This window comes from Schistocerca serialis, chromosome 4 (genome assembly GCF_023864345.2).
Source record: "Schistocerca serialis cubense isolate TAMUIC-IGC-003099 chromosome 4, iqSchSeri2.2, whole genome shotgun sequence".
Classification (NCBI taxonomy): domain Eukaryota; kingdom Metazoa; phylum Arthropoda; class Insecta; order Orthoptera; family Acrididae; genus Schistocerca; species Schistocerca serialis.
Genome location: NC_064641.1, coordinates 13,013,612 through 13,085,700, shown reverse-complemented (window position 1 = coordinate 13,085,700; position 72,089 = coordinate 13,013,612).

The following is a 72,089-nucleotide window of genomic DNA, read 5'->3' as shown; positions in this document are numbered from 1 at the left end:
ACGCTGGGTCAGAACTAGAACAGCCTGTTCTAACAAGAGAATGAAGAGCATTAAAGAAACTACTGACAGAGGCCCATTTTTACTGGTAAGTTCTTTCCGAGCTACTCTGTGCAAATCATAACATTCTTTTGCAGAAAGTTTGTGGCTTTCGAGAAATAATGAGAACGTTGTTCACTTCATATTTAACTGAAAGGAAGCAAAAGGTCATGCTAGAAAACTCGTGCAGCTCACACTATGAATGTCAATCTGAATGCGGACAAATCAAAGCTGGCGTTACACCTAGTTCAATTGTCAAACTTCTGCTGTTCTTACGATATATAAATCATCTTCTCTCTTAAGGTAAGAAAGCAGAAATAGTGGTCTTTGTTGATGGCACAAGCATGAATCCCAACAGAAAGAACAATAAATGAAATACTGAGAAGTATTATTGGTTGGTTCTCAGTAAACGGACTATCATTTAATTTAGAAAAAAACGTGTTCCGTGCTATTCTGTACAAGGTAAAATATATTATCACCGATAACAATATAGTACAGAGGAAAGGAAATATGTTAAAATGTTTGTTCAAAATTCTAGGATGAGCATGTCGATCAGAACTCGAATTGGAAAACGCATCTTCTGAAGCAACGTTTGTTGTAAGTGTAATTGCTGACTCTGGTGATAAAAGCAACTGAACATTAGTTTGCCAACAAACTCTTTGATAATTTTCTGGGGGCAATTCGACACATGGATACAAAATACAGAAACGTGCTGTAAGACTAATATGTTGTCCATTCCACGTACGCCGTTGTCTACAAAACTAGGCAGTTCTAACAACAGTCCCACAATACATTTACTTTCTTAAAAAGTGTGTTTTGAAGAATCAGACAATATGTGAAAATAATAACAGCATTCATTGATTTAATATCTTCAAAATAAGTACATTCCATTACCACAAAGTAAACTTTGTCTTGCACAGTAAGTACTAAATTATGCAGTTATAAAAATATCTGACCACTTCTTTTGTGAATTAAGGGTGCTGGGTGATAGTGAAAGTTTTAAGGCGAGCTCCTTCAACTCCATAGACGAAACTCTCACCTCATGGTATATACGTGTTTGGGTTACGGTTTCATTTATCGTCGCCATCTGGTCGGTATTGTAACCAACATTTCACAATGACTTGGCAAATCGGTATTATGTGGACTGCTATTTGTGCTTGTGACTGTCTTGTAAGCAATGACTCTTTTTCCCCGCATGCTCTTAGCTCTTTTATCCCACTGCGTATTGTATGGCTTTTTTTTCTGATTGAGGTGGTGTGAACAATGTCGCAGTTTACTGAGTGATATCTTCCTTACAAATCCCATATAGTTCCACCAATACTTTACTTATTAACATGTTGACATGTTTTGCGGTTGCCTCAGCGTCAACAGTCAAACGCAAAAACGTACATAATTAATAGTCTTCATTTGCAGAGGCCAAGGTGTAAGTAGTTCTTAGCTGTTGTACACTGAAAAAACAAGCAATCTGTCATGCATTTATTCAAATATCAATAATTCTTGCCATAAGAGACATGAACTAAAATCAGGTGAAGTCATATTGCACATAAGACCAAGTGCGATCAGTCACAACGATTAGATATACGCTACATATTGCCAGTGGAACTGCAACTAATGCAATACTGAAAAAGTATATCGCTGTGTCTACAGTTGCAGTTTATTCTATTTTGCCTACTGGCTACAGACTTCGTTACACATTACCATCCCCAGTCCATCCCATGGCAAGCAGTCGTTGTTATACTTGCCTCCCAAGTAAACGTTCAAATACAACACTATTTGACACACCTACCTGGGAAGCAAGTATAACGACTGCTTGCCATGGAATGGCTTGAGGATGCTAATGTGTAACGAAGTCTGTAGCCAGTAGGCAAAATAGAATATATTGCGACTGTACACACAGCGATATACTTTTTCATTCCTCACGTTTAGAGTTTTCAAATCCAACCTGTTGGCACTGAAAAAGGAGGGAAGGTTAGGGCTTAACGTCCACTCGACATCGAGGTCATGAGAGATGGCGTTGACATTTAATACAAAGGAAATATCTGACAACTTCAGAAATGACGCTGTTGGTATTACATTCAGGAATTCATAGAGTTTGGAAAAGTTTCTGAGTCATTTTCTACAAAATGTTTGCTAATGGCTCTTAAGAACCGAGGCGTTGACTTAACCTATGTTAGTATCGCTGTTGTTGTGGTCTGATGCGGCTCTCTATGCTACTCTATCCTGTGCAAGCCTCTTCATCTCCCAGTATCTACTGCAGCCTACATCCTTCTGAATATACTTACTACATTCATCTCGTAGTCTCCCTCTACGGTTTTTACCCCCGACGCTTCCCTCCAGTATTAAATTGGTGATCCCTTCATGTTTCAGAACCCTTCCCGATCCCTTCTTCTAGTCAAGTTGTGCCACAAACTTCTTTTCTCCCCAGCACTGTTCAGTACCTTCTCAATAGTTATGTGATCTACCCATCTAATCTTCAGCATTCTTCTGTAGCACAACATTTTGATAGCTTCTATTCTCTTTTTGTCTAAACTGTTTATCGTACATGTTTCACTTCCATACATGGCTACACTCCATACGCAAACTTTCAGAAAAGACTTCCTGACACTTAAATCTATATTCGATGTTAACATACTTCTCTTCTTCAGACATGCCTTTCTTTCCGTTGCCAATCTACATTATATATCCTCTCTACTTCGAGCATCATCAGTCATTTTGCCGCCAAAATAGCAAAACTCATCTACAGCTTTAAGTGTCTCAGTTCCTAATCTCATTCCATCAGCATCACCTGATTTAATGGGACTACATCCCATCATCCTAGTTTTGCTTTTGTTGATGTTCATCTTATATCCTCCTTTTAAGACATTGTCAATTCCGTTAAACTGCTCTTCCAAGTCCTTTGCTGTCTCTCACAGAATTACAATGTCATCTGCAAACCTCAAAGTTTTTATTTCTTCTCCCTGGACTTTAATTCCTACTCCAAATTTTTGTTTTGTTTTCTTTACAGATTGAATAATATTGGGGATATGGTACAGCCCTGTCTCATCCACTTTTCAACCATTGCTTCCCATCCCTGCTCCGTAAGTCTTATAACTGCCATCTGGTTTCTGTACAAATTGTGAATAGCTTTCCACTCCATGTATTTTATCTCTGCTATCTTTAGAATCTGAAAGAGGGTATTCCAGCTAATAGGGTCAAAAATTTCTCTAATTTAACGAAAACTATGAACGAAAGTTTGGCATTCTATCTTCTATGAGAAGTCATAGGGTTAGTATTGCCTCGCGTATTCCTACATTTCTCCGTAATCCAAACCGATCTTCCCCGAGGTCAGCCTCTACCAGTTTTCCGATTCTTCTGTAAAGAACTCGTGTCAGTCCTTTGGAACTATGGCTCATTAAACTGATAGTTCGATAATTTTCACGTCTGTCAGCAAATGCTTCCTTTGCAATTGGCATTATTATATTCTTCTTGAAATCTGAGGGTATTTCACCTGCCTGATACATCATGCTCACTAGATGTAAGAGTTTTGCCATAGCTAGCTCTCCCAAGGCTATCAGTAATTCTAACGAAATATTGTCAACCCCTGGGGCCTTGTTTCGACTTACGTCTTGTAACCTCCCCCTTCCTAATCAGCCTATTGGACTGCGATGTAATTGCCCGTGATGGCGTGTGCCTAGTAAAATTTTACAGTGAGTAAGGCTATCGTTACCGAAGGAAAATAACACCGGTTAGTAGGAGGAAAGTGTACGATAAACCCTTCTGAAGGCAGAATCTACTCTAAAACTATTCTAAATGCTGATAATTTTGAAACGGGTGGAATTTTAGTGCAATCGCTCACGTATCACATAGGGAGGAAAAGGGTACCACGTAATGTTTTAACACAGAAAATACAAACTACTGATTAGCAAAAACAAAAAAAAGGATAATTAAACGGTCGTCAGCCCATCAGCCCACAATCTTCAGAATCTTAAAGGTAATGGCAAAGAAAATTAAGCAAATAACCAGTGCGGTGCCAACAGAACGTTGTCACGCTTTTCCACAACACAACAGTTCGCGAGAAGGTAAATGAAAGAGAAAGCACTGAGTTCAACGGTATTCACTTACATAATACATGGTGTATAAGAATTTTTACAGTATATTATTTACAAAATTAAAAATGGTACATATACCAGAATGAAGTTTATACGCATTAGTTATGGCTTGGGTTTTTCTTTCATTTCAGTTGCTCTCAGAACATTTACTGTTTAAGTTAAATTTGTCGTTATACGTTTCTCAAATTCGTCTGGTTCAAGAAACAAATTTAGAATAAATTTGGAATATTACAGTAATAATTAAATTTTTACTGGATATTCTTTCTCACATTAATCTGTTCTTGACTGATTACATTTCAAGTCAACAATGTTATTCAGACATAACGGCTTGCCGGAATTAGGAAGAGTTACAACAGTAAGCGTTAGTGTGAGATGTACTGACAATCTTAAATGGTCCATTATAAATAAATTTATATTTTGAAATATTATTATCAGTGTCGATCGATTTCTTATTCGCTTTAAGGAGAACGAGGTCCTCAATTGCAAATTTAGCAAACCCCGCCTTCGCGCCATGACGCGGTATTCGCGCCTCGGCTTTCTTTTTCATTACCTCTCGTAAACGTCCTTTTTTTCACCTGTGTCAATACTAACTCCCGGAAGGAAATAAATTATCTCTTCCACTAAACTCTTAGACTTATGGTCTAAAAGGATTTCCTCCGGAGTGAATCCTGTAGATTCGTTCATCAAAGTATTCGCAATCTTTCCAAAAGCGTTTATATATTTTCCCCAGGCCCTGTAATTGTGGTGACAATTCGTTTCTGTTAAGGTGTAGCATTAGGTACACAGTCCAAAATACTCTCTTAACTCGTCTTCCAAGTAATTGTCAACATTTAGATCCCGCATACTGTATGTAGTATTCCATATTTCTGCCTAAAGCAGTCTCATCATGCCAAGTAATGATGTGAATAGGTCGGTACTGACTACTCACCTCATCACCTGTTTCATTAAAAGTCACACTAATTTCAGTCTTATCTTTTGAAATGTACATCATTGCTTTATTGTTACAGTCAATTACGGCGTGGTATTTCAATAACCAATCTCAGCCAATTGTTATCTCGGTGCTCAAATGTGTCAGACGATAAATTCATGTTCAAATTGTTGCCCTTGAATTTCGAAACAGATAAACATTTGATGGGATATGTCTGCTACTCTTTCCGATTATTTTAACTCCCATTACGGGCATAAGTACCACTCTTGGTCTTTCTTTTATCAAGTCGAAAATTTTTCCGGACATATCACCTAGCTATCTCCTAGTATCTATTAAAACGTGCCTTTGTAGGCCGTGCGTATCGACGGAGACTATTTTTTGTCTACACTTATCTGTGTCTAGTTCTTGCTTTTAGGTTTTACCATAACAAGTCCTCCTCCACATCGAGGTCATTCCAGAGAAATCCTTCCAGCTCTGACACCGAAAGCGGTTTATCTGGTCGCCTTTTAATTTTCTGTTTTTAAACATTCATAATTTCTATCTGCCTGTTCTGCGGTTGTTGAATTGGTTTTGACCCCAACATTGTGATCTTTTTATGAATTTCTTTGATTAACGAATCACGTATTACCAACAATTCGCTACCTGTCAAGTCAGGTAAATTTTCTTCGCGAAGATGGCTATATCTTCCAAATTGCTTGGAGAAATGTGCAGTGTTTCTGCTTCCAATTCTGCTCCCGAGTTCACGCAACCCATACTACCCTCGTCTGAATGTATGATGTGAGTCTTAATCTCGTACGTGTAATCTACGTGGCTTTCAATTAGTCGTGTCTGGTCATCATCGGCGAACTCGTATTGCCCCTCTTCTGAAATTTCGCCTCGGTTTTCTTTACGACCTGCGTCGCTGGTGTTGGCTACTTCAAGTACTACATCATTTGGACAAGTCCGCCTCTCCGGTACAGAGTTTTCTGTTTCTTCATAAACGCTAGTTTCATGGCGGTTGAGAAGTGTCAAATATTGTCCGCTCTCCCCATTAGCACACCTCCCATACAATCCTCTGTAATCCTGCCGTTCGCCGTGTATCTGACGGAACTGACCTAGCCACACCTCGTCGCGTTCCGCGTTGCCCTGCGCTGTAACTGAAGTTTTATCCCATATCGGCTTCTTTCATTGCGTTGTATTGGAGCCTGTGGTACCGTTGTTGCTTTAACAGCGGCCGCTTCCTGCTTAATGACCTGTACTCATTTATTACGCACAGTGATCGCTTTGTAGACTGCCGTTTCATCTTCAACTATTGTTACTGCGGGACCGTTACTCGCTCTGTCTTCTTGCACATTCTCGAATCGCCGATTTATCTATCCCGATCTGTCATGACGGCGTTGCCTAGGCTTTCTTCTGGGCCGCCAAGGTCTTCCCACGCCCGGAGGGCCCCAAACCTGGGTGGCTAATGGTTTCCCTCATTGAGTACAACAGAACCGTTTCTATCCGTCTGTCACGATTGCTGATTTTGCTCCGGTCTACTAACATTCTACTCAGAACTTGATACTGGCATCTGTCATTTCTACCATTATTGTTCCCACTATGACTGTTATTGTTATAGCGGTGTGAGTTATTATTACCACGGTGGTGATTACCTTTATTGCCATGGCTATTGTTATTATGGTTGTTGCTGTTGTGGTAACTGTTGCTATTACCAATGCTTTTAAAACTTCCGCGGTTATTCCGCCAATTATATTAATCCTCGACCTTTTCGAAGAATGCAGTGATTGTTCTGTAGCTACTGTAACTACTGCCTAACTACTTCTGGAATCATCTGGAAGCTTCCTTCACAGCTCCCAGACTATCTCCGATTCAGTCCGTCGATCCACGCAGATATTCTCATTTGCGGATCCAATTTTCGCAAAATTCTTTCATCGAGTCGCATGAGTTTGCGTCGTAGGACTGTGACACTACGAAATTACGCCATAGCCTCTCCTGCTTCTGCTCCGACCAATATTCCCTCAAAAATGCATCTCAAATTGTTGAAAGCTCCGGTGTCTCCAGGTCTCTTCCACGTGTATAACTTTCTTTCATGATTCTTTAACCTGGTGTCAGCTATGATTAAATTATGCTCTCTGCAAAATTCTACCAGTCGGCTTCCTCTTTCACTCCTTTCCCACGGTCCATATTCTCTACTGTTTTTCTTTATCTCCCTTTCCCTACTGTCGAATTTCAGTCCCTCATGACTATTAAATTTTCACCTCCCTTAACTATCTGAATGATTTCTTGTATTTCATGATACATTTTTTCAAATTGCTTCATCTGCAGAGATAGCACATGAACTAGTATTGCTGTGTTGGGTGTGGGTTTCGTGTCTATCTTGGCTACAATAATGCATTCACCATGCTGCCCATATTAATTTATCCACGTTTCTATTTTTTTATTCGTTATTAAACCTACTCCTGCATTACCCTACTTGGTTTTGTATTTATAACCCTGTATTCACCTGACCATGAGTCCTGTCCCTCCTGCTACCTAACTGCACTAACTCCCACTACATCTAACTTTAACCTATCCAGTCTCTTTTTAAATTTTCTAACCTAGCTGCCCGATTAAGGGATCTCACGTTCCACTCTCCAATCCGTAGAACGCTAGATTTGTTTCTCCCGATAACGACATCCTCGTGAGTAGTCACCGTCCAAAGAGCCGAAAGGGGGACTATTTTGCCTCCGGAATATTTTAACCAAGAGCGTGCCATCATCATTTAACCAGACAGTAGAGCTGCATGTTGACGTGTTAGTGTGTACGTTACAGCAGAGCTGTATATTAGTGTATCAGACTATATGTACACTGCCTGACAAAAAAAGATGAAGCACCCATAAGACATGGTGTAATATCTAAGTAAGTTTGCGCACGTACATACACTATGTGATCACAAGTATCCGGACATCCCCAAAAACATACGTTTTTCATGTTAGATGAATTGTGTTGCCACCTACTGCCAGGTTCTCCATATCAGCGACCTCAGTAGTTATTAGACATCGTGAGAGAGCAGAATGGGGCACTCCACAGAACTCACGGACTTCGAACGTGGTCAGGTGATTGGGTGTCACTAGTGTGATACGTGTGTACGCGAGATTTCCACACTCCCGAACATCCCTAGCTCCACTGTTTGCGATGTGATAGTGAAGTGGAAACGTGTTGGACACGTACAGCACAAAAACGTAGCTATAGGCCGACCTCGTCTGTTGAGTGACATAGACCGCCGACAGTTGAAGACCCTCACACAGGAATTCCAAACTGGATCGGGATCCACTGAAAGTAGTATGACAGTTAGGAGGGAAGCGAGAAAATTTGGATTTCATGGTCGAGCAGCTGCTCATAAGCCACACATCACGCCTGGTAATGCCAAACGACGCTTCGCTTGGTGTAGGGAGCGTAAACATTGGACGATTGAACAGTGGAAAAAAGTTGTGTGGAGTGACGAATCACGGTACACAGTGTGGCTAACCGATTGTCAGGTGTGGGTATGGTGAATGCCCGGTGGACATCATCTGCCAGCATATGTAGTGCCAACAGTAAAATTCGGAGGTGGTGGTGTTATGGTGTGGTCGTGTTTTTGGGGTTGCATCCCTTGTTGTTTTGCGTTGCACTATCACAGCACAGAACTATATTGATGATTTAAGCACCTTCTCGCTTCCCACTGTTGAAGAGCAATTCGGGGATGGCGATTGCATCTTTCAACACGATCGAGCACCTGTTTATAGTGCGCGGCCTGTGGCAGAGTGGTCACACGACATTAACATCCCTGTAATGGACTGGCCTGCACAGAGTCCTGACCTGAATCGTATAGAACACCTTTGGGATGTTTTGGTACGCCGAGTTCGTGTCAGGCCTCACCGACTGACATCGATACCTCTCTGAGAGCAGCGCTTCGTGAAGAATGGGCTGGCATTCCCCAAGAAACCTTCCAGCACCTGACAGAACGTATGCCTGCGACAGTGGAATCTGTCATCAAGGCTAAGGGTGGGCCAACACCACATTGAATTCCAGCATTACCGATGGAGGAAGTCACGAACGTTTGTAAGTCATTTTCAGCCAGGTGTCCGGATACTTTTGATCACATAGTGTATCATCAGCGCGTATGTAAACGACTGGAGCTACAATTCCCAGTGACTGGTAGAACGGCCACAAGAGTGTATTCGTGTTCTTCATGTTTAGCGTTGCTACCAACCTTGGTAGGCTGTATAAAGAGCGTGAACAGTGTAAGATGTAGCGTGAACATTGTGAACGGCACGGAGATACTGAATACTCGTCTGAGGCAGCGTTATGAGTCTGAGAGAGGGCTCATTGTGCGTCTCCTGTTGGTCGGGTGGTCGGATCGTGCAATATCGAGATTTGTGGAGGATTCGAAAGTGATGACTGTCCGATGTTGGACTGTATACACGGTAGAATCGCCGCACTGTGCACCAAGCTCATCGTACCCCCTCCACACCTTCGCCTGCCAGCCTACAAGTATTGGACTCTGCAGCGTTGTGTGTTCCTGCACCATTGGTCGGAGACTAACAGCAGTCGGACTGTTGATTACCATCCCATGAACAGGCTGCCGCTAACAGCGTGACATAAATGGCTGCGTTTAGACTTTTGCCGTGACCAGCAAGCATGGGTTGCTGACGAATGGCCTAACATTGTGTTCAGTGATGAATCGCTGTTCTGCACTACCCTGGATGACCATAGTGGGCGAGTATGGCGGTGAGCTGGAGAGAGGTCCCATCCTTCCAGTGAAAGGTCTGTTGGATTCCTTTCATGTTAATTTCTTAAATCTGTTGTCATTTACGGCATAAATTCCTCTTATAAATTTACTGTGGTGTTTCTGACTCTATCTGGGAGGAGACTGAGCAGTGGCACGTGTTACTTTTACACATAAACAAGAACGATCTGTCACACTACTACACTTTAAAATACAGTTTATAAGTAATTCATGTCACACAGTCTCATATGGAACCTGCATCCGCTTTCTTTTATATATTGTATATGATAAGATACTGTCATCCCGCTTCCCTTCTGTGTGAAAGGATGAATGAGTAAATGTATTTCTAGTTGCATGCTTGATGGAAGCAGACAAGCCTGTCTGCTAGAGAACAGTAGGACCAACGTCAGAACAGGTAGCTACGCTTTCTAAAAGCAAAGAGGTTTCTATCCTTAGTATGGTCCTGTCCGTCCTTTGTCACGTTGGTATAGGAAGCTGCCTCTCTGGTCACTTCCGTTTATATCTGTGAAGCATCCTCGGTAGGGGCCTAGTCAGTCGGTCCATGGCGAGCGTCTGAAGTGGTAAGATCTCTGGTAGCAAAATTTAATCACTTTTGTTTCAGGTTTAGATCTAAAATATCTTATGTTATCTTAAATTGTAATGCAGTGTAATTCGAGTGTGAAGTTCAGAATATCTTCCGGTAGTTGCTTAGTCACTACTTTGTGAGCAAAGTGGAACCACGTGTTGATGATCCGTAACTCTAACTAAGCTCATCAATCTTAAATGCGAATGTGCGTGAAATTATAACGTCTCGTTTTGACAATATTTTTCAATATAGCAACTTCTCTTTATGTTCAACCCACGTGGAGTGTACTTTGTGAGACGAGTACCACGTACTTATATAATTGTTTGACCCATCAGGTTAATAGTATGACGATAGTAACCAGTTTGAGGTTTTTCTTTTCGATGTAATTTATTCTAATTCTCAAAATTATTGCGGAGTTACACTCTTTGTGTAAACCAAGTTGACCACATGAAGCATGAGGTGTAATCATCAAAGTAGCCCTCAGCTATTCTTTTCGGGAAGATTTCACAGAGAGTTCGTATGAATTTGGTATACCAGTGTGTGGTAATTATATCGGTTTGTTGTGGTTAATTTCCTCTTGCATATGTTTCAATGTTCTCCGTGTGTTATTTTATGAATGCAGTGTTGTATGCAGTCTCCCAATCTTGTTTCCATATTTGATGTGTTCCGTAACATTACAAACTCACATTTTCACGATCCTAAATAAGGCACCAGTTCAGTTATGAATCAAGTTTAATATGCTGAAATTTTAACGGAAAAATGATCAATGTTAAAATAAATGTCCAAATATAAACTGATTTATTTCTTTTTATTTAAATTCTCTTATATATATATATATATATATATATATATATATATATATATCACCGGTTGTCGTAAGATGAGTACTAGAAGATTATAATTAATGAATAGTGAATGAGGTAATTCTGACAAGTCATGTGTTACCTCTCGTGCGGCAGTATGGTGGTGCCATTTTTTAACAGGACAGTATTCGTCTACGGATGGCCCGTGTCTCTATGACCTGCCTGCCTGATCCTGTAGCGAGCAACATTGCTCGGATCTGCACCGATGGATCACGCTTTAAATGTTTCTTTCGTTATTATATCTGACGGGATCGTGCATGGATAAATGCTACGGGGTGAGCGACACTTATTAAAATAATTAATTTCTTAAATAAATAATTTTCGTTGGTTAATTTCTCTTCTTTGGCGCGCTTGACAATAGCTTTGGCTGTAATGTCCGTTCTGATTCTTTTACTCTCGTCACATGAAAACTTCTTTTATCGGACTTTGAAAACAGCACTCACCGAAGTGAGCGCTGGACTATTTACGTACATTTAAAGAACACGGAACCTTTCGCCATATCAAGACGCAGTATATCTGAGGATGACTTTTAACATAAAATGAAACAAATATTAAGTAATATCACTATATACCAGGTGATGAAGAAGTCAGTACAAATTCGAAAACTGAATAAATCACGGAATAATGTAGATAGAGAGGTACAAATTGACACTCATGTTTGGAATGACATGGGGTTTTATTAGAACCCCCAAAAAAATACAAACGTTCAAAAAATGTCCGACAGATGGCGCTTCATCTGATCAGAATAGCAATAATTAGCATAACAAAGTAAGACAAAGCAAAGATGATGATCTTTACAGGAAATGCTCAATATGTCCACCATCATTCCTCAACAATAGCTGTAGTCGAGAAATAATGTTGTGAACAGCACTGTAAAGCATGTCCGGAGTTATGGTGAGGCATTGGCGTCGGATGTTGTCTTTCAGCATCCCTAGAGATGTCGGTCGATCACGATACACTTGCGACTTCAGGTAACCCCAAAGCCAATAATCGCACGGACTGAGGTCTGGAGACCTGGAAGGCCAAGCATGACGAAAGTGGCGGCTGACCACACGATCATCACCAAACGGCGCGCGCAAGAGATCTTTCACGCGTCTAGCAATGTGGGGTGGAGCGCCATCCTGCATTAAAGATTGTACGTTCCAGCAGGTGTTTATCAGCCAGGCTGGGGATGATTCGAGTCTGTAACACTATTATCAAGCGCAGTCACTGTCGTTTTGCTGTCCAGCGTGATCTGTCGGACATTTTGTGAACTTTTTTTGTTCTAATAAAACCCCATGTCATTCCAAGCATTTGTGTCAATTTTTACGTCTCTATCTATATTATTCCGTGGTTTATTAAGTTTTCAAATTTATACTGACTTTTTGATCACCTGGTACATTTATCACACGCAAACAATAAATTTACGATGAGTCTTAAATTAAGCAAAATATGAATGATAGTGGCGGTATGCTGTATAAATCGGCCGTAATCACAGAAAAGCGTCCGCCTTGACTCGCTTCTAAAACAAAAAGGTGCCGTTCCCTTCACAAAAATAACTGAGGGACATGATTCTACATTTGTTTCTGTGGTGTGTATCCTACGATCTGTACAACCGTTCGTAGTACTTATTTTTAGTTAATACTTCATTTATTTTTTTGTTCGTAAAATCCGATCTTCCCGCAGGTGTGCCATTAAAACGTGCCGGATGTCAACTCCATCCCAGTGCCCGTATTCAGGATGTAAATGACCAGCTACAACAGTTGTGGACCAGCTGGCCCCACGAGCGAATACAACTGCTTTATGACACCTTTCCCAAATGAATCTCTGCATACATACAAACTCGAATGAGTGAAATCTCATAATTATGAATGAAATCTACTACCAAGTTTTTTTTAAATTCGATTCGAATTTGTAATCACCGAAATAACATCACACAGTCCCCTCTAGCTGTGAAGCTTCATTTCGTTTCCCACGCCCCTTCTGAATGACTCACTTTCTTTCTCAAGCGGTCTAATCGAAGCTAAGGCTTTGTTTAGATTTCATCAGGAAGTGAGAAATTTAAAATGATACCATATCACCAAAATTATTCCCATACCCGTAGAGGCTACACTGATTAACAGATGAAGGACTAAGTGCTTATGAAGTGTACGTGAGTCACTTTCATTTTGTTGGCGACACTACGCTGTTTCCCTCTAGTACAGATGAATTTCAACCTCTAATTGCAAAATTTGACAGAAAAAATGCGAGTGTGCGCCTGAAAATCACATATAGTAAGACCAAAACAGAGTACAATGAAGACATCGAAAAGAAAGTGATGCGTATTAACCACGAAACGACATAATTAGCTGCTGAAATTTATATTTGGAGCACAATATTGTGAACATGGCTGCACACAGCAACGGTTACAGGACAGCAGGTGTAAAAGACAGCCAACCAGTTGCAATAAATAGTCGTTTACAAATAACCTCGACCATGGTTTCGACGTATTTAAACCAGTCTTCCTCAGAAGAACAGACAAACTTAGGATTGGCAATTCATTCAGTAAAAGCTGTTTTCACATGACATGTATCGGCAACTGTCTGTACTTTTATGTGCAAACATTTTTACATATGGACATACAGGCCGTTGCCGATAGATGTCACGTGGACACAGCTTTTACTGAATGAACTGGTAATGTGAAGTTTGTTTGTCCTTCTGAAGAAGACAGGTTTAAATCCGTTGAAACTATGGTCGTCGTTATTTGTAAACCAACGTTTATTGCAACTGGTTGGCTGTCTTGAGGTAACAGAAGAGCACAGAGGTTCTGGAGTTCTATTGGTAAACTAAATAGTGTTTCCAAAACCTGAGACTGCGATTTGTCTGACACTGAAAGTTGACAATGAGTGAGTATTACAAGTTCTTAATTGCGGCAGAGACATACGCTCTGAGTGCTGAAACGATTTAGAAACTGAAAGTTGTATAGTGACCACTGGAGAAACGCATGGCAAGGCTTACTACAACAGACAGTAGCATAAACAAATCGATCATCCAACAGACTGGAGTGGAAGAAACAACTATGACTGTAAATAAAAAAAAAATGGCTCTGAGCACTATGGGAGTTAACTGCTGAGGTCATCAGTCCCCTAGAACTTAGAACTACTTAAACCTAACTAACCTAAGGACATCACACACATCCATGCCCGAGGCAGGATTCGAACCTGCGACCGTAGCAGTCGCACGGTTCCGGACTACGCGCCTAGAACCGCGAGACCACCGCGGCCGGCGCCTCGGGCATGGATGTGTGTGATGTCCTTAGGTTAGTTAGGTTTAAGTAGTTCTAAGTTCTACGGGACTGATGACCTCAGCAGTTAAGTCCCATAGTGCTCAGATCCATTTGAACCGTAAGCTGTGTTTACACGTGCCATATTTTACTGCAATATTCGAACGCAATAGCGTTGCCGTCTACATTGCTGCACTGTGGCTGCAGCACACGGCAATTCTACGATGTGGCTGGTCAATATTGGTGATCCTGATGGTCCGACGTTTTGCCGAGGTGTTGCCCGTGTTATTCATCAAGGGTGGAGAATACTTCCTATTGCAGGGCAACATCTATCTCTGTCATCCGTAAACGCTTTCCTCTCGCTCTTACCTTTGGTTCCTACTTCTATCACCGACAGCGCTGCAGTCATGTGTCTGAGCGAAAACAATATCGTTCCACCTTTGTTCGAAAGTCTGCACGCGTATATAATAATTATACGGATATTTTAACGTCGCAGTTTTAGGTGGGGATGCATTGAACTATGGTAATGTAAAATACCGGTAGACGTCGGACCAATACTACGTCGTTTACAAAACTGCCAACATCAGGAAATAATTCCGCAATAGCCCTTATCAGGTACTTTGTGTACTCCGTTTTGCTTTGTGTTGTGCGTTACTGGGTGTTTTTTTTTCCCCTCATTTTTAAATGAATGAAGAGCCCAATCGTGGTCCATTAATGGGTTCGAGTACAACTCTCACATCGCCACAAGGTATCGGCGACCTTCATGACGATATGTCAGTTCTGCTTTCGAGAAGCACAAATCCTGCCAGCCCTGCAAGAGAAAGGTGGGGGTCGTTCCCCCGCGGCTCGAGCAGTCCAAGTTCCAGTTTGCGTTCGTGGCCGACTTGCTTGATAAAGTGTTCGCATTCTACATGTAGCCACCTGTTTTGTTAGTTGGTTGTTGTTTTGAATTTGTTGTGTACAACACTGGAGAGGTAGTGTGTTGGTTTGTGGTAAAACCTCTTGATATATAAAATATGTAATATTCACATCAGAAGAATTGGAGTTAAGCTGCGTCGGATCATAATATCAAAAGTGAGTATGTTTGTGATATGTATAGTTTTATGTTAGAAACAGTGTGTAGCGAGCGTTGTTGTTTCCTCCTGTTAGCGTTGGTTCGAGGACGCTGGAGCAACGGCCGCGGTCTCGCTGCAGCGACGTACAGCGTCGCTGAAAGCTGACGGCCGTGCAAACATGAAACACGTCGTCGTTGGGACAGCGGCCTTTGATCAGTATTAAAATTTTTTTTTATTATATTCTAGAAAGACAAAAATGACGAAAAGCCTTGTATGACCTTAATTCATGTATTCGTTGATACCTGATTGTCTTCACAGCAGTAAGTCGCACTCACATGTGTAACCAACCAGAGTTTCTGTTATGACATTGATAGTACAAATTTATTAGGAAGAACGAACAAAAACTGAAGAGAAAATGTTATTAATGGAAATTTAAAACCTGTGTTGATAATTAATTTGTTGCAAGATTGTCTGTGCTAAATGCTCGTCGTGTTAAATCTTACCCATATTGAGTGAGGCTGAGAGAAAGGGAAGTGGACTATCTTTGAGACAGACGATTTTCAGTTAAGTGACTTTGAGTGTCAGTGGCAGTATTAGCAGCTATGGTCAATTCTGAAATGCTATTAATTCTCTTTAAGTGATCTACTGTTGTCGAAAGTGAAAAGGTGCCATAGTTTGTGGCGCTGGTGTGACGTTAGCTCAGAGATATGAGTTACACAGTTGGGCTCATCGCTGATTAGTTGCATGTACTAATGTCGCTGATTGTCTTGGCAACCGAGGACAGCAACGATATGATGAGGTGCGAGAAATACGTTATTTCTTCCAATTATGAGCAGATTTATTCATTCCAGTTGGGCAATTAATGCCCGCTAGTACTATTAAACAAGAACCTGTTAGGATGATGTATTTCTTCGAAAGAGGCGACGGCGATATCGACCCGATCAGTATTGGTGGAATAGTTTATAACATTCTCGTAAAGTTAAGGCCTTAGCAGAATAACTTTAATTAGCCAGTGTGAAGACTAGCAAACTGTTAAGAACACTGAAAGACCGAGCCGGTGAACATATAACATAATAGTTGCCAATATCTTCGGAAACGTACTGTTATAAACGAATTACACAATATGCCGCATGACGGACGCGGCGACGAAATACAGGGTGATTCAAAAAGAATGCCACAACTTTAGGAATTTAAAACTCTGCAACGACAAAAGGCAGAGCTAAGCACTATCTGTCGGCGAATTAAGGGAGCTATAAAGTTTCATTTAGTTGTACATTTGTTCGCTTGAGGTGCTGTTGACTAGGCGTCAGCGTCAGTTGATGCTAAGATGGCGACCGCTCAACAGAAAGCTTTTTGTGTTATTGAGTACGGCAGAAGTGAATCGACGACAGTTGTTCAGCGTGCATTTCGAACGAAGTATGGTGTTAAACCTCCTGATAGGTGGTGTATTAAACGTTGGTATAAACAGTTTACAGAGAATGGGTGTTTGTGCAAAGGGAAAAGTTCTGGACGGCCGAGAACGAGTGATGAAAATGTAGCACGCATCCAGCAAGCATTTGTTCGCAGCCCAGGAAAATCGACTCGCAGAGCTAGCAGAGAGCTGCAAATTCCACAATCAACTGTATGCAGAGTCCTACGAAAAAGGTTAGTTATGAAACCTTATCGTCTGAAATTGGTTCAAGCACTGTCTGCAGCTGATAAGATTAAAAGAATCGATTTCTGTGATTTTATCCTTGCTCAAATGGAAACAGATGAATCTTTCGTTTCAAAGATTGTGTTTAGTGATGAAGCAACTTTCCACACTAACGGGAAAGTCAACCGTCACAATGTCTGTATATGGGGCACTGAGAATCCGCGGGAAACAACTCAGTATGAACGTGACTCGCCTAAGGTGAACGTTTTCTGTGCCATTTCAGCCAATAAAGTTTTTGGTCCCTTTTTCTTCGAAGGTGCTACTGTAACTGGACTACAGTATCTGGAGATGTTAGAGAATTGGCTGTTCCCTCAGCTCGAACAAGAAGCACAACAATTCATATTTCAGCAGGATGGAGCGCCACCACATTGGCACTTATCTGTCCGTAACTACCTGAACGTCAACTACCCGAGGCGATGGATCGACCGCCAGGCAGCCCGTGACAGAGCACTTCATCACTGGCCTCCAAGAAGCCCTGATCTTACCCCCTGCGATTTTTTCTTATGGTGGTATGTTAAGGATATGGTGTTTCGGCCACCTCTCCCAGCCACCATTGATGATTTGAAACGAGAAATAACAGCAGCTATCCAAACTGTTACGCCTGATATGCTACAGAGAGTGTGGAACGAGTTGGAGTATCGGGTTGATATTGCTCGTGTGTCTGGAGGGGGCCATATTGAACATCTCTGAACTTGTTTTTGAGCGAAAAAAAACCTTTTTAAATACTCTTTGTAATGATGTATAACAGAAGGTTATATTATGTTTCTTTCATTAAATACACATTTTTAAAGTTGTGGTATTCTTTTTGAATCACCCTGTATTATGTGCATGTCGACGCGACGCAGTAGACAAACGAGAGAATTATGAATTTCATAAATGCTATTCATGTACGACGGGAGTTGTGTGACGTCGAAAGTAATGCACACAAAGATCACACGACAGTTGACAAGCTGTGGGTTCGGAGTCACGTTTAATGAAGCGCACACGAGGTTCCGAAGTCTTCGAACGTAGACTCCATGAGATCCACAGTGCTATAGACAACGGCGCTCGGGTTGATGCCGTGTTCCTTGGCATTTGACACCGTCCCACACTGCCGTTTAGTGAAAAATATGCGAGAATATCAAGTGTCGGACTGGATTTTCGACTGGATTCAATACTTCCTTGCAGACAGAACTCAACATGTTGCTCTTAACGGAACAACAGCTTAGAATCAGCTCTAGCGGAACTTCCACAAAACTGCAGTTCTAAAAAAGTGCTATTTGAAAAGGAAATTTGAGAAGTAGTGAACCTTACAATTGATTTTCGGCTTATAATAGCTGGAAACCCTAAATTTTTACAGCATCATAATGTGCACGGTATGAAATCGAAGTGTGGATTCAGCATAATCGGTATGCCTATGCAGCAATGTAAACGAGGAAGAGGGCGAAGGGACTGTGGGGCGGCGGGTAAATAATCTGAATGGTCGATGCTTGGTTATGAAAAGACACTTAAGTTGTCTGTACGTGGTCACACCTACCTTCGCGTTTACAAGCGTCTGAAAACTATTTTGCAATCAACCAGAAAGCGATGGAGAACATACTGACTATATTTTCAAGCCTGCAAGCCCACGTTATTTTGCCCTCACTGGAAGGAAATGTTCCTACTTGCTATTTTCTCAGCGGAACAGGAACTATTACTACAAATAACAGTTCTGAGTTCTAACTGATTGATGTACCTTGTAAAGTTTACATGCACAAAATATGAGTCTTAATTGTAACTAATATCCATATCGGAAACAGCACTATTAAGAGTTCAGCGCCGACCTCTATGGGGTGCTCCAAGTAAAATGTTCTATCAAACTGACTTCTAAAGTTATTTGCTCGTCTTAAAAATAAGCTCACCACTTGCCAGAAGAATTTGTCAACTTAACTGGCGGCGCACAGACAGTTGAGCACTGCTCTGTAGACATTTAGTAATCGTTTGCTTACTTTTAAAGTCCTGTGTCCTACATTTATATTCATGACATGCGCAATACATTTTAAGTAACGACTAATCCAATATGGTGGCTTAAACCATTTTAACCCATCATCCTTATGATGGCCCAAGACTGAAACCGGTGGATGTCAAACCATTACGTCCACGAACTCAAAGCGATCTAGGACGGTGTACAGTCCTCGCGAGTTTACTTCCAACTTTTACCTAAAATACATTCAAGTCTGGCCAGCTCTCACGTTATCATACGCACAACGCACGCGGGCGTTTGACTGGCGCGGACACTTTGATATCTTGGTACGAAGTGTGTCTTCTTGCTGCCTCTCTGGCTGTATTTATACAGGTGTGCAGTGGACCACCAAACTCGACTTATACTGTCAGCCGCCCTAGGCGCACGTAGCAGTATCTAAATGGCCCAGTTCTCAGACACATATTAATATCTCTGTCATTTAACAATTTAAAATATTTTTAATTTTTATGTCATTTAACAATTTACAATCTTTTTAATTTTTATGTAAGTAGAGTTAAGTTTTCTTTAGTTACTGAAAAGACTTTACCTCTATTGTATTTAAAACTTTGCCGGCTAGAATTTTTCGAACGGTACCGGAAGTAGAACACGACCTCTCAACTGCGTCTTTATGGTTCCTTGTAATCACTTTTATTTACAATACAGTCTTGAAATATGATACAGCTGTATTATTGTATGAATGTAGTCGAGTGCTGTAATTGCAATTTTCTATTACAAATACAAATGATACTTACTCTACCAGACATAAGGACATCTTTGTTACAAATTTGGTTTTTAGTCAATAACTTGAAAACTAATAGAGGTAACTTGTTGGTATCACCTATTTGATGTTCTTATATGAAACTCAGGCTACGTGCGAAGTTTCAGCTTTCTGAGTCGAATATTTAGCGCCTTCAATTTTTGTAAAAATTCTTATTTTAATCAAAATATTTCTCTGATCAAGTTGAGACTCGTAACTTTTCATCGTGACAAACATTTGCGTATTCTGAGCAATTTTTAGCTTTTAACTTGTATAATTAAGAGCGACTTATTTTTTCTGAAGATCGTTTATTTTGCGTAACATATTCCTTTGATCGTTCTGGGACTTTAGAGTGTTAACATTAATATACTTAAGCATACACTGACGAAGTTTGGAAAACTTATTTTAATTTTTAATTTTTCGTTCTTAGATTACGGTGCAATCCTTTGTATGTTAAGCGCAGGCGCGATATGAAGACGTGTCGTTGGTAGTCAGTATTTGTACTCAAAGTTCGTGTCCGTTGTAAGGATAAGGTTGCTGTCTAAATGATGGCATCCAATGTATACACACGGTGAACACTCGCTAGCCTCTGCACCTCTTACGATGATACAGCGCTTGTTTCGCCACAAGATGCCTTTCGTTTCAATAGCTTTCGCAAAGGCCTGACTTTCTCTCATCGTTTACTACACTTTTTGTAGTTTGTAAGTCCTACCTGTTAATTTGCAACCCGTGTTTCATTTGTTATCGGCAGCAGATACGGTTAGCTTATGAATGCCCACTTTTATGTGGCTGGAATGTTTTCTGCAGTTGGCCAGGCTGAAACCCATCTACATCTACATCCATACTCCACAATCCACCTGACGGTGTGTGGCGGAGAGTACCTTGAGTACCTCTATCGGTCTTCCCTTCTATTCCAGTCTCGTATTGTTCGTGGAAAGAAGGATTGTCGGTATGCCTCTGTGTGGGCTCTAATCTCTCTGATTTTATCCTTATGGTCTCTTCGCGAGATATACGTAGGAGGGAGCAATATACTGCTTGACTCCTCGGTGAAGGTATGTTCTCGAAACTTCAACAGAAGCCAGTACCGAGCTACTGAGCGTCTCTCCTGCAGAGTCTTCCACTGGAGTTTATCTATCATCTCCGTAACGCTTTCGCGATTACTAAATGATCCTGTAACGAAGCGCGCTGCTCTCCGTTGGATCTTCTCTATCAACCCTATCTGGTACGGATCCCACACTGGTGAGCAGTATTCAAGCAGTGGGCGAACAAGTGTACTCTAACCTACTTACTCTGTTTTCGTATTGCATTTCCTTAAGATTCTTCCAATCAATCTCAGTCTGGCATCTGCTTTACCGACGATTAATTTTATATGGTCATTCTATTCTGAATCACTCCTAATGCCTACTCCCAGATAATTTATGGAATTAACTGCTTCCAGTTGCTGAACTGCTATATTGTAGCTAAATGATAAGGGATGTATTCGCAGCACATTACACTTGTCTACATTGAGATTCAATTGCCATTCCCTGCACCATGCCTCAATTCCCTGCAGATCCTCCTGCATTTCAGTACAATTTCCCATTGTTACTACCTCTCGATATACCACAGCATCATCCGCAAAAAGCCTCAGTGAACTTCCGATGTCATCCACAAGGTCATTTATGTATATTGTAAATAGCAACGGTCCTACGACACTCCCCTGCGGCACACCTGAAATCACTCTTACTTCGGAAGAGTTCTCTCCATTGAGAATGACATGCTGCGTTCTGTTATCTAGGAACTCTTCAATCCAATCACACAATTGGTCTGATAGTCCATATGCTCTTACTTTGTTCATTAAACGACTGTGGGGAACTGTATCGAACGCCTTGCGGAAGTCAAGAAACACGGCATCTACCTGGGAACCCGTGTCTATGGCCCTCTGAGTCTCGTGGACGAATAGCGCGAGCTGGGTTTCATACGAGCCTTTTTTTCGAAACCCATGCTGATTCCTACAGAGTAGATTTCTAGTCTCCAGAAAACTCATTATACTCGAACATAATCCGTGTTCCAAAATTCTACAACTGATCGACGTTAGAGACATAGGTCTATAGTTATGCACATCTGTTCGACGTCCCTTCTTGAAAACAGGGATGACCTGTGCCCTTTTCCAATCCTTTGGAACGCTACGCTCTTCTAGAGACCTACGGTACACCGCTGCAAGAAGGGGGGCAACTTCCTTCTCGTACTCTGTGTAAAATCGAACTGGTATTCCATCAGGTCCAGCGGCCTTTCCTGTTTTGAGCGATTTTAATTGTTTCTCTATCCCTCTGTCGTCTATTTCGATATCTACCATTTTGTCATCGGTGCGACAATTTAGAGAAGGAACTAAAGTGCAGTCTTCCTCTGTGAAACAACTCTGGAAAAAGACATATAGTATTTCGGCCTTCAGTCTGTCATCCTCTGTTTCAGTACCATTTTGGTCACAGAGTGTCTGGACATTTTGTTTTGATCCACCTACCGCTTACATGGAATACACTTAATCCGATTGACACTTATCTGACCTGAGCAATAATTATTTGCATATGATTTAATGTGATCGAATGTAGCTTCCTGAGCACTGGTTGACTGCATACAACAATGTAAGTGAAGGCACCATACAGAAACACTGATTAGTTAAATACTCATATTTCTTCACAAACACATTTACTAAAACAACTGAAAGTTCAACTGTGAAAACTGTGACAACACTGTTTTTCGAAATTCAGGTGGAAGATTAAGTGGATAACTGTTGTAACACGTCCGGGAGGAAAGGGGGCTGACATGCAGTTCTAATAAAAGCTAGCCTTTAGCACACGAGACTGTACAACACTCCCTAGATACAGGAACAGGGCTACATATTTAACGACCGTGTGCCTAAACGCACGTACCTGGTCCTTCCCGCGGCGGTTGATCTGCTGCTCTCTGCACTGCCTGCTATGATGCGTCATGTAATAGCCACCGTCTAGCAGAGAGAGGAGCCACTCACACCAACAGTACCAAGTTGATCTGGCAGAATTCACTGTACTCTGTTAAACACTCGCACAGGGTGGGGCTGCACTGTTCACAGTTAACATTATTCCACAACGGACGTGGTCAGCATTTGTACTCCACGTACGTGTCCGTTGTGACGTATGAGGTTGCTGTCTAAATGATGGCATCCAATGTTAAAACACGCCGGCCGCGGTGGTCTCGCGGTTAAGGCGCTCAGTCCGGAACCGCGCGACTGCTACGGTCGCAGGTTCGAATCCTGCCTCGGGCATGCATGTGTGTGATGTCCTTAGGTTAGTTAAGTTTAAGTAGTTATAAGTTCTAGGGGACTGATGGCCACAGATGTTAAGTCCCATAGTGCTCAGAGCCATTTGAACCATTTTATGTTAAAACACGGTGCATAGAACACAAAATAATCCTGTTCAACGGATGTCTTATCAGTCGATGATTGGCACAGTTCTTCCAACAGTACTAATTTATAACACGAGCGTGCGCGTGACCGAATCGCGGCGCGGATACCTCATAAGATTTGGAGTACGATATACGAACGAGAAACTACCTGCGCTCGTCATATTGAGCCACTCAAAACGATGTGTGTTTATTTCACTTAGAACTTGCAGTTAGGATCATACGAGTCCATAATGTTTTTCCGTAACCGTCGCGACGTGGTTGATTGTTGTTCTCTCGGCACGACCCACGAAACGGAGAAACATCACCTTTTGGATAAACATTGACACTGCGTCTTGAACACTGAAATCAAACGTAAAACTTGTGTGGCAAACATTTTCAATTATTTCATCATAACTTGTAAGATACGTGCTGCAGCCACGGCATCAACACAACACTCCGTCCACGCTCCACGAAAGCTACGCCACAACTCGCCACTGTTGCTCTACGCTCGGCAGAGGGGCGATTACCGATAGTCAAATATAGAATTCTATGCTTAAACAGTGATCCTCCACATCTATGAGTTTACTATTTACACTCTAATAAAGTACAACGATAAATGAAACATACATAATCCTGCAAATTGCCGGCCGTTGTGGCCGAGGAGTTCTAGGCGCTTTGTAAGTAGGCTGTTTAGGTTTTTATATTGCTAACGCCACGTAGCGCTCTGTATGAAAATCACTGGCTGTACTGTGTGCAGTCTGTGGTTGGTTGGCATTGTTGAAATATTCTCTATTGTAGTGGGCAGTTGGCTGTTAACAGCGCGTAGCGTTGCGCAGTTGGAGGTGAGCTGCCAGCAGTGGTGGATGTGGGGAGAGAGATGGCGGGGTTTTGAGAGCGGATGATCTGGACGTGTGTCCACCAGAGAGAGTAAATTTGTAAGACTGGATGTCATGAACTGATATTTATGACTTTTTAACACTATTAAGGTAAATACATTGTTTGTTCTCTATCAAAATCTTTCATTTGCTAACTATCCCTATCAGTAGTTAGTGCCTTCAGCAGTTAGAATCTTTTATTTAGCTGGCAGTAATGGCGCTCGCTGTATTGCAGTAGTTCGAGTAATGAAGATTTTTGTGAGGTAAGTGATTTGTGAAACGTATAGGTTAATGTTAGTCAGGGCCATTCTTTTGTAGGGATTTTTGAAAGTCAGATTGCGTTGCGCTAAAAATATTGTGTGTCAGTTTAAGCAGTCATTTATAATTTTTATAAGGGGACGTTTCAGATTCAGTCTGGAATCGCGCGACCGCTACGGTCGCAGGTTCGAATTCTTCCTTGGGCTTGGATGTGTTTGATGTCCTTAGGTTAGTTAGGTTTAAGTAATTCTAAACTATAGGGGACTGATGACCTCAGATGTTAAGTCCCATAGCGCTCAGAGCCATTTGAACTTTTTTGAATCCTGCAAATTCCTGGAGGGAGCTGTGCCTGGAATTTGGTCACTATCCCCAGAAGCTGACATATTCAGTATTCATGAACCTGAGACAGCCGATTGTCCTGGATTCCACGTGAAATCGAATTAAGCTAATGTGCTGGTGCAGTGAATTATGCTTACCACAAATATGACAGTGGGCTCCGAGCTGCAGGTGCGCTCACCTCTCCATGAAGACGATGTCGTCAGCAGACTTTCACAACTCTAAGATGTTGCGGGCTCAACCGCGATGCAATGCCAGGTCGATCTGTCCTCTACTGCTACCGTGCCTGGATTCGATGCGGACACCTCTGCTACCAGAGCACAAGACGATGCGGACACCTCTGCCTCGTAAACAAAACTCGATACGGACACCTTTGCGTTCTTACCCTAAGTGTCCTCTTGCGGCCCTCTCTGGTAATTCCTTCCCACCAACTGGCAACTGCTGCCCAATCGTGATATTTCGCTCCAACTGGAGAATCCCGTCAAAATAGCGGGTCTCCTTCAGACGCCAATCACGACATGAAAATCTACCCTACTACCAAAAAACAATTACGTTAGTGCTGCAGTCTTGAAGTCACACAGAGTTACAATCGTGCCTTTTCCCGCCTACATTATTAGCCTCGCACTGACGGCTTGAGAAATAAAGAAAGAGCCGCTTTGAGGCTAGACTTTGTTTACTGTAGCTCATGCTTTCTGCGAGTGGTGGATGCCCATCTTCAAAGGTCGTTCGTAGAAGACGGAAAGGAACCTGTTACGTATCCCCGTGCACTTTGATTTTATATACAGTTTTTTTAGAATGTAAAAGAATGTTATTCATTTGCTTGGTAGTAATAAAATTATGGGTTGAACTTCTATGATCTTTGGCTATAATACAGTTCATATTGCATAGCACTTTAAGTAAATCAAATGTTGATTATCGTTGCAAAAACAAAAGATAAAATGCAGTTCTCACTACTAGTTTCTGTAGTTGCCAATTTAACTTTGTGCACTCTGACCTATTATGGGGGGATACACACAACACTAAAAGATTTCCTGTTGTGAATGTATGATCGCTAATTTGCAAAACTATGTTCTCATAATTCTGATCTGGCTTGTTAGAAATGAAACACTGTGTCATTACTGTAACTGATTACGAAATTAAACATGTCTTTCTCTACTTTAGTCTCTGAAATGCACTAAAAATTACTCTTATACACGCACAGAAGTTACAGTATGTAATGCTTGCCAGCCATAAAAGCTGCACTGGATTTTTTAGTATTTGAACACTATTGATTGCCACAGCTAACACGAGAGCATGAAACTAAAAATGAAAATGATTTTAATATTATTAGCCAGACCAGATTTCAACACAGCAGTCTTTGATCTCACACAAGTAAAGTTTTAACTCTCTGATTTACGTAAATTATTTAGGCCTATGTCACTAATATTGTACTAGCAGTTGCCCATGTTCATCTGAAAATGACATAGTAAAATCTGCAATTCTGCACTGTGGTCTCCGGGAAGCTGAAAGAAATAATTTTAATGTGCAATTACCTGCCCGCTTAGTTGCGGGAAAACTGCTTTCATTCAATTATATAGTTTGAATTTGCCGCGGCAGCAGCTCCCGCAATCGTGACTCAACACTGCATCACAAAAAATGCTAAATTCGCTGAAAAGGGCTAAAAATGTGGGGTGAAGTACTGGGAAAGCTAGCTAAAAATTATTACAAGTATTTTTAACAACTTCTACATTCAGAATTGACATAAAATTTAAAGTACACACTTCTTTTATACGTCAGTGCCCAATGGCGTCTATCTCGATCAAAAAACAAATGAAAGCGAACTAATCGTTCTAGAGAAGGAAACGCTAGCGACAGCCCCGGACATTTGCACAAGCCCCGCCCATTTCCCCCCCTCCACACCTACCACCCGCCACACCGACCAAGAGCGCATCGATATGATCTTTGGTAATTCTCGTCACTGTCGTGTTTTTGTTCGTCGTTTTTTGTTTTACCGCGGTTGTTCATACTAGCAGTGTTGTGCTGTTAGTACTTCTTAGCAGTTTTTGTAATACTGTCAAAATGAAACATAGATATGCACTCTCAATAAAGTTATCATACACAAGGTACCTAATCTTGACTGCTGTGGCCAACTGCTGTCAAAACTGATATCTGACAGACATTAAAGTACGATAAGAAGTGTTGGAATTACACTGACGAAATTATGTACATATGTTAAACAATAGGCAGCTCTAAAGCTCTCAAACACTGAAGAACTCAAAGTAATCTTGTGTCTGCTATAAGCAAGCAACCATAAGAGTTCACAAGTAAAAATTCACCCATTACACAGGCAAATATTAATGAAGAATGTCACTGTATAAATATCTGACTGCTTGCATTACGCATTTCTACATTATCCCACTCTTATATTCTTTAGTCTTAATGAGGGAATCAGAAACAAACCAGCTCCACGCATCTCGCCGTCTCGGAAGCAGCTCTCCTAACTTCTCCTTACTACTATTTACCGAAGTTGGTTTTTACAAAAAAGGTATCTGGCTGTGTTTTCAACTGGCCAATCAGGGTGTCAATGTTAACCTTAAGCTCCGCCTACAAAATTCTGTCTATCCAATGAGAAACGTTATACTTTTCGTGGTGGGGCAATGTTTTTAACGTTTGCAACGTAATAGAGACGCGAAAAAGTCTCACACTAAAACTTGCAGCTGGTGTAGCCCTTTTAATGTTATCGTAAGATCTATACTGTTCTTCTGGTCGGCCCTATCTTTTAACAGGGGCTGGGGGGTGGTCCTGGCGGTCAGCTGGAAACGTGGGTGTCCGTCCCTTATCGTAGGGCCTCCTAGCCTACACGATTCTGCTCTCGGCTTCTGTTCTCGTTTCTCCCCTCGGAACTGCGTCTGTTTCACGGTGGGAAGGTATGACAAGCATTTAGGCATTCTTGTGTTAGTCTGTCTTGTTCCATTTGCTCACTCGTTGATCGTATTACTTTGGTTAATTTAATGTCAGGATTTATTCTGAGCTATGTGACATATTGCCGGATTTGCTATCATGTCAGGGTTTTCATGGAAGGTGTTGGATTTGCCTGACACCTTACACACTGGCTGCACGCATGCACTGCCGGATGGAAGGGCTGTAGTCGCGTGGGGTACAACCTCGTTGGCAACCGGACCCAGGAAGTTTAAGTTAAGTGGGCCTTAATTCAAGTAGTGAAACCTCAACCATTTTGAGATCTCGCCATTTGCTTGCGTGTTGCTGCTCGCAGGGTCGCAGAGACGAAGAGCAGCGAGTGGAACATTTGGGGAAGGCGAACCCAATTAGCCTTCCTCCACTTATTATTAACTGTTGCATTCTATATGTTATTATTTGTGAAGTTCAACAAGGGGTATTTTTCCTGCCTAGTGGACGCTAACGCCCGAGTTTCCTGCCCTGGAGCTTATTGTATGTAACAGCAGTGTACCTTTCGTCGCCTTGCTGCTGCTGTCCGGTAAGGCGAGTAGTTTGACAGGTTCCTTGATTTGTGGGCCTGTTCCTTTCTGCTTCCAGATGCTCCAAAAACCGGAATCTGAAGACGTAGTGCTGACCGTCGGTTCCGGCTTGGGTGTGTTGTTTTGTCGTTGCACTGGTCATCGCATGTTAGGTAGATTCGGCAAATGATTATCGGTCATGCATTTAAACTGCCACTAGTCTGGGTTACCACCTTGTGAAGTGAATGCAACTCTCGGCAGCCTGTCTCATCGCTTACAAAGTTTTGAGGGACTTTCCCAGGTCGATCCTTGGAGCAACGTCTGCGGCCCCCTCCCCTCCCCCTTGGTTTGGTCAGATTTGACGATTTTTTAAATTAAAAGTTCATCACTCGCGAGCAGCTATGATCAGTGATCTGCGGCATGGATATGAAGCTGCATGGAGTGACGTATCTGTATTTGTCATCCAAGCTCACGAAAAATTTTTTAATTAAAAATATTTTAATAACTGTAATTGCAAGTTAAAGAAGTTAACTAGTTCTTAAGAGATTGCTATTCAGGTTTTCAGCCGTGAAACAGTTTTTAAATTATTACTGTTGCTGCCTTCAGCCGAGAAATTGTTTGAATCAGTTGTCATTAAGACGTTCAGCCGTCGGTGTTATTTGTCTTAAAATTTTAATTAGATAATTGCATTCTAGCAGTGTGTGTTTGATGTTTGTTCTTTTAAAAATATTTTAATAACTGTAATTGCTGGTTGTAGTAGTTTAACTGGTTCTTAAGATCGCTATTCAGGCTTTGAGCCGTGAAACAGTTTTAAATTATCGCTATTGCGGCCTTCAGCCGAGAAATAGTTTGAATTTGTTGCCATTAAGGCCTTGAGCCGTGGAAAACTTATTAACTTATTGTCACCTTTTATTTGTTGTTGTTTCCAAATAAAGTGTACGTGATTGAAAAATAAACTAACCAACAGTAATTGATTACGACCCCGTCCACAATCGCAATGCAATCCTGCCTTTTTTGGTACCAGGTCTCAGGTAGTTGGAGCTAGACGCATGGGACATACCATTTCGGAAATAGTTAGGCAATTCAGTATTCTGAGATCCACTGTCACGAGTGTGCCAAGAATACCATATTTCAGGCATAACCTTGTAACATTCTATGTAAAAACGTAAGGTTCTTTAAAAAAATATATGTGTTTGTTTGCCAATGAAATTCGTAGTTTTTGTATTATGCAAATTTACTGTATGACATTTTGTTGAGCAATTGGTGTGCGTAATCAGTTTTACTGTAATCCAAAAAAATTAAACAGATTAATCTGGAAAACCAATACGCAGTACGCCGTCCCTCTGAAATTTACCCAGTCTCGAGAGTACCGAGTTCTTTGGCGCTGTACAATAAACCGACAAAACTGTCTTTGCAAATAAACAGTGAAATGAATTTTCCTTAGCTCTAGAGTCCCAACGGGTGTAATCTTTTTATTCTGTTCTCTCCACAATAGGCATAAAAAATATTCAGTCTTGACACAGTGAAGAGCAATGCCGGCCGTAAAATAGCTTCATACAAATAATACCAGTAGATTGGATGATAAATGAATAATCTTGCAAATGTTCAGTTAAAATACTGGATATTGCAATGCTGCCCGCACTGAAACTGTTACAAACATTAATACTTTTCTGATTCTGGCACATTAACATTTTTATGATTCTGATTGAAAAATGATTTCCTTTAGAAAAATATTCATTGGATTTAAAGAAACACGGCATGCAAGAGTACGAGGAACTGATAAGGGGATATGCTGAGATCGAATGCTTCAGTTTGAAAACTGTATTCAAAATAAAAGTTGCACCTACACAAAATCTGACATGAAACATTTTACACTAACTTCAAAATCAGTTAACTTCTCAACTGCTCTAGAATTCTCACTTATTGTCGTAATTAAAAACACTTGCATTGTTGAATGAGAAAAAGTCTGACATCGTTTGACAAAATAGATTCCAAAATTTAACTTCTCTGTATCAGGATTACAAAACACACAAAATATTACAAATCGGATATACCTAATGAACCGGCGCATTAAATCTGTTGGAAAATACTTGTTTCCTACATTCAAGGGTCGGAATTGTAAAATTCACCCAATCCACATATCGTGTTGCTGCATAGCTAAAACTAAGTATACAAAATTTCATTACCTTACATATCTGTTCTAGTTGCTTTCCCTTTGAGTAACAGTAGAAATTCATTACACTTCTATAATTGTTATGGACAATGCTCAATATTTGTTAACGATAAGTATCACTTCAATACTTGATAATCCTGAAGCCTCACAGATTTATAATACACACTTTACACGTTTATAGAAATAACTATGACCTAAAATTTACTGGCTCTGTGTGAGCATAAACAATATCATTCATCACTTCATTTTATAAAAACTGTGTTATGCTGCGTCCATAGATCAACCACTAAATCCTCACAGCTAGCCACTAGCTTTAAATCTTACTCCCTACGTATGCAACGGCACCTGCTACTGCGCTCCGCGCCCTCCTACTTAGAATCGATTCTGACATTCAGGCAACATCTTTGGTACAGTGGTGTCAAAGATACAATCTCTTCTATATATGACAACCGTTCCGGGTCATTTTTCATGGATTAAATTACAAAATCGGGCTCCAAGTACAAGTGGGCCCCTCACAACCTCTCACCGCGGACAAGGCAGTTGTCGACGGCCATGTTAGAAAAACTTTCGCAGCATTCCCCACTATTTTCATGCTTCGAGGCACTTTTACACTCATCACATTGGCTACGAGTTTGCTGCCGATCTTCCAAAGAGAGTTAGGGCTGAGAACGCAGAATTTGGCATTCTGGTCATTCGTTTACCGACTATGATCGGCTTCCTAGCTGTCATCTTGTGCTGACTGTGCAGTTTGAAGATGTGGGTCGCTTTTTTCTGCGGCATGAGATATCAGTTTCACGTTTCAGAGCCCACGCTCAGAGCAGCTCGCAATTTAAGCGATACTTTGTGCATCTTGGATATGAAGTTCCTTGAGTTATTTCCCCTGTATTCGAAAATGCGAGCTGTGCAGATGCTCTCTGATTTTATCCGTCTTTCAGTTCCTTATCGATGTATTTGAAACCCACACTTAATTAACTTCGGTATTCCATGTTAGTTCACTGTGTTTTTGTTTTTCAAGAGACACTTTGCAATGAGATTCGATGTTGGTTTTGAATTTGAATAAATGCATGACTGTTGTGAAATCTACTTCTATTTATTAACCCCACTTCTTACAATTTTTCCCTTCATTAGCCGACTCTTGTTTAACAAATATAATCTGGAAGACATTAAGGTGTTGGTTAAATGTGATAGTGCTACCACTGTGCGCAAGGGGCCAAATTATTAACGGAGTGTAGCATAACATGCATGGCTGTTTATTGTGGTGACGAATGAGTAGCGCTCGCACGTTTTCATTTCAGAGCTCAAATCATTACTAATGCAGGCCAGTTTCATGACATACAAATCACTGAAATATTATTTGCGTTGCTGACTCTCTTAACTAACTTATCCTAATTTGTTGAATTTCCGAGGTCTTCATAAGATCCACAACATTGCCTCAACCGTATGTCCTTGCTGTGCAATTGACATTTGTGCAAATATAATGCACTATTCTTTATTATAGTGAAAGTTATCTAAATAAATAAAAATAATATGACTGACGTACTCTGTTTTGAATAATAATAGCTATGCAGAGGTAATAATGAACCGTAATAGAAAATTGTACTGTCCTAATGTAAAAGCAAACCTGCACTGTAATAATAATTAATTGTCATAGTGAAAATGGAAGTATTTCATATTGTAAAAGTCATCAAATTGAGTGAAATAATTTTCAACAGTATAAACTGCCTGAAAAATGAACTTTGACATAAAACCTACAATAATTAGTTTTGCAAAACTGTCTCTGAATGACAAATTGACCCTGATTGAATAAATAAAAAAATCAAATATTTAGCCCTTACCTCTATTCTGCGCAAATCTGGACAACACGTTACAGTACTGCTGTGTCTTGTGTGCGGCTATGCTAAAGCTGCAAATTACTATATCTACACAGATACACTAGTGATGTGCATTGAGTTCTCTGTTAGTTGCAAATCGAAGTATTTTCCGAACACTCATGATTCCTTTTCTATAAAAGAAACATGGTCAATTAAGAATTGTAAGAGAAAGGTAGGTAAAAAATGAAATATGGGCATAAATGACAACACAAAGTTTTTTTCTATACTGTGAAAAAGTGCTCATGGCTGACTTCAGATTTAATGAACGTCTTAACATCCAAATAATACACTTCCCTATCTTTTAAATCTAGCAACTCTCAATACAATAACCGACTCAGTCCGATAGCGCAGCAATACTGAAAAAAAGTAACTTCATTATAATATTTACCTCTGACATTCCGCTTCTGGTACACACTTAGTTCCATTAAACTTCCTCCTTCAGAAATTAATTTCCGTTACAATCATGATATAATCATGCTCAGTAAACACATTGATAAATTGAGACTTTACATTTTAAACATAACATTACAATTGCTTCCTCACCCCAACACAGCTTAACATTGTCTGACCCTGCACCTCCGCTCACACCATAGAGTAAATATCTCTGGAGTGAGCATTGCGTTCTGCGCATGTTGTCAACATGAAACCAGGATTGTCACGTGTTTTCGGGACTTCGCTGTGCGTGTGTACTTTCTGCAGCGTTTGAAGTTTATAATATCAAGAGTTTTTGTTGTGTTTCACCCTTTGTTGATAGTGTAATACCGATGGTGGATTACTGTTGTTGCTACGGATACAAAGAAAAATATATGAAAAGAGGGATAGTAACTTTTCATGGGTACATACCATGTAGCTCTAATTATAGTTATCATATTAGTAAGAGACACTGTATATCTTTAAAAATTTCGAGACGCATTATAATTAATGCTTGATTCTGTAGATCTATTTTTCTACGATTTTATGACTCTATAATAGATATTACGGCTCGTACAAAAGCTTACAAACAATCGCTTCCTCTCGTAAATTTGCTAGTGGAACAGGAAAGGAAATGGTTAGTTGTTTCAGCAAATACTATCCTCCATGCATTTATCAGTGACTTGTCGATTATGTATATAGATTATTCAGTCTAGTATTTATTTAATAAACTGGGAGCAAGTACCTGAAATGCGTTAAATAAATACTTCAAAGTATCACCAGTAAGAAAAATTGTGCTTCAAGTCGCAAAAACGAGAAAATAAATATGCAGAAATAGCAGAAAAAAAGGACTGATTGGCAGGGATATAATCGCTAATGTGTGGCAAATTCGGTGTGTTTCGGACACTTGCAAAAGTATTAGCGTACTGTCAAGTCGTTTTGCAAGACTATCACTGCAAAAATGTACGTCAGGCTCTGTAATACTATAAAGTGCCGTATCATACCGAAAACTACCAAACATCGAGTGCATCTGAACTGTGACACCTGTCGCAAAGAAGCAGAATGTAATATCACTTGCCCTTAAAAGTTACGTAGCTGGTTCATTCCCGGTATCAAATGGATACTTTTAAAATGTCTGCGCAACATATATAAATAATCCACGACACGTACGAAAAGAATCCGTCAGTACTAGGGATGTAGTGACATTCTAAATATACAAGGCGCTATACGGACAAACACACGACGTTCCGAGAACACGTAACCAGGCCGGCAATGTATGTTGACTACACAAAATCTGTTCTGCTCATGTGAATGCTCACTCCAGAGATATTTACTCTATGGCTCACACCAAAGATAATGACCTAGCTTCTGCGATATAGATTCACAAAATCGCTGCTCGCTCAAATCGATTCAGATAAAGTTATACATGACACTTATGAATAGTTATTCTCATTTTATTATACTTTTAATCAGAAAATTGCTTGCCTTCTTCCCAAATTTGTTGTATCTTCGATACTAGGTGAGTGGAGCCACTCAGTTGTAAAGATAAAAAGGGTATGGATTAGTAGTTAATAATTTAGCCGAAACGCCCTTTTTTTAACTTAAAAGTTTTATTATTGATTTCTCCCTTGCAAATTTTATAAATATTGTTTGTTTGTATATTCGGAAAATATTCTCTGTTAGTCTGTATACGTCTGCTTCACTCAATGACAGACAAAAAGTCATACACTCAGATTTTTAAAATTTGTAATCAGAGACTATGTTTAGTGAGCGACAACAATTTCTATGTATAAAAATTATACAGGTGACTAGCTGATCGAACCTAACTCTCAACGATTACTATAAATAAATTTTAGTAAAATAACAACAAAAATAATAACCATTGCCTTCGTGCCTCCGACAGGGAAGGTTTATGAGATATTCCATCATTTTCATTGTGTTCACAAACTCACAATCAGTCAGTCATCTTACATCCTAAACTAGAGCAGTCTGCAAAAATGAACAATTACTTAAACAGAAGATAAAGTAAAAGATCTAGAGGTTCTGAGATTACATCTGGAGTCTGAAAAGGAGATTGTCTCTCTCTCTCTGTTGATCTTTAACTATGTTATAGAAAAAGTCACAGGGGAATAGAGAATATCAATAGGCGAAAGCCAAATCAATGAGTGAGTTACGTAGCTCAAAAAAGGGACAACCTAGGCATAGACTGTCTAGCACTCGCAGACGGCTTGGCTGCTTTCCTAGACTCAATGGAAACAGCCAGTAGACAGATAGAATTGCTGAAATAACAAGCTGAAAAAGCAGGCTCGCAAATCTCCTATGAGAAAACCGAACTGATGACAAACATTAGGGTAGCCCTCAAGATAATGGAAACTAAATACGGAAAAACTGAGAGAACTAGCAAATTCAGCTGTCTAGTAGAAGTAATTGAAGAAGACATTTCAGAGAAAGCAGCCATCAAAGTAAGAATTAATAAGATGAAAACTGAACTGCATACTATCCCACTAAGGATTATCTACTAAGAATTCAATTTCCGTCAATGCTAAAGATAGAAACTGCTCTACGGTAATTCGCCCAGAAGCACTTTGTGCAACGGAGTAATTAACTCTGAACAAAAAAATGATGGAAACACTGCAAATTATGAAAAAGATACTAAGGAAAACTTTGGAACCAGTTAAAGAGCAATCACAACACAGAAGCAGTCATAATAGTGAGCTTTGTACACACGTTGAAAAAATTATAGACACTAGCATCGGCTGTGGTCGAAATTCGACCAGCTGTGTCGATGTCATAAAAATATAACTGCGCATAATATGGTGAATGACCATACGTATAAGTTATTGAACCTGACCTTTGACAAAAAATGTCGTGTATCTTAAAGTGATGCATTCCACGTAAAACTGTGTCTGAAATCTCAGAACTGACGACAGGAAATGGCTACGAATGTTACTGAAATAAGTCTTTGATATCTCTTTAACTGGTTGATCATTTCAATTGAATCCATGCTATGGTACGTTGAAAAGTAAATTTGTTTTAACGGTGGCAAATTAACTTTTCCCTTATGATAACACAATGTGAACGCCATTATATCACGTAAAGTAATCTCAGATGCGAAATGTTTTACATTACAAAATCTGAACTGTACATTCGTCACACTTCTATTATAATTCGCTATATTATATGAAATTAATTGCTTTCAATGCACATTTAAACGAATATCTAAAAACAACAATAAAATTATCATTGTCGATGTTCACATAATTCCTATTACTTTGTCTAGGCAAAAATTTTGTCTCTGTAACTCTTTTTTGTTTGTCAGACCGACCCCTTAATATTCTTCTTCTAGACACAGCCTAAAGCAAATACAGTTTACTTGTAATTAGGGAAGTCGTAGCTATTTAAAGCAAAGAAACTGAAAATTAGTAACTTCAAATTATGATAACGCGGCACGTGAAGACGGAGTTAGTTCCATTTACTCTCAGATAAAAGTAAGCGATAAAACGACGCCACTAAACAACGTTATGTACAGCCGTATATTGCACCCAACGCACCGGTACTACGAAGTTCTGTTTTCCATTGCTGATAACGGTATCTGTCCGGTATACTTGTGTTACTGCAAATGACCCATCTGCAACATTTAAACATGAAAGTTCCTAGAATGTGATTCCACGAAACGTTATTACTTTTGTCTGTCATTTCTGCCTTAGTATCTGATCGGTACACGTGGTAGAAGTTGGTAGCCGTGTGTGAGACAAAGGAAAACTTCTCTTATTTATGTATGTCAGTTGCCTTTTACCTCTCTTAACGGCTACATACACACACGATTGTTCTGTTTGTTTGTGCACATCACGAATAAATACCTTTCGAATTATCTAAATTTCATTGGCCCCCTTGCACAATTAATATTAAAAACCGGTCCCTCAATTTTAGATGTTCGTATATAAATATTTTTATGATTAAGAAAAGAAGAATAGCTTCCTGTGGCCACACTTAATGATGAACCGTAACAGACGGATAAAAAGAGTGGTCACTTACTGCGATAAATTAAAAATGGGTAACACATGGTGAAAAGAAATTGGAAGTGACGTAGATGAACTCCGAATTAATCCGGAATATCTTGAGGAATGACTGCCACTCAGTAAGAAATTGCAAAATTCCAAATGTTCTCATAAAAAACTGAAGAAGAAAACTGGAAACACTTGGACAGAAGAAAAATGCTGCAAACGTCGAGGAAAAAATGAGAGAATTGTGGAACAAAAGAAAGAAGAAACAGTGGTGCAAATGTAAAAGAAGAAGAATAAAAGCTAAATAAACATTATCAGTGCCTTGTTCAGTATATACATCGTGTGATCGTGTATTGATACATAATGCCGTGTTAACCTCACGTCAAAAGCATCGTGGAAAGGAAAAGGCAAGTTAATACAGTGCAGAAAAGTGTTACAAAAGCGTGGACAGATGTCCGACACTGCAGCAGCTGGTGGACATACAATATGTTAAATTCCCAGGATAGTATCATCAAAGATATTTACTTGACAGCATGTGTTTTATCAATTCGATTCAGTTCAGTTTTATCAATGTTATCAATTCAATTCCATTTCTGTGTAGGGAGGGATATGTTCTGGAATTCGTGAAGTCCCTGACGACTTAATAAATTAGTAACAGTACTAGTTGCGTAAATAATATTTATATGTTCTACAATTGATGAAGACCCTGACGACTTAGCAAATTAGCAACAATATTAGTTACGTAAATAATACTTAAGTGATTTGTGTTCCTTGATGCCTGATGACGAGTGTTAGTGGCACAAAACACGTCACTCATAAATTAATTTCATTAAATTAATAATTGTTAAACACTACAGCTGGATGCGATACATGCACATACCTCTAAAGTGTCCTATATTATTCATAGCATAGAGTTCCTAGTCATTTTAGTTTTCATGTTATGTTATTCTCAGAAAGTTGGCCGAAAAATTCTGTAATTGAAATATGAAAGCGTACAGGGTGTTCAAAAATATCTCATCTATTCCTGCAGATTGTAGTTTGGCCAAAGCTAGAAATAAAGTTCCTATAATGATCTGTCTGGAAAGCGATTCCTATTGAGATATGGGCCACTAAATATCCGCAGCCCACAGTCAGCATTTTATTTACACGCGAGACAAGGTTCATGCGAGATGGCATTGTAACTTACCACAGCAAACACGTGTAGGCACTTATAAATCCTCGAGCAGTCATCGAGGTGAGGCATCAGAATCACTTCAGTATCAGTGTATAGGCGGGGGTTGTCCGTGACAGACTGATACTCCCATACGTTTTACCAAACAGATTAACAGCTGTTGTGGATCACCGATTCCTTCTAGATAAGTTACCAGCGTTATTGAGAACGTTAACTTTGCAGGAAGATAGCAACTTTTGCTTATGCACGACGGGGCACCACATTTTCTACGGATCGTGAGACGGGGGATATTTAGGGGCGTCTGTATGTGTCCAACACGTCGACAATGTGCAGATGTTACATGGGCGTGCGACCAATGCACGTAACACAGTCCGAGAGCAGCCAGGTGTATTTAAGAGAATGCATGATTCACTGCAAAGAAGGGCTGAAGGAAGTGTCAGGCTGTGCGGTAATCATATGCGGCAGGGCTTATGATGTCTGCTTCTAAGTCACAGACAGATGACACGAGAGAACAGGTTGGCCCATATCTCAACAGACACTGCTTTCCAGACATGTCATTATGGACACTTTTCTCCTAGTTTTAACTAATACTGCCTCCTGTAGGAACGTCCGCCCCCGTTAGCTGAATGGTCGCCGGCACGGTAACTCAGCGTGTTCTGTCAGAGGGTTAGCTGCCCTCTGTAATAAAAAAACTGAGTTAATGGGTCAACGATGAACTGAAACGGGTGTATTGCGACGTCCGCTCCGAGCAGATACAACGAACAAAATGAGAATAAAAAAAAAAAAATGGTCAGCGCGGCAGAATGTCACGCCAAGGGGCCCGGGTTCGATTCCCGGCTGGGGCAGGAGATTTTCTCCGCTCGGGGACTGGGTGTTGTGTTGTCATCATCACTTCATCCTCATCTCCCCCGAATGGGGGACTCCCGACTCACAATGCTGTACGCTCATTACCATTTTTTCTGTAGGAACATCTCACACATTTTTTATCCTGTATAATCAGGGCTGCCATCCGTCTCGATATATCGGAACTGTCACCGTTATCGACCTCCTTGTCCGGACATTCCGAAAATACCCAATTTCATCCCCATTTTGAAAATACTGTTACGAGCTTGGCTCAAATACTGAAGTAACGCCATCTGTTAGCGGAACATGTAAATGCATCCTCAGTTTTATTTGACGGCATAGGCACGAATGTTTTCTTTAGTTGTTCAATACTTTGCTGAAACTGACGGAATCTAACAGAAGCTGTTGAAGTCTGATTCGCTCAATAACGAGACATTGGAGACAACTGCAAAGTTTTGCCTAGACACTTAAACACAACCGCAAATTCCATTAGATCGATTTTTGTGGAGACAGTACTAATGCCGACCTCGGCGGGCTTCATCGGTGCGACCAGCGCAATCTGTTTCACCAAATTAAAGAAGAACTAGCAAAAAATGTGGAAGAAATTGGATGCCCTGGCAATATGCTCCACAATACTGTACCAACGCTGCTGGAGTCTTAGCTGTCGATGTTGAAATAATCATTGTGAAAATATTTAATTATTTTTCAATATACACTGTAACGACAGAGAAGGTATCACTCAAAAACAAGATGGCTATAATTAACTCTAGCAGTTAGGGGAATTCTTAAGCTTTGGATACCATTTTTCACCTCGTCGTCGGAGCTGAATCGCTTTCCGACCAAATGTTCTTTTAACCTAGGGAACAGGTGATAGCCACTGGGCGCCAAGTAAGGACTATAAGGTGGGAGGGTGGTTGATTATGTTCCACTGAAACTGTTGCAGGAGAGCAACGGTTTGCCGAGCGATGTGTGGGCGAGCTTTGTCATGAAGAATGTGTACGCCCTTGCTCAACATTCCACTTCTCCGGTTCTGAATTGCCCGTTTGAGTTTTTTCAGAGTCTCACAGTACCCGTCAGCGTTAATTGTGGTCCCAGCGATTCAGCTCCGACGACGAGGTGAAAGAAGAGGCTCGTAACTTCCTGAACAGCATGGCGGCGAGCTGGTATAACATGGGCCTACAAAACCTGCCACACCGTCTACAAAAATGCTTCGACAGAAATGGTGATTATGCCGAAAAATAGCTACATGTTCAAGCTGTAATCTGATGTAAACCATTGTAGAAATAAACAGGTCTATGTACTTATAAAAAAATAGTAGACCTTACTTTTGGGATTACCCTCGTACTATATAAATACAAGTCGTATTTTAATGCTGTGACCAAAAATCTGAAAAGTTCTTGACCAATTTATTTCAGATTTTTACAAGATACTCCAATGAGCTTTCGGATGGTGTATCGTCAGCTGGAGAAATTTAACTAAAAATGTGTCTCATGTAAAATGTCTCTTATGTGTGTCAAGTGGAGTAACGGAAGAAAAACTGCGTGTTAATCTCAAAATGCTGATTATCCACCGATGTAAATAGATTTGAAACTGTAAAGGTCGAAAGGATGCTAAATTTAGTTACTACTGTGTATAAAAGAAATGGCTCTGAGCACTATCGGACTTAACATCTGAGGTCATCATTCCCCTAGAACTTAGAACTACAGGGCTATTACAAATGATTGAAGCTATTTCATAAATTCACTGTAGCTCCATTCATTGACATATGGTCACGACACACTACAGATACGTAGAAAAACTCATAAAGTTTTGTTCGGCTGAAGCCGCACTTCAAGTTTCTGCCGCCAGAGCGCTCGATAGCGCAGTGAGACAAAATGGCGACAGGAGCCGAGAAAGCGTATGTCGTGCTTGAAATGCACTCACATCAGTCAGTCATAACAGTGCAACGACACTTCAGGACGAAGTTCAACAAAGATCCACCAACTGCTAACTCCATTCGGCGATGGTATGCGCAGTTTAAAGCTTCTGGATGCCTCTGTAAGGGGAAATCGGCGGGTCGGCCTGCAGTGAGCGAAGAAACGGTTGAACGCGTGCGGGCAAGTTTCACGCGTAGCCCGCGGAAGTCGACGAATAAAGCTAGCAGCGAGCTAAACGTATCACAGCCGACGGTTTGGAAAATCTTACGGAAAAGGCTAAAGCGGAAGCCTTACCGTTTACAATTGCTACAAGCCCTGACACCCGATGACAAAGTCAAACGCTTTGAATTTTCGGCGCGGTTGCAACAGCTCATGGAAGAGGATGCGTTCAGTGCGAAACTTGTTTTCAGTGATGAAGCAACATTTTTTCTTAATGGTGAAGTGAACAGACACAATGTGCGAATCTGGGCGGTAGAGAATCCACACGCATTCGTGCAGCAATCTCGCAATTCACCAAAAGTTAACGTGTTTTGTGCAATCTCACGGTTTAAAGTTTACGGTCCCTTTTTCTTCTGCGAAAAAAACGTTACAGGACACGTGTATCTGGACATGCTGGAAAATTGGCTCATGCCACAACTGGAGACCGACAGCGCCGACTTCATCTTTCAACAGGATGGTGCTCCACCGCACTTCCATCATGATGTTCGGCATTTCTTAAACAGGAGATTGGAAAACCGATGGATCGGTCGTGGTGGAGATCATGATCAGCAATTCATGTCATGGCCTCCACGCTCTCCCGACTTAACCCCATGCGATTTCTTTCTGTGGGGTTATGTGAAAGATTCAGTGTTTAAACCTCCTCTACCAAGAAACGTGCCAGAACTGCGAGCTCGCATCAACGATGCTTTCGAACTCATTGATGGGGACATGCTGCGCCGAGTGTGGGAGGAACTTGATTATCGCCTTGATGTCTGCCGAATCACTAAAGGGGCATATATCGAACGTTTGTGAATGCCTAAAAAAACTTTTTAAGTTTTTGTGTGTGTGTGCAAAGCATTGTGAAAATATCTCAAATAATAAAGTTATTGTAGAGCTGTGAAATCGCTTCAATCATTTGTAATAACCCTGTACTTTAACCTAACTAACCTAAGGACGTCACACACATCCATGCCCGAGGCAGGATTCGAACCTGCGACCGTAGCGGTCGCGCAGTTCCTGACTGAAGTGCCTAGAACCGCTTGGCCACTGCGGCCGGCAAAGGAAAAAAAAATGTAATTATGTGTTATCTATGTATTGTGATAGTCCATAAGAGCCATATCCTAGAAACTTCATGACAAAACACTGTCTCTTCAATGTAAAGAAAAACGCTTTACACTCTTGTTCTGGAAGTGAAAGGCTGCCGACATATTTTCTATACAGCTTTATGATATAGGTATTAAGCGTAATCGTGTGTTTGCTTGTTTCTTATCCCTCTGCGTAAATAATTAAGAACATAGCACTATAAGACAAGTGGTACATAGATTCTATATCTACATGGATACTCTGCAAATCATATTTAAGTGCCTGCAGAGGGATTCTTATGGCCATCTTCCTTTCGTTTGTGCAATGGTGCAACGGCAGCCATTACCTAAAGATTTAAAATGTTAATCATTCGCGGGCTTCCGGCAATACCATTAAAATAAATAGTTTCAAAAAGTTTTACCAAATAGTTGAAATTCATTGCATTAAAGCCACACCGATTGTAGTTTAAATTAAACAGAGAATCAATTTTAGAGTTCTAGCCTGCATCAGTACTAATATCTTTGCTCGTAATATTGAGATAATCTCTTGCTTGAAAAAGTGAAATTAATTTTGCATTTCACCATTCATATCAGGTCAGAACAGAATATTTCTATTAACATCCCAACAATACAGCTATATAGGCGTTTATGTCGTCTCTCTCCGTAGCATTGTCTTATATCGAGCAATTTTAATACAATGCTGGGAGCATATTGGTCTTGAGAAACGTACTACCGCAGAGAATTAATTCAATCTGCTTTCGCCTACGTAGAACATTCCATTTCTACCAGCATATAAATGTAGTTCATACGAGTAATTATCGACACAAAAAAGAGAGAGGGACAATATAATGGACATAAGCTATATTTTTAAATGTGATATAAATCATAGTCTTTATGTAATACGTAAAGGGGAACATTGTCACCAAAAATCTCAGAAGTTCGTAATTCACATATTTACACGATAGTCTAATGAATATTTGGATAGATATGGTCTATGTGTTTTAATATATATTGTATATAAATACATAACTAATATGTTAAGGGGAAATGCCGTTACCAAAAATCTCGAAAAGTTCACGACCGATTTTTAAATTCTTACTTGATAGACTAATAAACATTCATACAGACATCGGCTATACAAGTTTTCAAATGGCAGTGTACAAGATTTCCATTAAGACCGATTGTGAGAAAGAAAATGCTGTGCTGTGAAAATGTGTAGTTTAGTTTTCTTTGTTGCAGCATAACAGTGTCTGTAAATCATCAGACATTTATCATCATTTATGTTTATACATTCGTATATATATAATTTCAAACAAAAATTTTATACATACCAGTGTACTGTTTTATTTTTTTCCTTGCCGTCTGTTTTACAGAAAACAGGAAATATGTATTTATGGCATATCGTATTATTATCAGTATACTACTACAGAATATGAATCGTCGGGAACTTTATATTCGTAGCCGTTTGCAGATTAAAACTATGTGAAATGCTGTCATTCAAGCTACTACACTAACCGATGCAGTAGCAGGAAAAGTCTCTCTCATAACCCATATTGCAATGGTCCCAATCGACTTAATCTTACGTTTTAAGTGACTTCAGTTCCGAATGAAAGTTTCATTTGCAACCACAATAAACAAGGCTCAAAATCAGATAGAGGGTTAAGTGGACAGAGGGGATGGGTTGGAGTAAATGGACGTAGAAAGGGGGGAAAGAGATGGACAGAGAGATGCGGAAGAGATTATGCACAGAGAGGGAGGGGAGGAGGATGAAGAGGAGACGCATAAAGAGGAGGAGAAGATGTGCAGAGAAAGGGGGGCAAGGAGTTTGGGTGTATATTAGATTTCCATAAGTATTTAGAGGAACCAGAGAAGCAATATTTGCTCTAAAACTAATAATAGAGAAACGACTAGATAAGAACCTGACAACATACATAGCTTTTGTAGATGTAGAGAAAGCCTTTGATAATGTTAAATGGGATAAGATGTTTGAGGTACTCAAAAAAGTAGGAATAGACTATGAAGATAGAAAAATGATATGGAACCTGTACAAAAACGAGACAGCAGTTATCCGTGGACGGACAAAACAAGAAGAGATGCAGATACGGAAAGGTGTCCGACAAGGTTGCGCACTATCCCCTGTTGTCTTTAACCTATACATTGAAGAGGCGCTGAAAAAAGTAAGGGAAAATTCACAGACAGGTGTAGTAATTCATGGCCAACGAATAGATATGATAAGATATGCCGATGGTATAGCTGTTGTAGCTAAAAGTGAAGAAGATCTTGTAGTCCTACTGAATAGAATGGATAAAGTTATGGGGGAAGAATATAATATGAGAATTAATAAAGCAAAAACAAAAGTAATGTCATGCGACAAAAAAGATCAAGTGAAAGTCCAAGTTCATGTAGGCAATGAACTGCTTGAACAAGTTGATAAATTTACTTATCTGGGCAGTAATATTACCAGGGATGGAAGGAGCATGGCAGAAGTGAGAAGTAGAATTGTTCAAGCAAAGGCTGCTTTTAACAAGAAGAAAAACATTAACATCTAAGAGCATCAGCCTTGAAATCAGGAAAAGGTTGGAGTGTGGCATGCTATGGGTGTGAAACATGGACTCTCGGGACAGAGGAAGACCAGAAGCTAAATTCTTTTGAAATGTGGTGCTATAGACGCATGCTCGAAGTAAAATGTATCGACAAGGTCACAAACGAAGTGGTTCTGGAAAGAGCAGGAGAGAAGAGAAGCTTCTGGAGTTTCATTGTTAAAAGAAGAGTGCAATTTACAGGCCATCTATTAAGACATAAAGGACTCCTGAACACAATCATAGAGGGATATGTCGAGGGAAAAAGACCAAGAGGGAGACCACGACTGAGGTACATGGATCAAATCGTAAAAGATGTGGGATGTAACACCTATGAAGACACGAAGAGAGAAGCTGAAAGACGCACAGAATGGAGACAAGCTGCCATTGTAGCTGCTGCAAACCAATCCTTGGACTGACCACTACAGAAGAAGAAAGTATTTAGCAATTGCGAATCATTGCTCAGTTCGTTAGTTTCTTTCTAATTTCATAGTATCAGTACGTGGACCGCGTGTCTTGATGTTTTGTTATAACCGGCGTTGAGTAGTCCGATGCATTCACGGCCATAATGTTGATAGACGAGGATAATTAAACAGCAAATCCCGATTGGGGGTTAGGTATGTGTGTGTGTGGGGGGGGGGGGGGGGCGGAGAGGGGGGGAGTGCGAGGTAGAGACGTAATCTTTGTATGACCACTCCTCCCATGGATTTAGAGGTCTCCTGTCCTGCGAGGGAAGACACCAAGGCTTTGAAGTTCAGTCTGAATGCTGCGTCCTGTTCTACCTACTCCACAGCTGGCGCTTTAACTTCGACTGGGGATCGGCCCCGGCCTGTTTGGGTACATTTTCAGAGCCGCGGACAGCCGTGGGGCGTGACGCAGACCCGCGGCCCCTGTGACCCAGTGCGCGATGCCGACGTTGCGCCACGCTGCACGGCCCGCGTCGTTATATAAGCCAAGCAGCAAAAGTCAGCGAGCTTTTCCCGGCAGCTAGCTAGGCAGCCGGCCCCCCACCACCACCGGCCGGCGGCGGCTGCGGCCACGGCCGTACCTGGCGGTGCCAGGCTCCGCGCGCTCAGCGCAACGGCCAGCGACCTTCGCGCGACCGCCAGCTTCCCGCGGCTGCCGCCGGCGCGGCGCGGCGCTACCGTCGCGGGGGCTTCCCAGCCCCGCTGCCTGCCGGCTCTTCTCCTAAAAGCCGCGCGGCTCCGATACGAGGAACTGTACGAAATCGACACCTTTCCTCATCCCTACCGAGGGTCACGTTCCAGGAAGGAAGACAGCAACCAAAAAACATTTCGTAACCGGTCATTAACATTTATATTTACAAGACACGACGATGACGATATTTGCTGGAATGTACGTACCTATTAAAGGCTTTATTATAACGAAGTATGCGATACCCTCCTAATACAACCAGTTTAATTAGCAATTATGATAATAGAAAAGTAATTGTTTATGTTAGCAATGATTGCATAACATGTCTACACAAACAGTCAACCCATTAACATATAATTAATAACTGACCCACACAAAGGTTAACATCACTTGAACACTGATACAGCAGATGTCATTATGTAAAAACACTATATTCAACTGAAATAATTAATATGAAATACGAATAATATTGGTCAACTTACGTATTTTCGACCTCCTTAAATAAAAATTACCCAGTGAAACCTATTTATTCACTAGGACTGTTTTCACTCACTGTTCACGTAAACACATCTATTTTAAACGAGAACCACTGTAATTTTTAATAATTCACGTTATTTACTAATGTATGCAAATGAGAGAAGTCAATAGATGTACCTTTCACAAACTATCTTTTTGCAACAAAGAATTGTTCTCACAAGTTGACAAATCTGTCTGTCATTTTAATGACCTGTTAAATTACGTCACTCGATGTAAATTAATAACTATTTGCACAAATTACGATAACAGATGGATGCCTGACTTATAAACCACATCTCTTCTTAGTAGTTCTTTGAAAATGTTATAAATACAAGCAGCAAGAAGCCTCGTCAGCTGAGTCTTGATAGAACTTTTGTAAACAATGCAAAGATGTTGTAAAAGAAGTGTTACTCTGTACTGTGACAATGTCTTTGGGTGGTCAGCGGAGTTAAGATTGTTACCATGCCAATAAATAGTTGAAGTTCACTTATGCTGTCGTGCATTATTTATCAACAAGCACATCAGCAACACGGGACTTAATCTTTTTACCCCTAGACGAATACATATAGAGCCAACATTAACATCAAGATACAGCAGTGAACCAGCCAGCAGCAGCAGCAGCAACTACTACAATACAATTTAATGGCGCCAATCCAATTCTCTACATCAAGTGCTAACAAGCTTCGTTTATTGGAGTGATATAGTGCGAATATAGGAATATCATCGATTGGGCGACCATTATAACGTCTTCAAATTCTGAAGATAGTTGACATGAAATAGAGGGAGCGAAATGTTATCTACAATTTACACAAAAACGAGACCGTAGTTACAAGACTCGAAGTATATAAAGGATAAGCAGTAGTTAAGAACGAAATCAGAGGTGTTGCTATCCTTTGCATTCACCAAACAGTGAAAAGTAACCAAGGAGAATTTTGGAGAGGCAAAAAAAAGTAATTAAATAAATAAAAACACTCCCGTATGGCTTTTTTCCCTTCCGCAGCGGAATGAGCACTGATCTGAACCTTGCTGGTAGATCAAAACTTTCTACCGGATCGGGACTTGAACCCAGGACCTTTGCCTGTTGCAGTGAAGTGGCGTACCGGCCTCGTTTTAGGAATACTGATTTATTTATTACTTAGTATAACTTACATATTTATTATCTAACAAAAAGGATATTTGTCTTTAACGATTTTATTAACTAAAACATTTCCAAAAGATAAAAAAATTGGCAGGTTCTTCTTCATAATACGGGCTTTTGTTGAAGTTTCGAGAACACACCTTCACCGAGGAGTCAAACAGTATATTGCTCCCTCCTACGTATATCTCGCGAAGAGACCATGCGGATAAAATCAGAGAGATTAGAGCCCACACAGAGGCATACCGACAATCCTTCTTTCCGCGAACAATACGAGACTGGAATAGAAGGGAGAACTGATAGAGGTACCCTCCGCCACACACCGTCAGGTGGCTTGCGGAGTATGGATGTAGATAAAGATGTAGATAGTTTCTTATCCGTTAAGTTTATTGTGCTCTGTCGTGAGGCACGTCCAGAAATCCTATTCACTTTTTTCTTCATTTGCCAGAATGTAATTTGCAGTGTTGGTTGGTTGTTTTGGGGAAGGAGACCAGACAACGAGGTCATCGGTCTCATCGGATTAGGGAAGGATGGGGAAGGAAGTCGGCCGTGCCCTTTGAGAGGAACCATCCCGGCATTTGCCTGGAGCGATTTAGGGAAATCAAGGAAAACCTAAATCAGGATGGCCAGACGCGGGATTGAACCGTCGTCCTCCCGAATAAGCAGTGTGACCATTTAGCCAGTTTACTGCGTTCCTCTTCATTTTGGGAAAAGAGACATCGTCTGGGTTGAGGAAGTCCGCTTTTGTTTCTTCCACAAGTTACACAGGGGAACTTCTGTGACGCTTGGAAAGTGGGAGATGAGGTATTCGCAGAAGTAAAGCTGTGACGGCAGGGGCTCGTGCTTGGGTAGCTCAGTTGGTAGAGAACTTATCTACGAAAGACACAGGTCCTGCGTTGAGTTCCAGTCTGACACAGAATTTTAATTTGCCAGGGAATTTCAACTTTCCAGTTTGCCTGTCTCATTTCAATTGTGTCAGAGGTGGCAAAGGATCTAGGAAATCAGTTGAACAGAGTTGATAGTGTCATGAAAAGAGGTTTATAACATATCAACGGAATTAAAACAAGGTTTACTGAATGTAGTGGTATTAAGTCAGGTGATGCTGAAGGGGTTAGATTAGGAAATGAAAGACTAAAAGTAGTAGATGAGCATTACTATTTGCCCACCAAAGTAAATTATTATGGCCGAAGTAAAGAGGATATAAAATGTAGAATGGCAAGAAAAGTATTTCTGAAAAAGAGCAATTTCTTAATATCTAAATTTTAGGAAGTCTTTTGTGAACGTATTTGCTTGGAATGTAGTCTTGTACAGAAGCGAAAAGTGAACGATAAACGGTTCAGACAAGAAGAGGATAGATGCTGCTGAAATGTGGTGCTATAGAATGATGAAGATTACATCAATAGATCGAATACCTAATCAAGAGATAGCGAAACTAATTGGAGACAAAATAAATTTTCGGCACAACGTGATTAAAAGAAGAGCTCGGTTTATAGAACATATTCCGCGACGTAAAGAATTCGTCAGTTTAGTAATGCTGGGAGCTGTAGGGAGAGGGAAGAGGGTAGTAGAGGTGGTGTGCTTACATCACTTAAAATCGTTGTGAGGCACAGTTAAAGCGAGAAAGACATTGCCTCACATCTTGTTTTGGTTGTAGTGCACCCAAGGAAATTTCATCAGTTGGGAAAACAGAAAGTGAAAGCTAATGTAAAATGTATCTTAACGTGAACTAGCCGTCTGAAGATGAACCTGTCGGGTCGAAACCGGTAACGACGCTATTTAAATAAATAAATAGCATTGTAAAAAGTGGATGGTTCCTGTTATGTTCTGTGCAAGAGTCAACCTGTATAGTCACGACACGTTTCAGAGACTTAGTTCCATCACCGGGTAACAAGTGAGCCGAGTCTACTAAACAACTGTCTCGTGACTAATGAAAATGCAAAATCCTAACGCACTCTCACCGAGTGAATTTATGACTTTAACAGTTTAATATTCATATTAGATTAGAACAAATAAGCCCTGGGTTACAAATATTAAGTCAAAATTGACCAGGTTTCGACGCTACTATGAGCGCCGTCTTCAGAATTAAACTGTTCTAAAACATATTAGGTATATATAACATTAATAAAATTAAAGTTTGTACTGACTGGAAAGAGGTGCAGTACTTACAAGTCTCATTTTAAAAAATCTAAGCCGGAAAGGCGACGTCATGAATAAATAAGATGGCGAGCCGCTAAGGGCTGCTCGTACTTGAGTGAACAAAGGTTGCAACAAGACTCTTTAATATTCAGACAGTTTTCACAAATATGATTGTGTTGTTATGTACTGCGTCCACGGTAAGCTTTAGGTCGTACAACTTGCTCAACACACCAGTCTCAGGTCGGAGGTTTCGAATTTCATTCTTAAACCAGTTTGAGTGGGACAACCACACCACTTTTTATAAAATATACCAAGACACTTTTGTAATCTACAAGGTCAAGGATCACCTGTCACAAGGGTCTCCTGTGTCCTCGAGAGGTACAAACGACCTCATTTGGCGAAACAAAATACATTTAGCCAAAGTCACAGCTGGAAAACAGCTTATAAGTCATTGTGTGAACAAGAAAACCGTCAATATTACAGTCGCAGGCTTTAAGCAACCACTTCATAATGCTGAAAATACAGCAGAAATATTCGACGAATGTGTGGCTCAGGAGCATGCACCACAACACCATACACAACACAACCTCAAAGCGAGGTTTTAGAACGAAAATTTTGTAGGAGTCATACGATGAGTTTAAAGAAAAAACCGGATCTGGTAATGGTTAAATGTGACTAAACTTTTTTTTCAGTAGTATTGTTATTAGTTATTGCTGTATTCAAGTTACGACCCATTTAAATCTGCTACAGCCAGCTTCATCAGCATGTCAGTTTCACGGGCCCGTCGACGAGGTGGTCATTATTGACGGAGCACAAGCTCCGACTGGGGAAGGAAACTGGCCACTCTCTCTCATAGGAACCATGCAAACATGTGTCTTAAGCGATTGATAGAAAGCACGGGAACCTAAATAAGAATGTCTAGGGAGGAAGGGGGGAGGGGGGGAGGGAGTTAGAACCGACGTTTCCCCGCATTCGGGACCCAGTGTCTCACCAGGAAGCGGGCTGGAGTTTTCGCTGCGTCGCAGCAGCTGCCGCTACCCTCTTCGTGGAAACGACCACCTCTGACGCCAAGGCGTAACTTGCGCAAGTTCGCTCCATTCATCCCACTAAGTTCCGCGGTTCGCTGTACAGTGATGACGTGTTAGAGGAAGTCCAGCGACATGCTCCCTCGCTTGCAGCACTGCCCCACACGAACTGTTCATCAAGGTACGAATTCCTGCTCTTATTGCCGCGCTGGAGTTAATTTGTGTTGTGAGCCATACAACAAATTGAATTACTACAATAGTGTGTGTACTACGTGAACAGGAGTAGAACTTTCTAATGGGTATACACAATGGTGAAAACTTACATTGGGAGAATCGTGTTACTGGGCTGCTCAAACTAGAAAGTTCGATGACTTCTGCTCTTTATAGAATTGCTAGATTCGGAAATAAACTACTCAACAGGTTTTGCATCTCTCCATTCATTAATTCCTGATGACCTGGCTTTTGGAAGACACTCATCATTCATAGAGAAAATACTGACTGCACAAAAGCGAGCAATGAGAGTAACGAGCGATGTTCAGCCATAACAATCTCGTGGACCGGCGACTCTTTAACGAGTTAGGCATTTCGACCTCTCCCTCAAAATGTAGACCTTCGCTAATGTAATCTGTCACAAGTAATCCACAACAGTTTGAGAAGAATTGTGATGTCCACAGGAAAATGACCTGTGTCACTCATTTCTTAAGCCATAATGAGTTTAATATGCAGCCCCAGGAACCTCTGATCATTTGCACAGCCATAAGAAATCTCCAACAGATAGAAAAGCGAACTTTAGATATAGCTTAAAATCGTTTATTCTGAACAATTTCTATTCCATTATGAATATCTATTTGTGACTGGTATCTTTTGATGCTAAAAAGGTAAGAAAAGAAATGAAAAAGAACTAAATTTGAGCCTTGTTGCACCAATAGTGTTAATGACTCAAACTCAGTCTTACTAAATTTAAGTCTCTGTAGTAAATTACCAGTATTTAGGTATTCTCAAAAACGTATGACATACGAATTCTGTTCAAAAAATTCCAGAACGTTCGTAAATTCGCGCCAGTAACGTGTTGGAACGAAATGCAGTTGGCATCCCTGCACACACCTGTGTTTGATGTGTAACTCCCGGAAGTTTCATTATTGTACGTCTGTTACTTACTGTTCAGTGCTGTATTGCGTAGAACGTTGTGTTGCACAGTTGGCGAATTTCGATATGGCGGAGTTAGAGGAGCAACGCCTCTGCAATAAACTTTGCGTGAAACTCGAGAAAACTTTTACAGAGACACAGCAAATGATGCAAGAAGCCTATGATGAGGAGTGCTTAAGTCATACTCGGTGTAACGAATGGTTCACACTGTTTAAAAATGGCCGGACAGAACTTAGAGATGAGCCGCGTTCAGGACGCCCTTCGACGTCTTACCGGCGACGCTAATGACAGGAACACGTCATCGAAATTGTGCGTGCCAATCTAAGACCGACTGTCCGAGAGATTGCAGAATGATGTAACACTTCCGTTGCATCATGTCATGAAGTCCTGACACAGCATCTTGGATTGCATCGAGTTGCCGCCAAGTTCGGCCCACGGCTCATGAGTCAAGACCAGAAAGACCTTCGTCTCGCAACCTGTCGAGGGCGTTTGGATAGCGCAAATGACACCGAGATGTTCCTTAAGAGACTCATAACTGGTGATGAGACACGGGTCTACGGTTATAATGCTGAAGATTTGAAAGGAGGAATATTTGCAACGACAGACGAGATACAAGAAAATTCGCGCGATCCAGAAGAAGGCATGCCAAGATTGCTTCCGGATGTGGAAACGTTGTTGGAAGCGGTGCATCAATTGTGGAGGAAAGAATTTCGAAGAAGACCGTGCACAATACGTAAAATGTAAGGGACGAAAATTGTTGTGGACAAAGTTCGGGAAGTTTTTGAATAAACCTCGCACACGTAGCCCCGTTAACTGGCACATTCCGCGTAGAACCTATAGAAATATACGCTGCAAATAATATTAACTGTAAAGGCTACAGACCACGTTTATCTGATACAGTGGTCCAGGCGTGTCTTAAGTAACGCCGGGGTTTCAGAAGACGACTCCGAGAAACCTGCGGAATATGTAGGAAATAGACACATATGAGTGGAGAGAACGTCTCTCAAAGTTTTTAACTCGCATGATAGGTTCTCGACATAGGTTCCTGCTGCCACGCAGCGAACGTCAACACGCGCACACCGTTCATTGAAGTCACTGTTGCTGCATGGGGTAGTTGGAACGACGCAGGTCTACTTTGGAAATTGGTTCGTTGCGTTGCCTATCTGCAGGCGCGAACTAGTTCAGTGCGGCAATACGGACCACATGACTTGTCTATATTATTCTGACATGCCTGCCCCCTAGTGGTGCACTCTGCAACTACCTCATGACGCATACTACGAATCGAAACTTGGAGAGATTCTCAATCTGCTCACACGAGGTACTTTTCTGTACGTGTTGTAGTTTTCGCGCAGTCGGATTCTCATACCTTTGAGAAACGTATCAATAACCCTGCACATACCGCTGCAGTTTGAAACTAGTCTCACGTACTCCCATGATATGACCTCGATCAGATTTAGTTAACCGCATGAGCTACATCCGTCGACATCATCCTAGCACATTAACAGTGTATATTAATGCAGGACAACGGTCGTCACAAAACTGATACTCGCCCTTGAAATCAGATACTGTTGCTATGGGCTTAGCATTTCCATGAACAGTTGTTTCTTCCATTTTCGTCCACAGTGCGGCGCTGTGAATCACCATCTTCACAGCCGCTTATAGGCTCCCTGTGCATATACAGATATGTTGTTTCTATATCACATACACTATCTTATCAAAATTATCCAATAATCTGTTAGTGGACATTAATACGGGGAGTGTGCACTAGGTCTGATAATAAAATATCGATATATCGATCATCTATTCAAGAAAGCATCGATATGTATCGGCGAGAGACTTTTCCACAATATATCAGTATCAAAATGGCATATCGAGTGCCGATATTTTTATTTTATATTACATTTTTGTCACAATGTTTGGTAAATATTTGAAGTTGCTCTTTTGAAACTGAAGCAGAACATAATCTTACTTCCCGTGTGTGAAGACATGTTGCAACTTTTTGAGCTTTCATGACGTCCAATATTTGTCTTTGACTCTGTGAGGCAAGTATATGTGCCACAAAAGAAGTAGTCCGGGGGGGGCGGGGGGGGGGGGGTGAAATGGGGTGTAAATGTAAATGGAATAAGATTTCCGATGTGAAGAAATATCGTACCAGTTGCATTAAAAAACAATTTTTTACGCAACTAATGTGCTATTTATTCGCATCGGCATTCTTCAAAAACAGCTGCTGAAAACGATGAACGAAAATCGACATGACAAGATTGGTCTTTACGGTGGGTGGAGACGTGTGAGGGGAAATTCAGAAGCAATCGGTGCTCGGCGCTACTAACAGAAACTGCAACATTTAGATACACCACGCAGTTCTGACCCTGTAACTCTTAGGTCGGTGGCATTGGCAGAAACGAAAAAAAAAAAATACTGGAAAGTCGACATGAAGTGTTCCGGACAAATCATTTTATTACGCCATTTACATGCAGTTACTACTGTTAGCAAAGTGTTTATCACCAAGCGTGACCGTGGATCGTTTTCCTTTCAATTCTTGCTCTATGGGGGATAGGCAGCTTGCTAGCTCGTTGCTGTGCAAAAGTCTAACAATAAATCAGTACTTAAATATACAGATCTAAAGCCGGCAGTACATTTACAATGTGCAACCAATATTTTTATAGGGAGGTACGTCGATATTTCTTCCGTCGATCTCGTATATCGTTACTTTACTTCGATATATCGAGAGCGGATAATGATTTATTTTAAATAACGATTTGTCGAATTCCCGATATTTAAAAAAAAATATCAACAGTCCTAGTATGCACCATGAGCCTTTATGACGAACTCTACTGGGGCACATTCAATGAGCTGTCCGAATGTCTGTGGAGGAATGGCATCTCATTCTTCCTCAAGAAATGAACGCTGATGTTGAACGCTGGACCGAAGTCGTCGCTGTAGCTCACCTTAAAATGTTCTATAGGGTTCGGGGTGGGGGTGGGGGTGGGGGAGGGAGGGGGGAGGAGGAGAGCGTCTCTGGGCAGGCCATATCATTTTGGAAATTTTACCGACAAACCATTTTATGACAGGATGCATTGTCATGCTGATGCAGTCTTCGTCTCCTCTACTGTACGCAGCACACAACGCTGTCAGATGTGTCGATAGTGTTTTGCATTTAGCTTCTTCTTAAGATCAATAACAAGAGCACACCCTAACAACAAAAAACACTCCTGTACTGTAACACCACCTCTCCCACACTTCACTGTTGGCAGTACACATGATGGCAAGTAACATTCTCCAGGAATTCTCCAAACCCAAACACTTGCATTTTATTGCCACAGGGTATAGCGTGATTCATCACTCCAAATCATCCACCCCCGTCATGCACTGTCCTCTACACCACCTCAAGCATCGTTTAGAACTGGCTGTAGAGAAGTGTGACTTCTGATGAGGTGCTCAACCACTGAACCTCATTCTTTTTAACTCCCTACGCCAGTTGGACTGCTGGGAGCGCTTTGCAAAGGGATGTCCAGACACTTTTGATCACATTGAGAATGTTTGTGATTGCGCATCTTTTTCGACTGTTGTAGACACGGATGCCTATAAAGAATGGGGGATGTAAACTGAACTATATGATGTATGATTAATGATGTCTGTCTCCATAGCTGAGTGGTCAGAATGTCAGACTTCAGTGTGGAGGATCTGGGTGCAGTTCCTGGCACTGCCTTGAATTTTTCGTTGGGAGAAGGACTGGAACTCATCAAGCTGACTGACGAGATACTTCAGTGAAAAACTGCGATTCCAAAGTCTGGAAAATGGTGGTGGTGGTGGTGGTGGTGGTGGTGGTGGTGGTGGTGTGCTGGGGCTTATGGGCGCTCAACATCGAGGTCATCAGCGCCCTGACACACATTAAAAGGAACGAATGTGGACAGACCTAAGAAAACTAGAGCACACACTCAAAGAAAGCAGGAAAAGAAGGAAAATGCTACATAAGAAAGTAAAACCGACAACCGCTAGGAGAGTGTTGTGCTGAAACCAAACCCCTCCATAACATTTCCAAATGAGGTCATATGACAGAAGAGGAAGTGTCTGGCAGAATATTACAGTACTGTACTGCACATGTTAGCCCTGTATTTAGCCATATTTGTAATTTTTCCTTTAGGAATGGTCAGTTTCCTGAGCGATTAAAGTACTCAGTAGTAAAGCCGCTTTATAAAAAGATCGAAAGGGATAACTTAGATGATTTTGGACCTATTTCTATGCCACCACTGTTTGCATAGAAAAGGCTGTGAATGTAAGGAAACTGATCATTTTATATCACACCATTTGCTATCAAATGTACAGTTCGGCTTTAGAAGTCGTTTAACAATTGAAAATGCTATATTCTCTATTCTCCATGAGGTACCACATGGGCTAAACAAAAGGTTTCGACCGCTTGACATATTTTTTGATTTAACTAAGGCATCTGATTGTGTTGATCACAAAATCCAGAAGTTGGACCATTACGGAATAAGGGGAGTAGCTCACAATTGGTTCACCTCTTACTTTAGCAACAGGCAGCAGAAGGTCATTATTCACAATGTTGATAACGGCTGTGATGTGGGGTCTGAGTGGGGTACTGTCAAGTGGGGGGTGCCCCAGGGATCAGTGTTGGGGCCACTCCTGTTCCTTATTTGTATAAATGATATGTCCTCTAGTATTACAGGTAACTCTAAAATATTTCTGTTTGCTGATGACACTAGCTTGATAGTAAAGGATGTTGTGTGCAACATTGGTTCGGTTTCAAATAGTGTAGTACATTACCTAAGTTCATGGCTTGTAGAAAATTAACACTATATCACAGTAAGACTCAGTTTTTACAGTTTCTAACACACATTTCAACAAAACCTGAGTTTTCACAGACCGGGCATATGATTAGTGAAACTGAACAGTTCAAATTTCTAGGTGTTGAGATAGACAGTACGTTCAGGATGTTCCTGAAAAACTTAATACTGCCATTTTTACTATTCCAACGGTATCAGAAGTGAGTGATCGTTCGACACGAAAATTAGTCTACTTTGCTTATTTTCATTCGCTTATATCGTACGGTATTATATTTTGGGGTAACTCTTCCCATTCTAAAAGGATATTATTGGCTCAAAAATGGACGGTTCGGGAAATAATTGGTGTAAGTTCACGAACCTCTTGTCGATCCCTGTTCACGAGTCTGGGTATTTTGACATAGGCCTCTCAATATATATATATTCCTTACCGGCATTTCTTGTTCATAATATTAGCTCACTCCCAAAAATACGCAGAAATCAAACCTGGGTTTGGATCGGACATCCTTAACTCTTGTGCAAAAAGGTGTGCAGAATACTGCTGCATCCATTCGAATTCAAAAATCTTAGCAGTAATCCAAACGCTTTCAAATCTAAACTGAAGACCCTCCTCATGGGTCACTCCTTCTATTCTGTCGAGGAGTTCCTTGAAAAATTAAGCTTATTCTTATTGTATTGTTGTTTGCGTTTACTTAAACTTATGGACTGACATTTTTCAGGTTCATGAACATTTATTTTTGTCTGTTAATACCTTTACGTTGTAATTTCATGTACTGACACATTCTATGACCTAGGAGATTTGCTCCTCAATTTGGGCCTACGGAACTTGACGTGTAAATAAATAAATAAATAAGATGGCACGGCATACGGTCAGCGTAGTACAGTCCTACGCGCCTGATTGAGAAGTTTATTTTCCCATGGAATTAGTATTGCGCTAAAATATCTTTTATTTCAGTGGTTGTGGAACAGAAAAGATGATTAGAGATTATTACCTCGTCGACGTCGGGGTCATTGGAACTCGAGCATTACACCAGCTGGCCGCAGATGGAGAAGGAAAAAGGCTGCAGGGGTTTGAAGAGACCATCCCACCAAGTCAAGGGGACTATATGTGGATCTGAGCAGTGATTCAGGACTTAATGTACTAGTGTACCAGCCTTTTCTCTGCAGCTTCACTTGCGTACTTGTTCGACGCTGATGTTGCACACATCTCCTCTTCCCCTGTCTCTGTGTCCATCTCTTGCTCCCCCTGTCTCTCTGTCTGTCCATCTCCTCTTCGACACTTTCTCTGTAGCACCATCTCCTTCTTCCCCTCTCTTTGTCTATTTCTTCTGCCCCATCTCTTCAACCATTCTATCTTCCTTCCCTCTGCCGATACACTCTTTCTCCATCCATGTTCTCTTCCTCCTCTTCCTTTAACACCTGTCCTCTACCCCTCTACACCTTCTTTCTGCCTCCTGCATCACTCCCTACCAATTCTCTGTCCATCTCCTGCTCTCTCTCTCTCTCTCTGACCATTTCCTGCTCCTGCCCCTCTCTTTATACATCTACTCCCGCTCTCTTTGTCCATTCCTTCATCACCTCTTTCTCACTATCCATCTCCTGCCTTCCACTTCCTGCTCAGCTGTGTCAATCGGCCCGTGTAGCCCCTGCAAGGCATACCGATATTGCCCACTCAACATGACTCCTCCACTCTCTCTCTTTGACTGTCTCCTACTCCCTATTCTTTCCTCCCCCTCTCTCTGCCCATTATCTCCTCCAAATTTCTGTCCATCTCCTCCCCCCCCCCTTATCCTCTCCCTCCCTCTCCTCCACTTTCCACTTCTCTGCTCAGCTGTGTGCATCCACATGTGTAGGCCTTGCAAAGCATGCTGATACTACACGCCCAACACAACTGCTGTGCAGGGCAGCTAGGGACAGAAAACCCTTTTTGCCTGTATCTCCTCTCCTACCCGAACAAGGAGGTTCTAACCCCCACAGTGCTGATTCTCATATACCAGGCAGTACGTATACGAAATATGGTTGATATTGATCCAGTATCATATATACAGCGTGATCCATTGATAGTGACCGGACCAAATATCTCACGAAATAAGCATCAAACGAAAAAACTACAAAGAACGAAACTCGTCTAGCCTGAAGAGGGAAACTAGATAGCGCTGCCATAGGTCAAACGGATATCAACTCCATTTTTTAAAATAGGAACCCCCATTGTTTATTACATATTCATGTAGTAGGTAAAGAAATATGAATGTTTTAGTTGGACCACTTTTTTCGCTTTGTGATAGATGGCGATGTAATAGTCACAAACATATGGCTCACAATTTTAGACGAATTTAGTTTTTCTGCCTTAAGGAAGTTTATTACATTCGAACTCAGAATATGGTGAAGAATTCTGCAGGAAATGTGTGTTAAGGATTAACTCCTCCCCACAGGCCATGAAGGCCCAAAGGTACCGACCGGCCGCCGTGTCATCCTCACCCCACAGGCGTCACTGGATGCGGATATGGAGGCGGCATGTGGTCAGCACACCGCTCTCCCGGCCGTATGTCAGTTTCCGAGACCGGAGCCGCTACTTCTCAATCGAGTAGCTCCTCAGTTTGCCTCACAAGTGCTGAGTGCACCCCGCTTGCCAACAGCGCTCGGAAGACCGGATGGTCACCCATCCAAGTGCTAGCCCAGCCCCATAGCGCTTAACTTCGGTGATCTGACGGGAAGCGGTGTTACCATTGCCGCAAGGCCGTTGGTATGTTAAGGATTAGGGTCTGTAATTATGCGGACCTGTTCCTTTACTCTTATTAGACTACTGGCCACTAAAATTGCTACACCAAGAAGAAATGGAGATGATAAACGGGTATTCATTGGACAAATATAGTATACTAGAACTGACATGTGATTACGTTTTCACGCAATTTGGGCGTGTAGATCCTAAGAAATCAGTACCCAGAACAACCATCTCTGGCCGTAATAACGGTCTTGATACGCCTGGGCATTGAGTCAAACAGAGCTTGGATGGCGTGTACAGGTACAGCTGCCCATGCAGCTTCAACACGATACCACAGTTCATCGAGAGTAGTGACTGGCGTATTGTTACGAGGCAGTTGCTCGGCCACCATTGACCAAACGTTTTCAATTGGTGAGAGATCTGGAGAATGTGCTGGCCAGGGCAGCAGTCGAACATTTTCCGTATCCAGAAAGGCCCGTACAGGACCTGTAACATGCGGTCGTGCATTATCCTGTCGAAATGTAGGGTTTCGCAGGGATCGAATGAAGGGTAGAGCCACGGGTCATAACACATCTGAAATGTAACGTCCTCTGCTCAAAGTGCCGTCAATGCGAACAAGAGGTGACCGAGACGTGTAACCAATGGCACCCCATACCGTCACGCCGGGTGATACGCCAGTATGGCGATGACGAATACACGCTTCCAATGTGCGTTCACCGCGATGTCGCCAAACACGAACGCGACCATCATGATGCTGTAAACAGAACCTGGATTCATCCGAAAAAATGACGTTTTGCCATTCGTGCACCCAGGTTCGTCGTCGAGTACACCATCGCAGGCGCTCCTGTCTGTGATGCAGCGTCGAGGGTTAACGCAGCCATGGTCTCCGAGCTGATAGTCCATGCTGCTGCAAACGTCATCGAACTGCTCGTGCAGATGGTTGTTGTCTTGCAAATGTCCCCATCTGTTGACTCAGGCCGTTGGGATCAAGCACGGCGTTCCGTATTACCCTCCTGAACCCACCGATTCTATATTCTGCTAACAGTCATTGGATCTCAACCAACGCGAGCAGCAGTGTCGCGATACGATAAACCGCAATCGCGAGACGCTACAATCCGACCTTTATCAAAGTCGGAAACGTGATGGTACGCATTTCTCCCCCTTACACGAGGCATCACAATAACGTTTCACCAGGCAACGCCGGTCAACTGCTGTTTGTGTGTGAGAAATCGGTTGAAAACTTTCCTCATGTCAGTACATTGTAGGTGTCGCCATCGGCGCCAACTTTGTGTGAATGCTCTGAAAAGCTAATCATTTGCATATCACAGCATCTTCTTCCTGTCGGTTAAATTTCGCGTCTGTAGCACGCACCTTCGTGGTGTAGCAATTTTAATGGCCAGTAGTGTATATACAAGAGTCACCTGCCCTTTTTTTTTCAGTCGCTTGAGACTTTGCACTGGGCGAGAGGTGCGCGATAGAAGGAAAATACGTAAGAGACTAACGCCAGTCGATCTCCCCAGTTGTGGTCCATGTCGTGCTGTAATGATTTCCCATTCGCCTGTGCTCCGCTGGTATATTTCCATTACGGCGTGGCGTGCCCTCGGCGCCAACATGCTACGACATTCGATCCCGCGGTGCTCAGTGGTGGTAATGAGTTAACACATTAGTGTACATACAACGTGCCAGTCGTTTGTGGACAAAGTTCGTGCTGTTAGTAACTCGACGAAGCACTTTTTTATGTCAGTGATAACATCACGGAGGGAAAAGGTAAACTCGTCAGCATACATGTTTAAATCCGGAGGTGCGCATAAAACACTATCCAAAATTGTGCTAAATCCATTCTCTGAAAATTATTTCGAGCAGTTAGTTCATGGTCCCACGCGAATAGTAAACGGTTTGTGAAAATAAACGTGACCTCTTAGCAACAAATAACCCTGAGCTAATGTTGTTGTTGTTGTTGTGGTCTTCAGTCCTGAGACTGAATTGTTGCAGCTCTCCATGCTAATCTATCCTGTGCAAGCTCCTTCATCTCCCAGTACCTACTGCAACCTACATCCTTCTGAATCTGCTTAGTGTATTCATCTCTTGGTCTCCCTCTACGATTTTTACCCTCCACGCTGCCCTCCAATACTAAATTTGTGATCCCTTGATGCCTCAGGACATGTCCTACCAACCGATCCCTTCTTCTAGTCAAGTTGTGCTACAAACTTCTCTTCTCCCCTATTCTATTCAATACCTCCTCATTAGTTACGTGATCTACCCACCTAATCTTCAACATTCTTCTGTAGCGCCACATTTCGAAAGCTTCTATTCTCCTCTTGTCCAAACTATTTATTGTCCATGTTTCACTTTCATACATCGCTACACTCCATACAAATACTTTCAGAAACGACTTCCTGACACTTAAATCTATACTCGATGTTAACAAAATGCTCTTCTTCAGAAACGCTTTCCTTGCCATTGCCAGTCTACATTTTATATCCTCTCTACTTCGACCATCATCAGTTATTTTGCTCCCCAAATAGCAAAACTCCTTTACTACTTTACGTGTCTCACTTCCTAATCTAATTCCCTCAGCATCACCCGACTTAATTCGACTACATTCCATTATTCTCGTTTTGCTTTTGTGGATGTTCATCTTATATCCTCCTTTCAAGACACTATCCATTCCGTTCAACTGCTCTTCCAAATCCTTTGCTGTCTCTGACAGAATTACAATGTCATCGGCGAACCTCAAAGTTTTTATTTCTTCTCCATGGATTTTAATACCTACTCCGAATTTTTCTTTTGTTTCCTTTACTGCTTGATCAATATACAGATTGAATGACATCAGGGAGAGGCTACAACCCTGTCTCACTCCATTCCCAACCACTGCTTCCCTTTCATGCCCCTCGACTCTTATAATTGCCATCTGGTTTCTGTACAAATTGTAAATAGGCTTTCGCTCCCTGTATTTTACCCCTGTCACCTTTAGAATTTGAAAGAGCATTCCAGTCAACATTGTCAAAAGCTTTCTCTAAGTCTACAAATGCTAGAAACGTAGGTTTGCCTTTCCTTAATCTTTCTTCTAAGATAAGTCGTAAGGTCAGTATTGCCTCACGTGTTCCAACATTTCTACGGAATCCAAACTGATCTTCCTCGAGGTCGGCTTCTACAAGTTCTTCCATTCGTCTGTAAATAATTCGCGTTAGTATTTTGCAGCTGTGACTTATTAAACTGATAGTTCGGTAATTTTCACATCTGTCAACACCTGCTTTCTTTGGGATTGGAATTATTGTATTCTTCTTGAAGTCTGAGGGTATTTCGCCTGTCTCATACATCTTGCTCACCAGATGGTAGAGTTTTGTCATGACTGGCTCTTTCAAGGCCGTCAGTAGTTCTAATGGAATGTTGTCTACTCCCGGGGCCTTGTTTCGACTCAGGTCTTTCAGTGCTCTGTCAAACTCTTCACTCAGTATCGTATCTCCCATTTCATCTTCATCTACATCTTCATCTTCCTGAGCTAATAACAAGCATGAAAACGAATAAGGGATTAGTGAACACAGGGTTGTCGTGGCGAAATTGAATATTGTAACCCCCAAATGCTCCAAAAATGAACGAAAAATATACCTATTCAAAAAAGCTGATAAAAATACACTTCACTCCTTCCTGAGAGAGAATCTCCATTCCTTCCAAATCAATGACATAAGTGTAGACCAGATGTGGCTTAAATTCAAAGAAACAGTATCGGCAGCAATTGAGAGATTTATAGCAAATAAATTAACAAACGGCAGAGCTGATCCTCCTTGGTACACAAAACAGGTCAGAACACTGTTGCAAAAACAACGAAAAACACATGCCAAATTTAAACGGATGTAAAATCTCCAAGATTGGCGATCTTTTACAGAAGCTCGAAATTTAGCGTGGACTTCGTTGCGAGATGCTTAGAATAATTTCTACATTGAAACTTTGTCTCCAAACCTGGCAGTAAATACAAAGAGATTCTGGTCGTATGTGAAGTATGCTAGCGGCAGGACACAATCAAGTCCTTTCATGGGCGGTAGCACTGGAGATACCATAGACGACAGTGCTGCCAAAGCAGAGTTATACTAAACACAGCCTTCCGAAATTCCTTCACCAAAGAAGACGAGGCAAATACTCCAGAAATCGAATCAATAACAGCAACCAACATAAGCAGCATAGAAGCAGATATCCTCGGAGTAGTGAAGGAACTTAAAACGCGTAACAAAAGCAAGTTTTCCGGTCCGGACTGTATACCAGTTAGGTCCCTTCCAGAGTTTGCTGCTGGAATAACTCCATACTTAACAATCATATGCAACAGTTCGGTCCCAGAAAGATCCGTACCCAAGGGCTGGAAACTTGTACAGGTCGCACCAATATTGAAGAAAGACTGTAGGAGTAATCCACTAAATTACAAACCCATATCATTAACGTCATTAGGCTGCAGGATTTTGAAACATCTATTGTGTTCGAACATTCTGAATTACCTCGAAGGGAACGGTGTATTGCCGGCCGTTGTGGCCGAGCGGTTCTACGTACTTCAGTCCGGAACCGCGCTGCTGCTACGGTCGCAGGTTCGAATCCTGCCTCGGGCATGGATGTGTGTCATGTCTTTAGGTTAGTCATGTTTAAGTAGTTCCAAGTCTAGGGGGCTGATGACCTCTGATGTTAAGTCCCATAGTGCTCAGAGCCATTTGAAAAATTTGAACGGTCTATTGACACACAGACAACATGGTTTTAGAAAACATCGTTCTTGTAAAACACAACTAGCTCTTTACTCACTTGAAATGTTGAGTGCTATCGACAAGGGATTTCAAAATGATTCCGTATTTCTACATTTCGAGAACGCTTTTGACACTGTACCACACAAACCCATGACCTCTGATGTTAAGTCCCATAGTGCTCAGAGCCATTTGAAAAATTTGAACGGTCTATTGACACACAGACAACATGGTTTTAGAAAACATCGTTCTTGTAAAACACAACTAGCTCTTTACTCACTTGAAGTGTTGAGTGCTATCGACATGGGATTTCAAAATGATTCCGTATTTCTACATTTCGAGAACGCTTTTGACACTGTACCACACAAACGGCTTGTAGCGAAATTGCGTGCTTATGGATTATCGTCTCAGCTACGAGGGTTGGAACTTCAGTAGTGGCAACTATTTATTTACATCTCATACAAAATAGGTACATGTTTCAAAGTTTTACTGAGCTCCAAAGTAGTCACCAGCATTGTGTATAACCCGTTGCCAGCGATGTGGAAGTCGTAGGATATTCTTACAAGGGAACCTCCCCATCGCACCCCCCTCAGATTTAGTTATAAGTTGGTACAGTGGATAGGCCTTGAAAAACTGAACACAGATCAATCGAGAAAACAGGAAGAAGTTGAGTGGAACTATGAAAAAAATAAGAAAAATATACAAACTGAGTAGTCCATGCGCAAGATAGGCAAAGTCAAGGGGAGCATGAGTTCAGGATCACCGTGGTCCCGTGGTTAGCCTGAGCAGCAGCGGAACGAGAGGTACTTGGTTCAAGTCTTCCTTTTGAGAAAAATTTTACTTCCTTTATTTTCATAAAGTCATGATCTGTCCGTTCGTTCATTGACGTCTCTGTTCACTGTAATAAGTTTAGTATCTGTGTTTTGCGACCGCACCGCAAAACCGTGCGATTAGTAGACGAAAGGACGTGGGAGCCGAAAACATTTGATCGCAAGGTCATAGGTCAACCGATTCCTCCACAGGAATTCTATGCGACACTGGTGACGGCATGTTCATCGCATGACAGGAGTATGTTGTCGACCCACCTAACTTGTACACTTGGCGAATGGGTAAAAAGATTCTTCTACCTTGCCCGATTTAGGTTTTCTTGTGGATGTGATAATCACTCCCAAAAAAGCGCTGTAGTCGACTGACGTCGTGTGTTTCGATGTTTGTTTAGGTGTAGAGTTCTCATACTATGGAACAGTTACCTCGCATCGGACGGACGGACGGACAGATAATAATTGTCTGAAAATAAAAAATTAAACTTTTCACTCGAGGGAAGACTTGAACCAAGGACCTCTAGTTCCGCAGCTGCTCACGCTAACCACGGTACCACGGCGCTCCTGAACTCACACTCTCCTTGACTTTGCCTATCTTGCGCATGGACTATTTAGTTTGTATATTTTTCTTATTTTTTTTTCATAGTTACACACAACCTCTTCCTGTTTTCTCGATTGATCTGTGTTCAGTTTTTTAAGGCCTATCCACTGTGCCAACTTATAACTAAATCTGAGGGGGGGTGCGATGGGGAGGTTCTCTTGTTAGCAGTGCTAGTTGTGATGACAGTTCGAGCGGAGCGGCCTATTGCCTGACGAATTTGTAGCAGTTCTGAAGCAAATGCCGTTAAGTGTTTCCTTCAGTTTAGAAATCGAGCTGAACTCACGAGGGCTTAAGTCAGGGGAGAGCAGGAGGTGGTATAGCACTTAGCAGTCCTATCGGTCAAACAACCAGTAACAGCTTGCACTGCACGTACTTTACCATTTTCCTGCAAAATGATGGTCATCATTTCTGTCTCTAAGTTGGTCGTAGGTTATGTTCCAAAAATGAACAGCATGTTCATGACTGAATCCGTGATTTCCTGTCAGGGAGGTCACAGTTCGCAGTCACGAAAAGTCATCGAGTAAAATAGAAGTGATATCTGGCGTTCCCCAATGTAGAGTTCTACGCCCTTTGCCGTTCGTTATATATATATATAAACGATTTAGGAGACAATATGGACAGCTATCTTAGGTTGATTGCAAATGATCCTGCCATTTATTGCCTAGTAAAGTCATCAGAACATCAAAACAAATTGCAAAAACGATTTAGATAATATATCTGTATGGTGCGAAAATTGGCAGCTGATCCGAAATGACGTAAAGTGTGAGGTCGTCCACATGACTGCCAAAAGTAATCTGTTAAACTTCGGTTACAGGAGAAATCAGTCAAGTCTAAAGGCCTTAACTGTAGCTAAATACTTAGGAATTACAATTACGAACAAGCTGAATTGGAAGAACCTATAGAAAATGTTGTGGGGGAGGCGAACCAAAGACTAGTTTTATTGGCAGAACACATTCTCTTTTCCCTATTTCTCGATAATACAAAACGTGCAGGCCTTCTCTGAACTTTCTCGATGTTTTCCGTTAATCCTATTTGGTAAGGATCCCACACCGCGCATCAATACTCAGAGGACGGACAAGCGCAGCGTAGGCAGTCTCTTTAATAGATCTGTTGCATCTTCTGACGGGCATGATACAGGAGTTGGGGCGGACATCATTAAAACAAAGGCATTCTTCGCTGCGGCGGGATCTTCTCACGAAATTTCAATCAACAGTTTTCTCCTCCGAATGCGAAAATGTTCTGTTGACGCCAACATACGTAGGGAGAAACGATCGTCATAATAAAGTAAGGGAAATCAGCGCTCACACGGAAAGATATAGCTGTCCGTTTTTTCAGCGCGCTGTACGAGCATGGAATAATAGAGAATTATTGTAAACGTGGTTCGATGAACCCTCTGCCAGGCACTTAAATGTGATTTTGCAGAGTATTCCTGTAGGTGTAGATGTCTGAGGAAATACGCGACAGTGAAGTAGGCAGCAATTTGAAAGTATTTCGTTTTAGAAGAGGCCGTCCTTCTAGGAACAATATTTGTAGTGTGGGATCTCTTTACTAAACTAAAATGATGTAATTTTTAGGGTTCCGTACTTTAGTCGGTAAAAACTGAACCCTTATAGGATAACTTCGTTGTCTGTCTGTCAGTGTTTCTTAAAACCCCTTCTTGGCAGGAAGGGGTGGAGGTACCAAGTTGAAATTTATGTCAAATACTAACGTCTACGGTCCCATGTCGGTTTAAAAAAATGTAAGCTTCTAAGTCAATGCAGTAAACAGCCATTTGTGTCGCATAAAAATCGATTCTCAGAAACTGACTATAGGGTCCTTCCCTCTGACCTCGAATCATGAAATTTGGCAATAAGCAAGGTTTCACAGTATCAATAAAGGGAAAAAGACTGAAAATTCTGTAATTATTTTTATGTGCAATTCCAAGTTCTACAGTCCCTTGACGGTGAAAAATATTTAAGCTTCTAAGTCAATGCAATTAAAAGATTCGGCCATTTATGTCATATTTATATACAAACTACTCCATCCAAACCTATAGGATGTTCTGGGTCACCTAGAGTTATGAAATTTGGCAACAAGTGATGTTTCACAGTACAAGAAAAGAAAAAAAGCCAAAAATACTTAATTTGTTGTTATGTCACGTGAAAACTATCCTTTTTTTACTATTTGTTGCCCGTCTGTCTCTCCATCCGTTAAGACCCCTTTTTCTCAGAAAGAGGCAGAGGTATCAAGCTGAAATTTACGTCAAATACTATGGTCTACGGTCCCTTGGTGGTGTAAAACATTCAAGCGTCTCAGTCAATGCACTCAAAAGATACAGCCGTCCGTTACAACCCCATTTTCTCAGAAGGGGTTAGAGATCAAGCAGGAATTTATGCCAAAAGTTGCAATCTACAGTCCCCTGGCAGTATAAACAGTGTAAGCCTCCAAGTCAATGCATTAAAATGCTGCCATTTATGTCGTATATTTTGATACTCGCAGACTCATCATAATCTATAGACTAACTATCTATAGGGCGTCCCAGAAAAACACCGACAAACGTTAGGGATAGGTTCCTATTACAGAAATAAGTAAAAAGTGTCTTGTAAAATGGCCTCTAAAATGAATACTTTAAGAAGTATGAGCACTTTTTCATCTTTGGTACTATGAAGGAGATCTCTTCTATTGCAAGCTCTTTGCTTTAAACATTTTGGAAGGAGGAAGTGTTGACCAAAACAAGAATAATGTCTAGTAAACATGGGGTCTAAAATACATACATTCTCTAATAGCTATGAGCACTTGTTCATCTTCGCCAGTGTGAAACATCTCTTCTACCAAACAAGTACTCATAGCTCTTAAGGTATAAAGCATTTTTTCGTTGTTTTGATACATAGTATCTCCTCCCAAAACAAGAAAAGCAAAGAGCTTGAATGGAAGTGATTTGTTTCATAGTATCGAATATGTGCTCATATCTCTTAAGGTATGCGCTTTAGAGCCCTTGTTTACAAGACATTTTTTCTTGTTTTGGTTGAGGTAATCTGTACCTAAAGTTTGTCTTTTTTTTGGGGGGGGGGGGGGGGGACACCCTGCATAAACATGTCGGGCCTGGGGATCTAGCGGTAAAGCGAGAATCTCTGTTGGACCCTGGATTTTTCAGTCTTTCTCTGTTGGACCCTGGTTTTTCAGTCTTCAGTTTAACCTAGTCATCACCAGTCAACGACTAGTCACCATAAAAGACACGCAGTTCGGATTCCACGTTAAACTGTGGGTCCCTGTTTGGATAACTGGGGTAGGTTAGGAACGCGCAATTAGCCGAAGTGACGTCTTATCAGATTCAGTTTTCTTTCCATAAACCTTAAAATGAGATAATTCTCGTGGGTGTCGAACAAGTCAGAAAGTGTAACATAAAACATTTGAATATAATACTCACTACACAGATAATCTATCAGGAGACTGTCAAAATATGTGAATACATTACAGTAAACTGGAACTTCTAATATTTACAGGATTACAACACTGTCAGAATGAAACACAGTTACACACTTTTAATAAATTTACCGTACGCAAAATACCCAATCTTGGCTACTGTATTCAAGTGCTGACAAAACTGAAATCTAACAGACATTTTTACCCAAGCTGGTCTAACAGTCTCTGTCTAATTGAAAGCCTGACACCAGGCCACTGAGGCACATGAAAATAGTATTGCTATCTAAATTATAATGTAAGTTTGTGCGGAAACCTCAGCGAAAGACTTCCTCGCACTTCTCTGTTTTTTTAGTTCCAGTTGTCCCTTTCAGAATCGAAATAAGACCAACGTAATGAAATATAGTTAAAAACTTTGACACTTAATAATGAAAATTTTTCTAATGAGCATCTAGCATAGATAAACGACAGTTGCTGTTGTAAAGAATGACTTACTGGAACTGAGGAAACGTACGTATAATTGGTGACGCAAGCTCTTCGCAAGGGAGTAAATATTCGTACCACACTTCTAAATGGGACACTATCCTCTCACGGCCATTCTGATTCTCCGACAAGATTGGCGGATTCCTCTGTGAAAAAGGAGTATGAAAAGTGTCCCTTCGGCTTTCAGTTGTTGAGCGACCGTGGTACAACGAGTTATTTCCTTCGCCGGCACCTCCTTTTGCGTACCAGCTGTTCCGCTTGTTAGTGCATCGTAGCGCCGCCAGATGCCAGCAGGCACCGCGTCAAAGTACGTACGCCAAAATATAGTTCTGTACGTCACAGGCAGGTCATTCTGGCCCGGAACTGTTACTTCCGTCGCGCAGTACGGAAATTTGTGTTTAGCAGGAAAACTAATTGCAATAAATGAGCAGCTGCGACAGAGAAAACAAATTTCCACGTTTTCTACATGTAATATTTACTCTCGCACAGAGACTGCTTCACGTCTGTATCTTTCAGCGGCAAATGGAGTTTCGTGTTTTCACTCGTTTCACAAACAAAAATACTTAGAGGGAGAGTTCTGGTTCCGTTTTTGATGTTGGCTGGTGAATGTCAATCACCTTTGTCGAATTGCTAACACTTTAAATGTATGCTGTCACTTCCATTCTCTACAGAAATGCCCTTAAAAGCTGTCGTTGCCACAGTTTGAAGCTTCTGAGAAAAAGATCGTTGAAAGCCGATGTCAAGGATACCATCATGTTACCCTTTATATTTAAAAATTGCAGCGCTGGAATGTTTGATGCCAGCTCACCAGAAACTTTCTAAGTTCCAGTTGCACCGTCGTAAATCACTAATGCAGGCACCTTAAGACACTGCATAAATGCGCCATGTTAGTCTGGCTTGGTAATAGAAAAAATGACGCTTAATGATAGCGCTGTGGTGGAATACAATTGGAAATGTGGCAAAAAGAAGAGAAAGGGAGGCAGGTCCTGAACCCTATTTACCCGCCACTGAACACCGTGTTATGTCCGAAGTACAAACGTACACGTAGAACGGAAATAGAAAAAAAAGTACTTGCTTTTATTTACTTTTTTCTTTCTAAATATCTAACACACAAACCATCACAAGCGAGAAATATGAAGTTTGCACACAACAGGCGTTCCTTATGTTATTGTCCAGCTGTCGAATTAACTGAAGATTAGACGCAATGTGGAAGATCCGTTTGAGCCTCGACTGAAGCTGTTTTTTGTAATCAGTTTCCAAGTTTTATTTGAGTTCTTATGTAGCTTCGCTAACACAACGCGTTTCGTAGCCACAAGATTCAACAGATGGTGTTACATGAGCGTTATTAATGTACTATATATTTTCTTGTTTCAAAGTAAATACATATATCTTCAGGTCACAGTGCTATTACCTTTTTAAGGAAGGCATTGACTTTTTCCGGCCACTAAACTGATTTACATTTGGTATAGGGAGAGCTACCCATACATTCATACGTTTTCCATTACGCTGCTGTCAACATAATGCAAGAAAAAGATATTTATTACAGGCTGCCCCAGGAGGACTTGGCAGTATTCAGGGATATGACAGGATCGACATTTGAATCAAAGGGGTCCAATGAACATCGGCTCTAAAATGCGTACCTTTAAAGCTATGAGCACTTCTTCTACGTTAATATTGTGAACCAAATCTCTTCTGCTGCAAGCTCTTTGCTTTCCATATTTCGAGAGGTGGTGCTACGGACCAAAACAATGAAAAAATTATCTGGTAAAAACGGGCTCTAAAATGCGTACCTTAAGAGCTATGTGCACTTTTGCAGTAGGGCAGATGTAGTACACGGAAGTGAAGGTGAACAAGTACTCAAAGCTCTTAAATCATGTACTCTAGAGCCCATGTTTACTCGACAATTTTTTCTTGTATTGATCCAAACTACCACTTCTCAAAAGTATGGAAAGCAAAGAGCTTACAGTAGAAGAGATTTGTTTCACGGTATCAAAAATGAGGTGTTCATAGCTCTTAAGGTTTGCCTATTAGGGTCCATGTTTGCTGGACTTTTTGCTTCGAATGATCATTCTGTCATAACTCTGAGTATTGACCAGTCTTCCTGCGACACCCTGTATTTCTTGCTTTATACGAGAGTATAATTATATTCCTCTATTTGCCATAGAGGTCTAACGTAGGCGTTGTTTTACTAGTACGATGTTATTGAGGCGATACTGGTTCTGAGACGAAGGACCCATTGTTCTCCTTATGTAAACAAACTGCTCACTTGGCTGTAACCTGTATGTAAACTAAATGGCCACTGGATGCTTTGACCCTTACGTAAACAAACCAGTCACATTGGAAAAACCTGTATGGTACATTTGAAAACTAAACATCAAAATGTGTGGAACTTAAAATACAAGATAACAATCAGCCTACGAAAGTAGTTGACACGGTCAAATTCTGGGGACTAAATGTGCACAAGAACTTAAGCTGGAATACACACATTGACTTCCTGTCAAATAAACTAAACAGTTTTGCATTTTCTATGCAAATACTAGCAAATTCCACTGACTTCAGTACACGAAAAATTGCTTATCATAGTTATTTTGAATCTGTCATTAGACATGGGACAATTTTCTGGGGAAGTACAAGTAGCGTATCTCGAATACTGAAACTGCAAAAGAAAATTGTCCGATACAAGTGTATTGCACAGCAAACAGAGTGTTGTCGTCCATTATTTCGTTTCGAAAACTATAAATCCTAACTGTTCCTTCTCTATACACTCATGAAATTATTATCTTCCCACACAGCAGACAAAAATTATTTGAGGGGAATCCTTTTAACCATACCATATAACATAAGAAATAAAAATAATTTTATGCTACCTACAAACCAGTTGAAATTATACGCACGGACTCCA